General features: G+C 47.6%; 4 protein-coding genes, 1 long non-coding RNA gene and 2 other non-coding genes across 17 annotated transcripts in view; 6 read left to right on the forward strand and 1 right to left on the reverse strand.

Annotated features, from left to right (window-relative positions):
• CCR8 (C-C motif chemokine receptor 8) overlaps window positions 1-1,010 on the forward strand; it is a 6,196-nt gene extending 5,186 nt beyond the window's left edge. The window contains exon 2 of the mRNA XM_058729072.1: window positions 1-1,010. This exon is cut by the window's left edge and continues 651 nt beyond it. Within this exon, the coding sequence (XP_058585055.1) occupies window positions 1-447 (447 nt within the window). The 3' untranslated portion in view covers window positions 448-1,010.
• Window positions 1,011-16,830: 15,820 nt separating this feature from the next.
• SLC25A38 (solute carrier family 25 member 38) lies at window positions 16,831-29,352 on the forward strand. 4 transcript variants are annotated; one of them, XM_058729475.1, is made up of 8 exons: window positions 16,831-17,249; window positions 21,672-21,962; window positions 22,088-22,209; window positions 22,775-22,948; window positions 23,565-23,744; window positions 23,981-24,149; window positions 25,559-25,725; window positions 26,887-29,352. In XM_058729475.1, the coding sequence occupies exons 2-8, from the start codon at window positions 21,896-21,898 to the stop codon at window positions 27,007-27,009; spliced, it is 1,002 nt and encodes a 333-aa protein (XP_058585458.1). In that variant the 5' UTR covers window positions 16,831-17,249; window positions 21,672-21,895; the 3' UTR covers window positions 27,010-29,352. The 4 variants fall into 4 exon arrangements, with proteins under 4 accessions (XP_058585458.1, XP_058585459.1, XP_058585461.1 ...); XM_058729476.1 differs by having other exon boundaries at window positions 22,781-22,948; XM_058729478.1 differs by lacking the exon at window positions 21,672-21,962 and having other exon boundaries at window positions 16,837-17,249; window positions 22,781-22,859.
• A 2,357-nt stretch (window positions 29,353-31,709) lies between these two features.
• On the forward strand, window positions 31,710-50,670 carry LOC131511627 (caspase-14-like). Of its 6 annotated transcripts, none has more exons than XM_058729468.1 (7): window positions 31,710-32,243; window positions 33,789-33,841; window positions 35,107-35,256; window positions 38,285-38,510; window positions 38,985-39,101; window positions 47,260-47,369; window positions 47,997-48,926. In XM_058729468.1, the coding sequence occupies exons 1-7, from the start codon at window positions 31,889-31,891 to the stop codon at window positions 48,297-48,299; spliced, it is 1,314 nt and encodes a 437-aa protein (XP_058585451.1). In that variant the 5' UTR covers window positions 31,710-31,888; the 3' UTR covers window positions 48,300-48,926. The 6 variants fall into 6 exon arrangements, with proteins under 6 accessions (XP_058585451.1, XP_058585455.1, XP_058585454.1 ...); XM_058729472.1 differs by lacking the exon at window positions 47,997-48,926 and adding an exon at window positions 45,369-45,466 and having other exon boundaries at window positions 47,260-47,363; XM_058729471.1 differs by lacking the exon at window positions 47,997-48,926 and adding an exon at window positions 47,849-47,970 and having other exon boundaries at window positions 31,711-32,243.
• Window positions 38,426-53,827, reverse strand: LOC131511631 (uncharacterized). 2 transcript variants are annotated; one of them, XR_009261630.1, is made up of 4 exons: window positions 53,673-53,827; window positions 44,205-44,290; window positions 38,703-38,971; window positions 38,426-38,552 (listed from the first exon to the last, which is right to left on the reverse strand). It is a non-coding gene; the product is annotated as an uncharacterized LOC131511631 (long non-coding RNA). The 2 variants fall into 2 exon arrangements; XR_009261629.1 differs by having other exon boundaries at window positions 38,426-38,565.
• A 116-nt stretch (window positions 53,828-53,943) lies between these two features.
• Window positions 53,944-59,574, forward strand: RPSA (ribosomal protein SA). 2 transcript variants are annotated; one of them, XM_058729479.1, is made up of 7 exons: window positions 53,944-54,043; window positions 54,857-55,022; window positions 56,061-56,179; window positions 57,756-58,001; window positions 58,726-58,854; window positions 58,961-59,126; window positions 59,412-59,574. In XM_058729479.1, the coding sequence occupies exons 2-7, from the start codon at window positions 54,890-54,892 to the stop codon at window positions 59,504-59,506; spliced, it is 888 nt and encodes a 295-aa protein (XP_058585462.1). In that variant the 5' UTR covers window positions 53,944-54,043; window positions 54,857-54,889; the 3' UTR covers window positions 59,507-59,574. The 2 variants fall into 2 exon arrangements, with proteins under 2 accessions (XP_058585462.1, XP_058585463.1); XM_058729480.1 differs by lacking the exon at window positions 59,412-59,574 and adding an exon at window positions 59,219-59,273 and having other exon boundaries at window positions 58,961-59,151.
• LOC131513302 (small nucleolar RNA SNORA62/SNORA6 family) lies at window positions 55,843-55,993 on the forward strand. Its single transcript, XR_009262521.1, has one exon. It is a non-coding gene; the product is annotated as a small nucleolar RNA SNORA62/SNORA6 family (small nucleolar RNA).
• On the forward strand, window positions 58,064-58,212 carry LOC131513301 (small nucleolar RNA SNORA62/SNORA6 family). The gene has a single exon (XR_009262520.1). It is a non-coding gene; the product is annotated as a small nucleolar RNA SNORA62/SNORA6 family (small nucleolar RNA).
• Window positions 59,575-63,437: the final 3,863 nt, after the last annotated feature.

Below are 63,437 nucleotides of genomic sequence, written 5' to 3' on the forward strand. Positions count from 1 at the left end.
CTGGTCCCATTCACCATCCTTATTTTCTGCTACGTGAGCATCCTGCACCAACTGAAGAGTTGCCAAAACCACAACAAGACCAAGGCCATCAAGCTGGTGCTCATTGTCGTGGTCGCTTCTTTGCTCTTCTGGGTCCCGTTCAACGTGGTCCTCTTCCTCACGTCCCTGTTCAACATGAAGATCTTGGACGGATGTGTCCTGAGCCAGCGGCTCATTTATGCCACCCATGTCACAGAAACCATCTCCTTCACTCACTGCTGCGTGAACCCTGTGATCTACGCTTTCATGGGCGAGAAGTTCAAGAAACACCTCTCAGAAATATTCCAGAAGAGCTGCGGCCACATCCTCCTCTACGCAGGAAGACGAATCCCCAGGCAGGGCTGGGACAGGTCCTCCTCCTCTTGCCAGAACCCCTTGCGATCCTCCAGCATAGACTACATTTTGTGAGGAGGGGGCCCGGAAGCAGGCCTCTGCCTTCCTCTCTGCTCTTCCTTTAGGGGACACAAGTGATTTCAGGCTAGAGTCTGAGGCTATGTGAAGGGAGACTCTGAGAACCGGGGTTACGGGGACGCCTGGGCGGTGCAGTAGGTTGAGTGTCTGGCTTCGACTCAGGTCGTGATCTCACGGTGTGTGAGTTCGAGCCCCGAGTCGGGCTCTGTGCTGACAGCTCGGAGCCTGAAGCCTGCTTCGGATTCTGTGTCTCCCTCTCTCTCTCTGCCCCTCCCCCACTCACACTCTGTCTCTTTCTCAAAAATAAATAAACATTAAAAAAAATTTTTTTTAAGTATAATGTTAACTTTGGGATTTTTTTTTCTTAGTTTTTGTTGAGTCTGTATCATATATCCATTTAAGTTTTATCAAATGCTTTTTCTTATCTATTAAGGTGAACCTACAGTTTTCCTCTATTATTCTGCTAATTTGGTGAACTACATTGTTTGATTTGCTTATCTTAAATCAACCCGCATTTTACCTGGAAAAAATGACCTCTTGGTCATGATCCTTTTAATAAATAATTGGATTCTCAGGATTTTTGTGTCTGTGTTCATAAGAAATATTGCCCTATAATTTTCCTTATAAAATGTCCTGGTCGTGGGGCGCCTGGGTGGCTCGGTTGGTTGAGCCTCCAACTCTTGTTTTCAGCTCAGATCATTATCTCACAGTTTGTGAGATCGAGCCCTGAGTCGGGCTCTGTGCTGAGTGTGGAGCCTGCTTGGGATTCTCTCTCTCCCTCTCTGGCTACCCCTCCCCTGCTGCGTGCATGCATTCTCTTAAAATAAAATAAAATAAAATAAAATAAAATAAAATATCCTGGTCTGATCTACAACAACATGGATGGACCTAGAGGTATTATGCTAAGTGAAATAAGTCAGAGATAGAAAAACAAATACCATGTGATTTCACTCATATGTGGCATTTAAGAAACAGAACAAATGAACAAAGAAAAAAGACACAAACAAACAAACAAACAAACAAACAGACAAAATCAGATTCTTAAATACAGAGAACAAACTGCTGGCAGTCAGAGGAGAGGTCGGTGGGTGAGTGGATGGGTGAAAGAAACAGATAAAGAGGACGAAGGGGTAAAAACCTCCAGTTGTGAAATCAACAAGTTCCAGAGATAAAAAGCACAGCCTAAGAAATACAGTCGGTAGCATTGTTTGGTGACAGGTGGTGACTACACTTTTTATGATGAGCAATGAGTAATGTATAGAACTCTTGAATTATTATATGGTACGCTTGAATCTAATATGACACTGTATGTTAATTATGCTTTAATAAAAAAAAAAAATGTCCTGGTCAGATGTGGCCTCCAAAAGATGTGTGGGGAAGTGCTCCTTTTTCCACTACTCTCTGAAAGAGTTTGTGTAAAATATTGGGCGTGATGTCCCCCTTCAAGATTTGCTTGGCGAGGCCCATTCGTGAGATCATCTGCAATTTCTCTGTAGGAAGATCTCACATGATGCGTTCGGTCTCTTCGGCAGGTAAAGTTTATTCAGATTTTCTGGTTTTGCTTGGTCTCCGTTCTGGAAAGTTGTGCTTTTTAAGGCATTTTCCCAGCTTAAATTGTCAAATTAGCATGTAGTTGTTCCTAATATCTTCTTATAGTATTTTTGATACACGAGAATATGAAGTAATGTCCTTTTCTTTTCCATTCCTATTATCGGCAGTTTGTATTTTCCCTCTTTTTTTTTTTTTTTTTTTTCCTGATCAGTCTTATGAGGTTTATCAATTTTATCAATCTTTTCAAAGAGCCAGCTTTTGGCTTTGTTGATCTTCTGGTTTTGTCTTTACACTGATTTCTACTCTTAGCTTTATCTTACCTACTTTCCTTAGGTTTGATTTCTATTTTATTCCAGCTTTTTGAAATGTAATCTTAGATCACTGATTATCCACCTTTGTTCTTTTTTTTTTTTTTTTCTTTTTGAAAGAGAAAGAGAAGAGAGAGCGCAAGTGGGGGAGAGGGGCAGAGGGAGACAGACTCTTAAGCAGGCTCCACACCAAGCACGGAGCCCAACTGAGCCAAAATCAAGACTTGGACACTTAACCGACTGGGCCACCAAGGTACTCCAACCTTTGTTCAGTTTTGAAAGATGCCATTAAAGCTAGAAAATTTCCTCTCAGCACCACTTACACTGCATCCCACACATTTTCATACAACAGATTTTCACCGATTTTCAATTTAAATTATTTTCCACTTTCCACTGTGAATTCCTTTTATCATGAGTTGTTCAGAAATTAAGTTAGGGTCTCCTGGGTGGCTCAGTCAGTTGAGCCTCCAACGCTTGATTTTGGCTCGGGTCGTGATCTCATGGTTGGTGGGATAGAGCCCCACCCCCCATCAGGCTCCATGCTGTTAGCGAGGAGCCTGCTTGGGATTCTCCCTCTCCCTCTCTCTGCCCCTCTCCTACTCACGAGTGCGCGCGCGCGCTCTCTCTCTCTCTCTCAAAATAAATACACAAACTTTAAAAAATTAATTGAAAATTTCCAAACATATAGGGATTTCTTTATGCTTTAGTTTCTAGTTTGACTCCAGAATACAGAGGTGTACATTCGGGTTTTTGAAAAATTTATTATTTTTTTTATTTAAAAAAAATTTTTTTTAACGTTTATTTATTTTTGAGACAGGCAGAGACAGAGCATGAACGGGGGAGGATCAGAGAGAGAGGGAGACACAGAATCCGAAACAGGCTCCAGGCTCTGAGCTGTCAGCACAGAGCCTGACGCGGGACTCGAACTCACCGACTGCGAGATCAGGACCTGAGCCGAAGTTGGACGCCCAACCGACCAAGCCACCCTGAAAAATTTTTTAATGTTTATTTATTTTGAGAGAGAGAGCGCGCGCACAAGCGTGGGAGGGGCAGAGGGAGAGAGAGAGAGAATCCAGGCGGGCTTCCCTGTAGAGGCGGCGTGGATCCCAGGACTCTGGGGATCAGGACCTAGACGAAATCAAGAGTCTGACACTCAACCGACTGTGCTGCCAGATGCTCCTTTTCTGAAATTTATTGCGAATTGTTTTGCGACTCAGAACGTGGTTTATTACGTAAATGTGCCACGTACATGTGAAAAGAATGGGTATATTGTGTGGTTGTTGCCTGGAGCTGGTTAACCAGATTGGTCAAGTCTCCATTTGGCTGAGTTTTTCTGTTTGCTTGTTCTACGAGTCACTGTGAAAGGTGCACTAAAATCTCTAACTGTGATTGCCAGTTTATTTTTCATTTTAATCCTGTTTAGTATTGCTGCATATATCTTGAAGCTATGTTATTCGGTGCACACAAATAGAAGATCCGTATACCTTTCTTAAGTCCTTTTTTTAAATTTTTTGTTTTTTATTTTAGAGAGATCACGAGCACGGGAGAGGAGGAGGGGGGCAGAGGAAGCGAGAGCGAGAGCGAGAGAGAGAGAATCTTAAGCAGGGATTGATCCCTTGACCCTGGGATCAATATGAGCTGAAATCAAGAGTCTGACGCTCAACAGACTTGAGTCACCCAAGTGCCCAGATTTATACATCTTTCTATTGAATTGACTTTTTTAACCTTTTTAAAAGAGTTTATTTGTTTGTTTGTTTATTTACTTATAATCTCTACACCCAAGGTGGGGCTCTAACTCACGACCCCCAAGATCAAGAGTCATGTGCTCCTTCCTACGGAGCCAGCCAGGCGCCCTCTTTTGTCATCATTAAATGTGTCTTTTCCTCCAACAATACTCCTTGACTGAAAGTCTGCGATGCTCAGCATTAATACAGTCATAGCAGCTTTCTTTTAATTATCGTGTGTGTTCTCTTTTCCTTCAAACTATTTGCTTATACTTAGTTTCTCTCTTGTAAACAGAAATTATTTGGGGTTTTGTTTCTTTTCCTTTTTCTACAGACAGGGTTTTAGTACCATGAGGATGCCTAATATGTATAAAATCTAAAAATAGCCTTCAGATAGAATATTCTGCAATACATATTAAAAGTATACCAAACGTTGATTTCTGATTTCAGAGCAATTTTTTTTTCTTTTCTTTTCCAAGTTAACAACATAATTTCAATTACAGGTTGCTCATTCGGCAAAACTGACACCCATCATATTGACCATATTGCAAATATATGCCTGGAGGGCAACCTACTCATTTTAGGAAAGCGTCCGGATAGCTTTATCTTGAAATGTTTAAATCTGTGCTGAGGATAGCCACACCGCTCCTCCAAAGTGTGTAACTTCTGAAAAACATGAGAAGTGTGCTTCCTTCTCCTGCTGTAGACGCAAATTTGCTTTACTTTGAACATCCCGTGAGTTCCGTTACTATGTTAGGTCGCTAATAACAAAAGACTAGCTCCTCATTCTGAATGTCCAGACCCTGAAATTCCAGTTGAATTAGAACCGAGCAGCAATTTCCTGGTAGTCTGTGTCTTTGTAGAACTTTCATCATACTGTCATCCCAGTGCTTCGTAAGTCCTCTTTTCCTAGAGTGATTTCTTACATTGATGCCAGTAAGTGTGATTATACGTGTTTGACTGATAGTTGTTGAACGAGGGGCGCCGGGGTGGCTCAATCGGTTACACGCCCGACTCTTGGTTTCGGCTCAGGTCACGATCTCGAGGCCTCGTGGGTGTGAGCCCTGAGTCAGGTTCTGTGCTGACAGTGTGGAGCCTGCTTGGGGTTCTCTCTCTCTCTCTCTCTCTCTCTCTCTGCCCCTGCCCTGTTTGTACTATCTCTCTCTCAAAATAAATGAACTCAAAATGTATACATTTGTTCCATGAATAAAGGAGTGGGTTCCTGAAACAAGACAAGGTGAGGACCCCTGGTCCTCATACACAGATGCCCAAGTGTTTTACTCTCTTCCTGGTCACTGTTGATCATCACCCTGGTGACCCTGGCTGGCTGTGCCAGGGTGAAGGCACTGCCCCTTGCCACTTCCTCATTTGTGCTGCACCTGTCTCGTCTACAGGATTCAGTGGGTGGGTATAAGGAGACTGCAGGAGCGACTGCACACGGGAAAGAGAGAGCATGGAACCAGGAGGCAGGATTCCTGATTCTAGTGCAGGCTCTGCCCAAACCTCACTGTGTCTCCCCTCAAGGCCTCACTGTTCTCACCTGTAAAATGAACAAGTTGAACTAGGTGGCCGCCAAGGTCCTTTCCTAGCCTAACGCCACGTGAGTCTAGGATCACCATGTTCAGACTGCCTTGTACCTGACTCTCAGGCTAATGCACGCCACACCAGAGAGGTGGGAGATTTTCTGGGGCACAGAGCACCTTGAGGAAAATGCCCACACATAAGCTAAGTTTTGCCAACAGTTCTGCATTATTAGAGCCCCCCTTCCAGCCCAGGGTAAGTGATCTTGATATAGGGGTTCAAACGTACTAGGGACAGTGTTAGCAGTCCCACCGAGGTCCGCCCTTTAAGAGACTGCACAAAGCACCAGGAACCCGATAGCCTTGTCCATGACCCATCCACTGTCTTCTCCATGAGTTCGTTATAAAGCTCCATCATGGTGGGGCTCCAGCCGGCATTGGGGAGGGAATAATCCTTACACTGGACTGCAAGTGGCTGGAAACCCGAAAAGTCCAACAAAAGGGGGCAGACTGCGCCTGATGCTGTCCGGATCTGACTCGTTAATTCATGCATGTATTTCTTACTTGCGCCTGCTTTCACCACGCAGAGCAAGTACCAATGTCCAGAGATGAGAGAGACCGTGTCAGGTTCCCAGGACTGCAGAAGCAGAAATGTTTCGTGGTAGGGAAGGGCGGCAGGGGAGCCGATCGGAAAGCAAGCCCGGGGACTGAGCTGTCATGTTAAAGAATTCGGGCTTTATCCCGAAGAGTCACGGGTAGGACAGGGCCATGGTCAGACTTGCGTGTTGGAAGGACGCCTACTTGCACGTGGGAACTTGCGGCCTGGTTAAACCTCGAGGCTCCTGGTGAGACGGCTGGTACACGATTCAAAGACACACACAGTCTTCTGCCTGCCTCTTCCCTGCCCTGCTCCCCCAGGTCCTCCAGGCTTCACTCCTGAGATGGCCCACCTTGGCCGGCCACCTGCTTTATTATGCCTCCTTCCTGCCACATTACAACCAGAGGCTCAACCAGAGGCTCCCTTTTCTAGCAGACAGAGGAGAAAACCAGAGGCAAGTGCCCAGCCCTCCTGCCAGGAATTCTGGATAATTCATGATATGGCAACACCTTTTGGTATCTTCTACCTGGTTAGAGTTCCTATTCACTGGTGCCAGTCAGTCCTCCCTGTGCTTACACAGTTGCTATTTTTTTCCTGGCTGGGTTATTGACTCACAGTTACATGTATATGCCCTTTCTTACCTACACAGATGGCGAGAGAAATACATAATTTTTTTAATATTTATTTATTTTTGAGAGAGACAGAGGGAGACACGGAATCCGAAGCAGGCTCCAGGCTCCGAGCTGTCAGCACAGAGCCCGACGCGGGGCTCGAACTCACAAACCGCGAGATCGTGACCCGAGCTGAAGTCGGATGCTCAACCGACTGAGCCACCCAGGCGCGCTGACAGATAGCCTCTTAAGTCTGGGGAAAGGCCTGGTAATGATCTCCAATCCTCCCTGCCCTCCTGCGGGGTTGGGGGGCGGGGGGCTCTTTTGCCAGCAAGTAGATGGTTGTGCAGAATTTGAATTCATTGTCCACAACTCCTTCCCATTATTCCACTGCACTTCTGGCTGCGTGTCCCTTCACTGCTCTGAGCATCAGTTTTCGAGTCTGTAAAATGAGAATAACACCACCAGCCACATATCCTACTGTCCCAGAGGCTGGGAGCCAGAACCTGCTGGGGACGGCACTCATGCTCCCCCCTAGCGGTCAGTTTGAGCTGAGGTTTCCCCAGCGGGTTGAAGGAGCACAAATGGAAAAGGGCAGAAGCTTAGAAGGGACGGAGGACATCACTGGAAGACATCTGGTTGTTGTTGTTCACGTTTATTCATTTTTGAGCTAGAGAGCGTGAGCAGGGGGCGGGCGGAGAGAGAGGGAGACAGAGGATCCTAAGCAGGCTCTCCACACGGACAGCAGCGAGCCTGATGCGGGGCTCCAACTCGGGAAACGCAAGATCACGACCTGAGCTGAAGTCAGACGCTCAACGGACTGAGCCACCCAGGTGGCCCTGGCAGACTTCAGATCGTATACATCTAACCTGTCGAGAGAAATCCTGCTCTGAGATTCGCAGCGCAACTGCAGGTGTTGGATGAGTGACTGGAGGCTTCACCCGATCTGATGAAGTCATCAGATGATGAAGTCATCAGAAGTCATCGCTCGGATGAAGTCTTCGAGACCCTCCCCATTTCCCTTGGAGATGACACTGTAGAGGAAAATCCCACCTAAATCTCAGACCTTGGCAGTCAGAGGAGGGGACGGGTTTGCTTATCTTACGGGAAGGATTTTCATCGGCTAATCCCCGGAGCGGCCCCAAACCAGTGCATTGCCGATTAGTGGGTGTTACTCGGTCGATAGAAAGCGTGGCATCCCGTGGTCCGCTCCTCACGCAGCTAACCTCTTCTCCTCCCTGGAAGCTGCTCCCCTCCCTCAGAGGTGTGTGGGGCCATTCCAAGAGGTGCAGGTGGGAAGCTAGGGCAGTGGGGTATCCTGAGGACCCCCCTCTGGGTCAGGTGCCTTCTGCCCTGGAGACACGCACCACCCCGAGGGTCAGTCTCCGGCCTGAGGTCCCCTCCCTGTCCCAGCTCTCCTCTGTCGTCCAAATGGTGGAAGACTCCCACCTCTTTCCCCGGGGTCACAGAGGGGGAGACCCCGGCTTTGAGGATGGCATCTTTCACGGTGACTCAGAGAAGTGCGTCTGCCTGTGAGAGCCTGGGATCCTCCTGGAGGGCCCATCTGGGTGAGGCCGGGGGACCCTCCCAGCCGGCAGCTCGAATGGGCTTTTTCTTGGCCGAAGAGGAGGGAGGGGGCCCGAGGCTAGCTGGTGAGTCCGTGGCTGCTCCCAGCAGGTCCTCGGTGACTGCTGCCCAGAGGAACATAAACGCCATTCTACGGACTCCTCGGAGAAGAGTGACTCCACCTGCCCCCTCAGCGACCCACCCTATTTAGGGACCTCATCTCTGATCCCCGAGCCTCCTAAAGAGCAGTGGAAACTGCAGCGGATTTTAAAGTGATAAGGCTCGGGGCGCCTGGGTGACACAGTCGGTTAAGCGTCCGACTTCAGCCAGGTCACGATCTCGCGGTCCGTGAGTTCGAGCCCCGCGTCAGGCTCTGGGCTGATGGCTCGGAGCCTGGAGCCTGTTTCCGATTCTGTGTCTCCCTCTCTCTCTGCCCCTCCCCCATTCATGCTCTGTCTCTCTCTGTCCCAAAAATAAATAAAAAACGTTGAAAAAAAAATTTTAAAAATAAATAAATAAAAGCGATAAGGCCGAAAAGTCCGCATCTTCAGTCCTCGCGCGTGCCAGACCCGGTACCGGGAGTTTGGTTGCATTAATTGCTCACGAAAACTCTTAGGAGGAGATAATTGCATCTTCCCCATCTTACTGGTGAAGCCGCAGACGCCCCAGGTGGTCACGTGCCTGAGGGCACGTGGCTACAAGTGTGGGATTCGGAGTCGGGGCTCTCACCCAGGAGGGAAAGCCGGATTCAGCAGAATTTGAGTTGAGGCTGGAGGTGGAGTGAAAGCCTTCTGCCACGTCCAACAGCTCATTCCCTCCTAAGCAGGTGCAACTCGCTTCAGACGTCGCTTGTCTCTCTTGCATGTGTGTTTCTGTCACTTCTCGGCTGCGCACGAGGGAGGCAAGAATCCGATCCCGGATGGCGGGGAACCTCCAGCATTTCGCCTCACCAGCACCTGGCTGTGCGAAGTGAAACCCCGGGTGACTATTTCTTTCCTTTTCTCCCTTCATCTGGCCCCGCAGGATATCCATAGTGGATTATCTGGGCACTATGATAGATGCCACTGTTTTTTGTTTGTTTGAGAGAGAGAGAGAGACAGAGAGACAGAGAGAGAGGAGAGACAGAGAGCACAAGCAGGGAGGGGCAGAGAGAGAGAAAGGGAGAGAGAGAATCCCAAGCAGGCTTCGTGCCATCAGCGAGGAGCCCGATGCAGGGCTCGAACTCATGAACTGTGAGATCATGACCTGACCCCAGCCAAGAGTCTGACACTTAACCCACCCTGGCACCACTGTTTTTCATGATGACACACGACAGTGTCGATGTGGTCTTTACAGGAACCATGAGCATCACCTTCAAGAGGTCTGTTTCCTTACCTGGGTCTAAGTGAGGAGTGAGCGGGTGTGGAGTTATTCCATGGGTTATGATGGAAAATAAGGGCTCGTGTAGCAATCCCGATTGCAAAGAGGACCTTCTACTTTTTTTAAAAAAATGTTTATTTATTTTTAAGAAAGGGAGAGACAGACAGAGTAAGAATGGGGAAGGAGCAGAGAGAGAGGGAGACACGGAATCCGAAGCAGTCTCTAGGCTCCGAGCTGTCAGCACAGAGCCCGACGCGGGGCTCGAACCCATGGACCGTGAGATCATGACCTGAGCCGAAGTCAGGCACTTGACTGACTGAGCCACCCAGGTGCCCCAGGACTTTCTACTTTTGCTCTTCTCATGAGCCAATCTCAGATGTTCCTTTTTTATCCAAGGACAAGGTGACAAGCTTGAAGATGGGTTATGGGTTCAAACATAAACAATCTACGTGGGATGCTGATGAGCTATGTTCGGCCACCCCTGACTTAGGGAACACCAGCCAACGTGCCTGTAACGACCTAAGCCTGCAAATAATTACTGGGCCCCCACTGAAATGATAATTCCCTACGTTTAATTAGCCTCTTACTTAACACTTACATACACGTGATTTCATTTGATCTTTACTGCAGTCCTGGGAGGTAGGTACTTCTATCTCCGATTTGAGAAACGGGGAAGCTGCGGTGAATACACAGCTAGCAGGTGACACAGCCAGGATCGGATGCCGGTGGCCTGGCCTGCTCCCAAAGGCCACTTTCTCTGCATACTAGCACCCTCCCTCCGTGGGGTCTCAAGGACACACGGGGAGGAGGAGGACACAGTCTCTGTCCTGCAAGGAGGGAAAGCCAGGTGTATTGGTCAGAGTTCTCCAGAGAAACGTGTATTTACGTGGATATACACACATATAAAATACTATATTAATATATTAATCAACATAGCTATTATATATATAATATCAATGCATAGATAGATGGATAGAATAGATTTATTTCAAGGAATCGGCTTAAGCAATGGTGATGCTGGTAAGTCCCAAATCCACGGGGCAGACCATCAAGGCTGGGAACTTTGGGGAGGAACTAAAGCTATCGTCCTGGGGCAGGATTGCTTCGTCCTCAGGGCAGCCTTGGTTCTGTTCTCAAGGCTTCCAGCTGATTACATCAGGCCCACTCGGATCATTGAAGATAACCTCCTTTGCTTACAGTGCACTGATCGTAGGTGTGATGAACATTTACCTGCCCAGAAACTCCTAGATTAGGGTGGACTGAATAACTGGGAATTATAACCCTAGTCAAGTTGACCCGTAAAACTCACCATCTCACAGGGAATATTTGTTTACTGACAGGGCCATCCTGCCAAAGACGGAGATAACTCGCCACGCGTGGGTAGGGCCACTCGACAGTTCACAAAGTGTGGGTGGGTCCCACTCACCCCTCTGGGCAATTCAGGCTGGGCAGGGACCGGGAGAAAACAGGTGCTTGTGTTTGTGAACCTGTAGCCAAAATGTAGTTTCCGTTTCCTCCCTGGGAAGATGGCAGGAAAGCAAGAGGGGCTTGATGGGTGCAGAAGACGGGGAAACGGTTCGTGGCAATGTTGAGGGAGAGGTTTGTGGCTCCCACGGGATGGTTCAACACGGAATGCCACAGAGCCTGGGTTTGCTTTACAGCTTCTTTCTTCCGTTGCCCCTGATATCTCGGCCCTTGGAGTAGAATCCCAGGACTCCCACTCTGCAGGGGCACTCCATGCACACACACACACACACACACACACACACACACAGCCTACTGTTTCACTGCTTTCTCGGAGACCAGCCCATGAATAGCTGTACCGCATTGCTCTGTCTCCTAGCCCGGTCATCCTCCACTCAGTGGTGAGGCTGCAGGTGATGAGGGAAACAAAGGCCCGAACACTGTAGCTTAAATTAAGTCCCTTTACAGCTTGCAGCCCACTGAAAGATGCCAGAGACCCACAGCGTGTGACCCTCCTCAAGAAGTCTATGGCTGCCTTGATGCCTTAATGTTGCCACGTCATTAAAAACTAAAGGCAACTTTATCTTAACAATGGCTATATCAGCATCCAGAAAGTCCTTGGAAACCAACTCTATCTCTGTCCCCCTGCCCTCCACAGACTTACAAGCATGTAATCAGTCACTCCTCACAACCCCAGCACCGCTCTTTCTGCCCACGGGTCCTGTCTCCGGGCCTAAATAAAATCACCTTTTTGCACCAAAGACGTCTCAAGAATTCTTTCTTGGGGCGCCTGGGTGGCTCAGTCGGTTGAGCTACCGACTTCTGCTCAGGTCATGATCTCACGGTTTGTGAGTTCGAGCCCCACATCGGGCTCCGTGCTGACAGCTCGGAGCCTGGAGCCTGATTCGGATTCTGTGTCCCCCCTCTCTTTCCGCCCCTGCCCCGCTCATGCTCTGTCTCTCTCTGTCTCCGAAATAAATAAACATTAAAAAAGTTCTTTTTAAGAATTCTTTCATAGCCATTTGCTCACAAACCCCAGTTCATGATTTTATCACTGGCACGGGAGGAAGAAAGGTATTTCTCTCTTGGCGAAGCCCGAAACAGCAACAGGACCATTCTCTTTGCCAGACCTTCTGGGAAAGCCATTAGAATCTTTTTCTCCCCCTGCGGGTTTGTGCCCATCTTCAAGACCAGGCACAGAGGATGATTTCTGCCACTGCTGAGGGCAGCACTGGGCCCTTGGAGATTCTGAAGAATGTTCTTTCAGACCGTTTGGGATGGGAGGGGACGTGCAAATGGAGAGGAGCCTCCACGGGCTATGCCATGGAACCATCGTAACACCCATTCACCTCTCTGGGAGGCCACTGGCTGTAAAGAGGCTCAAGAAGATGGAAGGTGACGTGAAGAACAAAGGCAAAAGACACGGAGATGTCATTACATTTCCTTATAACCTGCAACCCACTGGCAAACAGCCGAGGCAGGCATGTCTCTCCAGGAACCCCTCACTCTTTGGTAATGCTTTGCGAGGGGGAAGAACAGCCTTGGCTCGAGGCTGACTGGGCCTCCAGGACCCCCTAGGTCTCCTGTAGCTTATGAAAAGCCTGTCTGGAAACTTCCCCTTGTCTGTGCCTCCCCCAACTCTCAAGTCTATAGTCAACTCTTCTTCGTGATCCCAGCGCCGCTCTTTATGCCCACCAGTCCTGTCCCCAGGCTTTAGTAAAACCATCTTTTCTCACCGAAGGCGTCCCAAGAAGTATGTGGAATTGAAGACACACAACATAGGGAAAGGGAAGGAAAGATACGATAAAAAATGGAGAGAGAGACAAATCCTAAGAGACTCTTAGATACAGAGAACAAACTGAGGGCTGCTGGAGGGGAGGAGGGGGGGGAGGGGCTGAATGGGGGATGGGCATGAAGGAGGGCACTTGTTGGGATGAGCGCTCAGTGTTGTGAGTCAGAGATAAATCACTAAATTCTACTCCTGAAACCAGTACCACACTGTATGTGAACTAACTTGAATTTAAAGAAATTTACTAAAAAAAAAAAAAAAAAGAATTCTTTCTTGACTGTGGGCTCCTAACCTCAATATTTTCCACATCAGAGGGGAGGGGACTGTGGCCTGCCACATGCATCATGTCTCCCCTCTTGACCCCCTCCCGGCTTCCAAGGGCAAAAGGGGGCTCGTTGCCTTGACAACAGTAAAGGGAATCTAGACATTTCCAGAAACAGCTCTGGCTCCAGGCAGACAGGAAAAGTCTCCCTGAGCGGGTTTTCCCAGAAGCATGGGGGACAACTCACTATGGACTCTTCACCCTTCCAGCAACCTTGTCCCCAAGGAAGTGACACAGGTGCATGGCCCTGGAAGGCCCTGGAAGGTCCTGGAAGGCCCTGGAAGGCTCGTCTCCTCCAGGCCTGGAGGGCAGGGAACCAAAGCTGCCTTGGGAGCAGATTCTGTCTCTCCCATCCAGTTTCCCATGCTTATGCCAGCCTTTTCCTTCTTGGATTAAGGAAACTCCAGATGTCAATAAAACTTGTGAATAAAACTTTAAGAGGGTGTTATGTAACCTGGATAGAGAGTGACTACAGTCATCGGGATGGGAAAACATCATGAAATCTTTTTCTTTTTTTAAATTAAAAAAAAATGTTTTTATTTATTTTTGAGACAGAGAGACACAGAGCATGAGCAGGGGAGGGGCAGAGACAGAGGGAGACACAGAATCCGAAGCAGGCTCCAGGCTCCGAGCTATCAGCACAGAGCCCGACTCGGGGCTCAAACTCACGGACCGTGAGATCATGACCCGAGCCGAAGTCGGCCGTTCAATGGACTGAGCCACCCAGGTGCCACAAACATCATGAAATCTTAACACCCAACTCAGCAAAAGGGGCCAGATGGGGTTTGGGAGACTTACTGTGTAACTGGGGGATGTTAGGTCATAGAAGCAAAAATCACCTTCCGCCGACTGCAAACAAGTCAGGAAAGCTATGCCTGATGTTAATGGCCTTGTTTTTGGAATTTTTTTATTTTTTTATTTTTTGAGAGGGAGAGCACGAGTTGGGGAGAGGGGCCGAGGGAGAAAGAGAGAGAATCTTAAGCAGACTCCACACCTAGTGCAGAGCCTGACGCGGGGCTTGATCTCAAGACCCGGGATCATGACCTGAGCCTAAATCAAGAGTCGGACGCCCAAACACCTGAGCCACCCAGGCGCCCCAATGACCTTGTCTTGAACTCAGGTCACACACCATGTTTTCACCATATATTTTTCTTCTATTTTTTAACTCACTGCTCCAAGTTCTGCCATTAAGTATTGCTCCAAAACCCTCCTCATCTGCTAATGGGTAATGCTTCTTCCGCATTATCTCATACATTTCCCAATCTCCAAGAACATGGGAGGGGGTTTGGAGGGGCTGGGGGGCGGGGCAGGACTCTGGGTTCCAGGGTTGGGAGTGTGGCGGGAACAGATACCGAGGAGGAAAAGCTGGCAGGCACGTACCACGCTTGAAAGCCAGCCCACTTCTTCTGAGCCCGGAACCAAGCCCACCTGTTGGTGGTAGGGCAGCCAGCGGGCAGGAGGCTTTCACTCTGGGCCCCCATTCCCAGAGTGGCCAACAGCAGTCTCTGAAATACACCAATCCATCTGTTTCTCAAAAGTAGAAACCCTTGCCCTCTGGGGGAAAATGTAGCTGTTCCTTTAAAAAGAAGTTTCAGGGGCACCTGGGTGACCCAGGTAGCTGAGCGTCTGACTTTTGATCTCAGCTCAAGTCTTGATCTCACGGTTGCGAGTTCAAGTCCCACGCTGGGCTCTGCACTGGGTGTGAATTCTAGTGAAAAATAAAGGTTTCAGGGCGCCTGGGTGGCTCGGTCGGTGAGGAGTCTGACTTCATGATGATCTCACAGGTCATGATCTCAGGTCATGATCTCACAGTTCCTGGGTTCAAGCCCCGTATTGGGCTCTGTGCTGACAGCTCAGAGCCTGGAACCTGCTTTAGATTCTGTGTCTCCTTCTCTCTGCCCCTCCCCTGCTCATGCTCTGGCTCTGTCTCTCTCTCAAAAATAAATAAACATTAAAAAAAATTTTTTTTAAGTTTCTACTTAAAAATAAAAGTTTTAGCTTAGATATTGACACTGCACAAAGAAAATGAGCCTTGCCCTTAGAACGAGGGATAGGAAAGTTTTTAACAATCACCAGCCAGATTTGTATATGTATTTCTACGTTTTTTAAAACATTTATTCGTTTTTTGAGAGAGAGGGTATGAGTGGCAGAGGGGCAGAGAGAGAGGGAGACACAGAATTGGAAGCAGGCTCCAGGCTCTGAGCTGTCAGCACAGAGCAATGCGGCTCGAACTCATGAGCTGTGAGATCATGACCTGAGCCGAAGTCGGACTGAGCCAGCCAGGTGCCCCTGTATATGTAATTTTTTAATGTTTATGCTTTGCTTAATCCCTTCTGGAGATAAAGAACTACTTTCTTGCTGTTCCTTGTGCCTTAATAACACAGAAATGAAGCCTTAAAATAACAGCATCTTGCTCCCTGAATTGTAAGTATCTTTCCTGACCTACATTTCCCCCCAGTGGAGAATGAATGCTAGAAAGTAGCAAAGACTGTCATGAAAAGTTATTTTGCAGGTAACCAGGTACATTGAAGTTGTGTGCCTGCTTTTTTCAACAGGAGTGTCAGGATCCCAATAGCAATACTTTCCCATGTCTCTCCCAGACAAGGAATAATGGGAAGGTGGGAGACCATAAAGGTTATTCCCACAGTCGAGAGATAAACCATGATCTGAAACATCCAGACCAGTGTGGTCCAAAAGAAATGTAGTGTGAGCTACACGTGTAATTTTAAATTCTAGTAGGCATATTAAAAAACAGAAAAAGTTGGGCGCCTGGGCGGCTCAGTCGGTTGTGTGTCCGACTTCGGCTCAGGTCATGATCTCACAGTCTGTGAGTTCCAGCCCCGTGACGGGCTCTGTACTGACAGCTCAGAGCCTGGAACTTGCCTCGGATTCTATGTCTCCCTCTCTCTCTGTCTCTCCCCTGCTCACACTCTGTCTCTATCAAAAAATCAATAAATGTTAAAAAAAAAAAAAATGGAAGAAGCAGCATGCAAAATTAATTTTAATAATATGCCTAACCTGATATATCCAAAATATCAGGTTAATATAATAATAATATAATTATTATAACGTAATCATATAACGATTATTAATAAGTTATTTTACCATATTGCTGTAAGTCTTGAAATGTGGTGCACGGATTACTTAACGACACTGGTCAATTCCTAGGCTACATTTCCAGCGTTCAAGAGGAAACGTGCGTCTGCCAAGACAATAAAGTGTTTAACGGAAAGTTATTCCACACTGCTTCCGTTTTTTAATACAAATTAACTAAAATTAAATACAATGTAAAATTCTGGTCCACAAGCACACGAACCACACTTGAAGTTCAATAGGTACGGAAGGCTACAGGCTACCTTATGGGGCAGGGCAAGTCTCTACTGCAAACGGGTTCAGCTCAAATCTCGCACCAGACCTAGCAGCTGGAGGGAGGCCTCCGCACAGACGCGCCTTCAAGCTCAGGGCAACCGCGGGCCCTGCAGTTCTGGACGTCTCCGCTAGGTGGCACTAAGGCGAACCCGTTCACCCGCTCCAGACCCGCGGCGTCCAACCCCGGAAGCGAAATCCCAGGGTTCCGTGCAGTTCCTCCGGCTTTCTCCACGCCCTCCCCGGTGCATCCTGCCTGTTCTGGGGTCCAGAAGCGTGTTACAGGGCGGGATGGGCGGGAGAGCAGAGCCACGGCCTCTGCGGAGAGAGTGAAGAGCGGCGAGAAGTTCCCGGTGCGGCGCGCCTAGCCACGCAGGGGCGGTGGGAGCGCGGGCCCGGCCCCCGACGGGCGCGGACGGCAGAGCCGCCGCCTGACTGCGTGGCGCCCCACCACTGCGGCCGCGTCACCCTCGCCCCCCGGGGTCGCCAGCGCTGGCCCGAGCTCCTACTGACGGCACACTGAGCCCGGCGCACTTGCCGGCCTCGTCTCCAATGATTCAGAAGTCACGCCCGGCGCTGCTGCAGCCTCAAGATGTCGGAGACAGGGTGGAGACGCTTATGGTAAACTGCGGGGAGTGGAGGCAGGGGTTGGCCGCTCCGGAACCGCTGGCTCGTGGCGGGGAGGGGGGGGGGGGATATTCTGGAGGTTGCCAAGGGTCAGCGGCCCTCTGGGAGCCTTTTCCGCTCTCCAGATGCGCGCAGAACAGGTTGGGGACGTGGCGCAGGAGGGATGGATTGACTAAGGGAATTGAAAAGGGTGGGGCGAGGGAGGAGAGCAGTTGCAGCCCTCCTTAGGACAGGCTGGCGAAGGTCTCGCTGATGTTTGATGTCTGGGTAGAGTGGGCAAGGAATTGCCGGGGTCTTGAGGGTGTCGGCGAGTGTGCCCGCGCGACACTGAACGACGTTGAGAACGCTACCGGACGTTGCTTTTGAGTTCGATTCCCAGAGTGACCGTGGTGGGGAGGGCGCTCGGGCAGGTATTTGGACCATCGCAAAGACCGCTGGTAGCAACAAGCCTGAGAAGAGGTGGATGCTGGAGCGACGTGGGTCCACTGCGCCCGCGGCTCGGGCGGGAGATCACGGTCTGGGTCTCCACTTCCCGGCCGGCGGGGAACTAGAGCGGCAGGCCTGGCCGCGGGGCCACGCCCCCCGCGTCTGGATTGGCTGCAGTGGTCGTGCCGCCGGGCCTCCATTGGTGGAGACGGAGGCGGGGCCGCCGGAGTTACCGCTCGCGGGGTGTGGAGGCGGGAAGCCGCGTGGTTTAGCTCTGGGAGGGGCGGGGGCGCTGTCCGCCCTCACCCTGAGGTTGTGGTTTCGTCTACCAGCTCTGGCGGGCGGGGTCAGAGGTGTTTTGTTTCGTTTCTTTTTTAATCCTTAAAAAAGGCCACCACTGGGGTTCTACATCTCCTTTCAGCTCTGACCGCGAGATCTGAATTGGATTTACGATTTAGTTTTTTAAAAGGGAGTAAATTGCTTGGGGAATCTATTTGCTATCTGTTTAAGTACTTTTTTTTTTTTTTAACGTTTATTCATTTTTGAGAGACAGAGACAGAGTATGAGCGGGGAAGGGGCAGAGAGAGAGGGAGACACAGAATCCGAAGCAGTCTCCAGGTGCTGAGCTGTCGGCACAGAGCCCGACGCGGGGCTGGAACTCAAGAACTGCGAGATCATGACCTGAGCGAAGTTGGATGCTCAACCGACTGAGCCACCCAGGCGCTCTTAATGCTTATGCTTTTTGTACTGTGTATCATTTGGTTGTTTTTGCCCCGGTTCCTCAAAAAACCAAATTGTTACTCCTTGTTTTTAACTTGAATAACTTGAAAAGAAAATCAAACATGCCTTCAAAGGATGTGCCTGCCATAGGACAATATCTTAAGCCTATTCAAATGAAAAGTGTAAATTCTGGTTGTTTTTTTTTTTTTTAGTTTTTTTTTTTTTTTTTAACGTTTGTTTATTTTTGAGAGAGGGCGAGTGTGAGTGGGGTGGAGGGAGCAGAGAAGGGGACAGAGAATCTGAAGCGGGCTCTGGGCTAATGGCAGAGCCAGAGGCAGGGTTCGAACTCACGAACTGTGATATCATGACCTGAGCTGAAGTCAGATTCTCAAAGGACAGAGCCACCCAGGTGCCCCAATTCTGTTTTTTGGTTTTTGTTTTTTAAATAATGCTGCTGTGTGTGTGTGTGTGTGTGTGTGTGTGTGTGTGTGTTTTAACTATTAGAGGTTAGTTTATACTGCTGGTATATATTTAGTATCTGCTGTGTGCTAATGGACCTGGAAGTTTACAAAGTTAAAGAAGTTATGGACTCTATTCTTTATTCAAATAGTTATTAAACCAATAACATCTCCAAGCTTTGTGCTGTGAAAATAAAGACATAAAATAGTTGCTACAGTGGGGGGAGGGGGTGTACTTGGAGCATGCATGTGAAGGACAGCAGCCTGAAAACAAATTCCATACAATACCTGTGAGAGCCTTGGGGAAGCCACACAGAGAACTTCTCAGAAGCTGTAAGCACCTTGTCATTCCTACAGCCTTACTGGAGCAGAGGGCTGAAGGGAGCCTGTCCTGGGAAGGGGCGGGCAGAACCCACTAAGCCTTATCCTATGGAATTGTGCTCAAGGGAGAGCCATATGCAGATTTCCTGTAGACGACATGACTCATTCATTTTTGGCTGTGGGGCCCCATTTTGACTGTGCACCAGGCTGGGTGGTCAGTGCTGGAGGTACCATCGTGAACAGGACAGCTAGTGGCCTCTTCTGTCCTCGACCCAAGGGAGGTGGGCTCAGGTGCAGTGGAAGTATTGGAGGAGAAGCCTGAATGCCAGTGGGGGGCGGGGATTCGGGGCTTTCCCACAGCAGGGGAGATCTGGGCAGAGGCCCCCCTCCCCGGATGAATCAGAGGCCAGAGGAGCTAGGATGGGGTTTTCCGAGGCTAGAGGAAGGCAGAGGATCCCTTCCGGCTGCACCCTATGCAAGAGGGAGGAGGAGGCTGAGAACACAAGCCAAAAAGGAAAGCAGGGGCCCCTCGATTCATGGAAGGCCTTGTAAGCCTAGCCAGTGGCTTCAAACCCTGTTACTTAGGACACATTCATAACCGCTGTGAGCTCCAGTTCCGTCTGTAAAATGGGTTTAAAGATTTAGCTTTTCAAAGGGCTGTGAGATCTTGAGGTGGTATGCACAGATGCCTCATCCAGTGCTTCTCCAGTTCAGGGGAGGGTGGCTTCGTAGGGTTGAGGCTGGAGGTTGCCGAGGAGGCCACTGAGATCCACGGGGGCAGGCTCTGGGGACACTGAGGGTCATCAGCCGGACTCAGTCCGGAAGCAGTCGGTACAGCTGATGGGATTTTGGAGCGGTGGTGGGGTCCGGAGCTGACGGCCAAGAAAGATTTCCTGAGACATCTTCAGGGTAAAAAGGCGATTTTATTAAAGCGCCGGAACCTGGAGGCCTAGCTATGGTCAAGCCAGGGTTGTTTTTCCCTCCAGCAAAGTGTTAACATCTTTAAGACCGCAGGGAGTTCCTGGAGAACTCTGCCGGCCTCAACTGTCAATGGGCTGCAGGTTATAAGGAAATTTAATTTTATCTGCCATTTCCTTCTGCATTTGCTGAGGAGTCTTACACGACTCCCGAATGTGCTGCTGGGATATCTTGTGGGGTGGAGTAGGGACAAGAGTGTGGGCCACGGTTGGCTGGGTTTCCATTTTGGAGTGTGAGCTGTAGATGCCTGGGGGCGTTTGGAGGGAGTGCTGGGCAGGGCCGTGGGCGTTGGTGGGCGTTGGTGTGCACGAGTTGGGTGTGGGTGAGGTGGCCCCCGAGGGGCTGTGGCTGGAGGAGATAAGAGGAACCACCACAACCCTGGCTGAGGGAAAAGGCAGGGGAGCCGAAAACCAAGAGGCAGCCAGCTGTTTGAAATGCGTCCCCAAGGAGGAGGAGGCCGAGTAAGAGAAGGCCCAGGGTGGGAAAGGGATCCTTGGTGAGTGTGAGAGGGACACCTTTAGCTGGATAGGAAGTCGTGGGGGCTGAGGGGTGACCAGCCAAGAGGGAGGGGAGGTGATGTGGCATCAGGCTGGAAAGACGGGGGTTCGAAGCTCACTGCCAGGCAAAGTAGAGGATGCCAGTAGCTTGTGCCCTTTACACATGGCTTCCAAGTTATCGGAAGGAGCAGGACACCCCTTCTTGCGGGACAGGGAATGGTGTGCCGGCAGACTGGTGAGGTATACATTTTGCTTGGTCGTACGTGTTGTCTTACTAATTGTCACCCCTTCGATATTTTGCAAGCCGTTTGAACAGAGTTATAACCTCCAGTATTTATCATCTGAACTACTTTCGTCTCTTAAGTGGGTTCAGTTATCATGGGAGACCTGCTCGTCTGCTAGAAACGTGGAGTGATCTCTGTCCCCGGGGGGACAAATAACCACAGGTTCCAAACATTTTCGTTCTGGGTTGGTGGCTACGTGTGTATAACCGGTGACCTCATCTTAATAGTGTCTTAGGGCCACAGCGTACCATTTATTGAAAAATAATAGTGCAAATGCCATTTAATGAGGAGAGAGAAGGAAGGTCTTTTAGGATGGAGTTTGCCCAGTGTCTCCTTCGGAAAAGAGGCCTTTTCTTCCGTGGTTGGGTTTTTTAAAGTGCCTTTCTCACACATTTGTGATCGAGTGGATTCTGAGGCAAGCTTTGAGACCTCTAGTGTGTCGGGCTCAGAGGAAGTACATCTAGCCCTTGCCCCTTCTGGTGGTGCCTCTAGATTAGCCAGCGTGTGCGACTGTCCTGGTTTAAAGGAGAGCCACCAAACCCGGGGGTGGCTGCTGGTCTACTGCACTGTCTGTGATCTGCTTAGGTGGCAGGGAGATGCGTGGATAGGAGAGAGAAAGGGAAAGCTCTAAGTTAAGAAAGTTCATAGGTTTTTCAGGAAGTAGCCCATGTCTTACATTGAAACTGAACTTGCGGTTTCATTTCTCTGTCTTGCTCCTATAAATATCTACAGGTTTGATAACCAAGAGACCCCGGTGATCTTGGTTCAGACACTCCCCTTCAGTTGATTTTGCTCTGTGAAGATAAGGAGATGGCCAATAACTTGTCTCTAGCTAGACCGAGGGAGGTGTGGTTGGGGGCCCAATTCACAGATGAACGTGGATAGACATTGCTCCGCAGGATGTTCCTGGCTCCTTCCCAGCACTAGGGCTGGAGAGATCCCAACAGCAGGATATTATGGTCTGCACAACATTCCAGCGCTGTTCATTCCTGGGAACACTTTTCCCTTCTCTGAAGTGGGAAGGTAATACAGAGCACCACCGGACGGTTTTCTAAGCCAGCCCTAGAGAGCAGTTGACTGGTCTCGGGTGGAGAAGGCTGAGGCCCCTGGCGACAAAGTTGCTGACCCAGCGTTCTCTTGCCCTGCAGCTGCATCCGGTGATCAAAGCTTTCCTGTGTGGCTCATTCAGTGGGACCTGCTCCGCCCTCCTTTTCCAGCCCCTAGACCTCCTCAAAACTCGCCTGCAGACTCTCCAGCCCCCAGCCCCTGGGTAAGGCCTGCCGCCCCCCATTTCTTTCAGGAACTGGTTTCAACAACTTCTCTCAGACAGCGGTGCCTCTCAGCGATGTTAAGTCAACGCCCATCTTGCTGGATGCTTCGAGAGAAACACAGGCCAGGCCCAACTTTTCGCCCCACCTTTTCTTCGACATTTCCTGTTAATTGAATGGGGGGGGGGACATTCGCATTTTCTCGTGCTAGCCTGTAATGTTTTAACTGTGCTGTCTGGTACTAGAAGTGTGGGTGGTTTTCTGGAAATAATACAAATGTTAAGTGTCTCTTTTATGCCCCTATTGGGCCTGGCACTGTGGGAAGTATACGACACGCATGCAAAATGGGAGGTCATCCTTCCAGTGTGAATGGACAGATCGACGTGTACGCGCCAAACCACGAACGTAGCCGAACTCGGAGTTACCCCGAGAGGTGTTGCCGAGACTCCCGAGCGTTCTTAGGAAAGAAGTCCTGCAAAGCAGTCTTTGGGTGGGGAGCTCTTTTACGAGGATGGGGGTCTAAGTCATTTTGTTTTTCTTCTGTGTCTCCGTTCTGTCTGCTTTCAGATCCAGGCGTGTTGGGATGCTGGCTCTTCTCTTGAAGGTGGTTCGCACGGAGAGCATTCTGGGCCTTTGGAAAGGGATGTCTCCCGTAAGCTGCGTTTTGGGTCTTCTCTTGCGCCCTTTGCTGTAATAGCCAGCCATTTCTCATGCACCTCACGTATCCTCTCGTTAGGATGGGTGAGCCTCCTACGTGGTCCTCGGTTGGTCTCCGGCTGCTAGCTCTGAGGGCTCAGGGAAGGAAATGGGACGTCTGTACGCCCTTGGGGCAAGCGGCAGACCAGATGCAGCTGGTGCCCTCAGCTGCCAGCATGTCCTTGTCCTTGCCCTTCAGAGCACGCTGGCCACACCTGCATTTCTTTACCTGCCGGCTTTCCTGGCCCTAGGAAGTCACTTTGCCGGAAGTGAGGAAGTCACTTTGCCGGAAGTGCCAGGGAGTTAATGCTCGCCCAGGCCCGCAGCAGCCCTTTAGTCGACGGAAGAGGACAGTGGATACTTAAAACTCTCACTCACCCTCCTCAGATGGCGGGGTAACAGGCAGGCGCCCTACACCAAGATTCCCAGAGTTCCCCAAAGGGATTGAGTTGCCCGGGGCATTAGTGGCTTAGGGAACACGCCCTTTGTGGGCCGCCTTCCCCCCTGCCTCTCACTTGCCCTTTCTCTTCTTGGTGTCCCTCCGCACCTTCAGTCGACTACTGGCACGCAAACCTTGGCCTTGTTTTGGGAAAAGCCGGCTAAGACGGTGTCTTACCGTGTCAGCCTTTGACTTCTTTCTCCCCTCTGACGTTTTCTGCAGTCCATTGTGAGGTGTGTCCCCGGCATTGGTATCTACTTCGGCACCCTCTACTCCTTGAAGCAGTACTTTCTGCGAGGCCATCCACCAACCGCCCTGGAGTCGGTCATCCTGGGAGTGGGCTCTCGCTCAGTTGCAGGGGTCTGCATGTCACCCATCACTGTGATCAAGACCCGTTACGAGGTGAGTCTGACTGCTCTAGGCCTCAAGGCTGGGTAACCAGAGGCACTGGGCCGCCGTCTGATGTCCACCCCCGATTTAGAATCGAAAATAGAGGCTGCTGTGGTCAGAGAACCCAAGCCACGTGGGAACCAGAGCCCCCGGTGCCCCGGTAATGCCACATACCCTGGAGTCGCATTGGTTCGTTGCTCCAGCCCGGGACCGCCCCGCCAGCCACTGGTCCTGTGCTTCCCTTGCAGAGCGGGAGGTATGGCTATGAGAGCATCTACGCAGCCCTGAAGAGCATCTATCGCAGTGAGGGGCACCGGGGACTCTTCAGTGGCCTGACAGCAACACTTCTGCGTGACGCACCCTTTTCTGGAATCTACCTGATGTTTTACAACCAGACCAAAAACATCATGACCCACGGTACGGACGGTTGAAGGTGTGGTGGGGAAGAGAGAGCTCCGAGACCGCAGATCCTCCCTGCTTCCTCTGCTGTGTGACACTGCTTAACGTTCTTAGCGACTCCAGATTCTTGGCAGAGTTTTAGGAACTGAGCCATGTCAGGTGCTGGGATGCAGTGGTGGTCATGATAGACTTGGTCCCTGCCCTCTCCAGTTTATAGTCTCTTACGGCAGAGTACTGGTAGTACTAAAATTCTTGAGTGGGGTAGGTGGTGAAGTAAAGCGTGTTTCGCAGAAGTCCTGCCATAATACTTTGCAGAGTTACCCCATCTTTAGATTGCTGGGTCCTGCCCAGGGCCTCCTGCATCAGAAGCTTTGGAACAAGACCTGGGAGTCTATTCCTCAAGAAGCAGTTGGTGGGATTCTCATCAGACAAGTCTGGGAAACGCCAGTAGGGTAGGAGCTGGAAGGAAAGTACCATTTCACCTCCATTGCTGTGTTCCCAGTTAAGAGTGGGTTTGAGCCTCTGTTGGGGTGGAGAGAAAGGTGCCAAACCTCAGGGTTCTGGCAGACCCACCCCATCAGCATGCTCATTTGGATACGACAAGGACACAATCAGTGGGCAGCAAACGTTCACCCAAGCGGAGCCAGGTGCTAATGGAAACACGTTCTGTGGCATGAACCTGTGTTCAATAAGGGGTCTCTGGATAATTCGAGAAAGGATATGCAACCAAGGTCACATAAGTGGGAAAGCTGGCATGCCATCATGACCGTGGTGATCAAGTACAGTTGGGGTGCTTTTTGGGAGGCTTCCTGCTCCGCCCAAGGCACCGGGGGCCGTGACACTGCAGGTCACAGCCTTCATTTTGCCATGGAAAGTTAGGGCAGTAAGGGAGCTTGGATGTACACTTTTGATTTCTCTATATGTATAATTGTTTATTCCCATCTGTTTAAGAGCAAGTTGCAGGAGTGATGCCCCTTTACCCTTAAATATCTCCATGTCAGGAAGCTCATGACATTGGTTTGACCCACTGTGGGCAATACTGACTTTTTATCACTTGGACAAGATAGTGTCTCCACTGAAAACTCACTTTTTTTTTGTCATTTGTAAGCGTCTCAGTGGGGAGATACTTGGAGTCTGTATACATCTATATAAAACATCCTGTTCCTTTCATTCATATGTTTTAGCCCGTGATTGTTGCCCGAATGAATTATGATGGCGATAGTTGTTAAAAAAAAAAAAAAAAGGCGAATTTTAACTCCCACTACTCCATCTACACATAGTGTACCTTTAAATGTCTATTTCTTAACCTTGTCTGAATCTACATCTTTCTAACTTTGGGGAAGGATTAGTGGTCAACTTAGTAGGGATACTTCTGCGTTGAGTGTGGGATTTATTTGTAACCGAATGTTGCCTTTGTCCTATTTCAGACCAGTTGGATGCAGTCCTTATTCCTGTTGTAAATTTCAGCTGTGGGATCTTTGCTGGTATTCTGGCCTCCCTGGTAACTCAACCTGCGGATGTCATCAAAACTCATATGCAGCTCACCCCAATGAAATTTCGGTGGATTGGCCAGGCGGTGACCCTCATTTTCAAAGTAAGGCTATGGAGTAAATATTGGTTCTTATTGGGGTTACGGCTCTCTCTAGAGAAGTATCTTGTGGCCCTTTACACATTAGAATCACTTGGGGAGCTTTAAAAACGTTCCCACTCCCTGGGGCGCCTGGGTGGTTCAGCCGGTTAAGTGTCCAACTCTTGATTTTGGCTCAGGTCAGGATCTCACGGTTCATGAGTTTGGGTTCCACACTGGTGGTGTGGAGCCTGCTTGGAATTCTCGCTCTCCATGACCCTCCCTGGTTTGCATTCTCTCTCTCTCTCTCTCTCTCTCTCTCTCTCTCTCTCTCTCTCTCTCAAAATAAATAAATAAACTAAAAAAGAAAAGTCCTCACTTCCAGATCATAATCTGGGCTGGTGATATCTGAATGCCTGGGAGCAGGTGAAGCCCGGATCAGTAGTTAAGTTCCCTAGTGATTCCAAGGTGTTGCCAAGGTTGAAATCACCGCTAAAAACCTATGGTTGGTTGCCGGGATTTTTTGGTGGTGGGTGGGGGAAACTGACTACATTAGGACAACCAGTTATATTCGTTAAACTTGGAATTGCTGGGCTCCACCCCTTACCTATTGAATCAGGTGAGCAGGGAGGGTCTAGTCATCCGATCAAGGACCTAGGAGGAACCAGAGTCCCCAAAAAACCCCACAAACACATTATTTTGTTTCTAGAAATTTGCTCTAGAGGGGTAACAGGCGTTTTGTCTCTAATTCTTATATTACGAAACTATGGAAAGAAGCTCCCTCCAGGCAGACAAATCATCATAAAGGCACCTTTTCCTCTAGCCTGGGGCTGAGCCCAGGGCTTGACATGCAGACCGAGGTCTGCGACTCAGCCGCCAGCTGGCCCTTGGTGCCTCTGTGAGCTGTGTAAGCTGCACAGCGGTATACGGCAACCCTTGATGAAGATTTTCAGCCGAGAAACGCATTCCCCTGGATAAAGCAAGAAAGCTTCGCAACTGTGCCAAAAAAAAACCTTTTCAAGTTCATTGCCTTCTTGGGTCCATTATTCATACTCTTGGCATTATCTATAAAAGTCTGAAAATGAAGACTCAACAATGGGGTAACGGAGACCCTCGCTCTTGTGTGCTAGGGGTGTTCATTGTATTGCCGCTTTGCTTCCAGAGTGTTGACGTTCATTTTCCTTGTAGGATTATGGGCTGCGTGGCTTCTTCCAAGGTGGCGTTCCCCGGGCCCTCCGCAGAACTCTGATGGCAGCAATGGCCTGGACGGTCTACGAGGAGATGATGGCCAAGATGGGCCTGAAGTCCTGACCGAGAGGGGCCTGGGGACAGATGGGCTCTGTTGCCTTGCCCGGCTCTTGCCAAGGGCTGCTCCGTCTCACTGTCCCGGAGTTAGAGGATGTCCTGTCTGGAAAGCCAGGCAGCTACGTCACCTTCAGTTACCCAGTTTGAGTAGAGAATAGATGGGCCCGACTCAAGCCTTCAGGATCTCCCGAAAGAGGTGTTACTGATGCATACTGCGCGCTAGGGAGTTAGGAGAGGGTTTGCCCATCCTGCAGGACTTCTTAAAAAGGGGTTTCTGGAGAGAGCTCTGTCAGGTGGCTCCGCTTCACCTACACCCACCTACACCAGGCTGCCGTTTGGATCTGTCCTTGGGCAAGGAATCGCACCGCCAGAGAATCCGCGGACTGGCGCTACGGCCGAGGCGCTCCAGTGGGGGAAGCCCATCTGCCGGGAGAGGGGTCCTTGTCACAAGGCTGAAGGCTGTGTCCGGGGTGCTGTTAGGACGAGGGGAAAAAAGATGTTGTTACTTAACTGGTGGTTACTTAATCACCTGGAGAGCCTCTAAAGAAGTGGAGACAGTGGCTTCTTAGCCTCTAAGTGTCCAAATAACGTTTTTTTGTTCTTGGCCTCCGCCCTGTTTTAATTCTGAATTGTTCTGGCTTTTTTTTTTTTTTTTTTTTTTTTTGCTGCTGCTAAAATTCACATAAATAAAGTGAAGCACTTTATCACTGACAACTGTTTGGAAAACCTCAATAGTGTCCCCTCTGTGTTCTAAAATAACCAAATTAATCCAAGGTGGCTGGCTCTTGACCCATATACGTCCTTCGACCTAAACATCTTTTAAAAAGCTTTATTTCACACATTGTACCATCCCCTCATTTCAAATAAACCAATCCGTGATTTTTGGTAACTTCACTGAGGGGCTCAACCATCACTACGGATCTGTTTTAGAACACGTTCAGCCCCCAAGATCTCAGATTTAAAGATCTCATTCTGAGCCCCAGCCGCTGGGAGCTATTGATCCGCTTTCCGTCCATCACTTGCCTTTACTGTGTGCTTCCTATGAATGCAGTCGTACAATTTGTAGTTTCGCATCTGGTTTCTTTCGCTTAGCGTAACGCTTTTGAGGTTCATCCATGTGGCACGTTCAGCACTGTCCTTTGTTGTGTGCGTGGCCACATAACATCGTACTATCCATTCCTCAGTTGAGGACTACTTGAATTGTTTCCACTTTGGGGCTCTTAGGAATAATGCCACTGTGAACGTTCACATAAAAGTGTTTGTGTGGACCTAGCTTTTCATTGCTCTTCTGGAAGCATGTGCCTAGGAAGAGAACTGTGGGATCATGTGGTGGCAGTGTTTAACCATCTGAGAAACTCCCAGACTCCAGACCAACCTCCGTTCCCACCAGCAGCGCAGAAGCGTTCTGATTCCCCACATCCTCCTCCACACATGTTATTGTTTGTTTTATTTACTGGAGCCACCCGAGTTGGGTACCCAGGCTTTTCTATCAATTTTTCAACTTCGGAAGGAGCCATACATTTATCCAGACAGCAGAAAGATTGGTCTCCTGGTTAAGGATACGGGCTGTGATCTAGGTGGCCCAGATAGAAAACCTGGTCCTCTACTTATTTAGACACACTTTGCAACTGTTCCTGTAAAGCGGGGATCGGGATATTCCCCACCTCCTAGGGCGATGGTGAGGGTTAAAAGAGCAGATGTTTCTGGTGCACTGTGGTAGGTTCCTGGGGCTGCACAACCAGTGACCAGAAATTGGGTAGCCTCTGGCAGAAATTTGTTCTGGAGCCTAAGAGTCTTCAAATCAAAGTGTCAGCAGGGACATAATTTTCTCTGAAGGCTCTAGGGGAGGACAGTTGTGGCTTCTGGTGGTTGCTGGCAATTCTTGACACTCGTCACTCCAGTCTGCCTGCGTCTCCACAAAGCCTCCCGTCTGTCCATCTGTCTCTGTGTCCAAATTTCTTTGAAGGACACGAGTAACTGGATTCGGGCACACCCTACTCTAGAAGGACCTCCACTTGATTATATCTGCAAAGACCCATCATCAAATAAGATCACATTCATAGGAACACAATTCAACCTGTGGTGCATATAAATTTAATGATGTTTATACTTTAGGTTTTAGGTTGAAATGTCCCATTCAAGGGGCACCTGGGTGGCTCAGTTGGTTAAGCTTCTGACATCAGCTCAGGTCATGATCTTGCAGTTCGTGGGATCGAACCCTGTGTCAGCTCTGTGCTGACAGCTCAGAGCCTGGAGCCTGCTTTGGATTCGGTGTCTTCCTCTCTGCCCTTCTGCTTGTGCTGTGTCTTTCTCGCTCTCAAAAATAAATGTTAAATAAATAAATAAATACCCTATTCAAAATAATGGAGGAGTATGGGAGAGGGCAGAGGAGGATCCTAATCTCAGTGACCCTGAAGCCACCAGGGCTTGGTGACCTAGGTGCGGGAGGCCCTGTGCTGGGGAAAGTAGGAGGTCACGTAGGACAGATGTGTGCTGGGACAGGAATGGAACGCAGGCCAGTCACTACAGGCCTAGGTATAGTGTCTGCCTCCTAAGAACTTGGGTCCTGAGTTAGGGTGTTTGGGTCATCTTTGACCCTCATCTTAGGCCAGGGGAGCCTAAATTGTCAGTGGGGGACCTGCCAAGAGCCCCTGGGAGGGGAGGGGCAGAGGTGAGGCCCAGAGGTGCAGGCTTCCCCCCAGTTTGGTCACCTTCTACTTGGTTGGTGAGTTTTGGCCACCAGAGCCCCCTTCCATGCTCATTTGTTCTTTGGGGGCAAATGAGGTTTGGAGGAACACTCTAATTTTCTCTAAACATGGGGGAAAACTGGAATTTGCCCTTAACCCTGATTCCAGAGGGATGTGGTCCTGGATACCTGCATATTCCAGGCCCCAAGAATTTATCTTTCTTGCAGTCTGTCACAGCTATTAAAGTTTGTGAGTCTCAGCTGGCTTTGGAAACTCTGCCCAGTGCCTTTTTAACAAGTTGACTTGTTCTTGGCTGCCTCAGACTTCAAATTATTTAGAGGCAGAGCTTTAGTGGAAGTAAACACTCGTCTGGCCACTACAGATAAGGCCCAGTAAGGCATATGGGCCAAAAGAGGACAGAAGCAAAGCTTTCAAGCTGCTGTTACATTCAGTTTCTATAAATATATAAAAAAATATTTCAAACACAGAGTAGGGCAAATGGTACATTGGCCCTTCATTCGCATCATTGAGATGAAAACTGACGATCAGGATTTTGCCACTCTTTCCACTTTCTTCTTTATGAAAGCAGATTTCAGACATCACACTATTTCACCCTTCCCATAGTTCATCTCGAAAAATCTGCAGCTCTAAAAATAGTGGACATGTTTCTTACATAACTACAATGTTTTTATCCCACCTGGAAAACGCTAACAAATTTTTTGCATATCATCCAAAACCCAGCCCATATTCACATTTCCAATGATCTCAAATAGGACTTTTCAGGGGTACCTGGCTGGCTCAGTCTGTGGAACTAGTGACCCTTGATCTCCAGGTTGTGAGTTTGAGCCCCACAGTTGGTGTAGATTACTGAAAAATAAAATCTTTTTAAGTTTATTTTGAGAGAGAGCACACCTGAGTGTTTTCCTGTGATTGGGGAGGGGCAGAGAGAGGGAGAGAGAAAATCCCAAGCAGGCCCCAAGCTGTTAGCATGGGGGCCCCATGCAAGGCTCAGTCTCACCAATCATGACATCATGACCTGAGCAGAGATCAAGAGCCTGGAGGCTTAACCAACTGAGCCACCCTGGTGCCCCCAAAATAAAATCTTTTTTAAAAAGGGAGTTTTTACAGTTGGCTTACTAGAATCGGGATGCAAACAAGGTCATGAGTTTCCTTCACCAGATCTTCCACAGGGTAAGTAATTTTGGGGCAAATCACAATTAGAGTGAGCTCCTGAGGTCCCCAGCAAGTCAGGGAACTGAGCAGCAGTGACAGTAACGGGCCGTTGCCAAGCTGAGATCTGCTCCCCAAGGCAATGTCCCTTCCACGACTCCCAGGCTGAGCAGTGTGCATTTCCAACTTCTTGCTGACTTCAAATTCTCAAGCCTCAACCTTTTTCACGTCTCCCTCTCCAATGAAAGCTGGCTCCAGGCAAATAGCCTCTAGGTGTTATTTCAGCGTCCTATTTCAGCGTCCAAGTGGGGCCAGTGGTGTCGGTAGCTGATAAACACTCCGGATCAAACTAGGCTGCACATTGGAATCACCGGAAGAGCTTTTAAATGTTTTTTTAATGTTTATTCATTTTTGAAAGAGAGAGACAGAGCACAGGTAGGGGTGGGGCGGAGAGGGGCGGGCGGGGGCGGGGGGAGGCACAGGATCAGAAGCAGGCTCCAGGCTCCGAGTTGCCAGCACATAGCCCGACGCGGGGCTGGAACTCACGGACGCGAGATCGTGACCTGAGCCGAAGTCTGACGCTCAACCGACTGAGCCACCCAGGCGCCCCTCACCTGAAGAGCTTCAAAACGGCTGATGCCTGGGTCTGCCACCCAGAAATCCGAATGTAACCAGCCGGGACTGTGGCCTGAGCTCGAGGAGTTAGTTAGCCAGGTGACCCTAACGCGCAGCCACGGCGGAGACCCACGGAGGAGCCCCCGCCACCAAGCTCTCCCTACCCGGGCCCCGAGGGTTAAGCGGGAACGGGCGGGTGGGGGCGGGGCCTCGAGGCAGGGGCGGGGCCGCAGAGGAAGCCTGGCGGGATCTCCAGGTCGCGGCCGCCAGCCCGCCCGGCCGTAGCTAAGACGAGCGGAAACGCCTCCGTTTTACAAAACAAAGGCAGAAACGGGAGGCGTGCGCGGCCCGCGGGGCTGAGACCTCGGCGGTTGGCCCCTCCGGCCCGGGCGCTGCAGCATCTTTGGGTGGCCATGGCGACGAGCCTTGGGAGCGGCTGGCGCTGGGGGTCCGACGGCCGCCAGGCGCCTCCGAAGATCACGCCGACCGTGGAGGAGCTGCAGAGCCGCGTGCAAGAGACGCTGGACCTGCTGTCCCCGCGGGAGCTGAGCCACTTCCGCGTCCTCCTCAAGACCGTGGACGAGCGGCCGCGCGTGAGCCCCGTGCGGCTGGAGCTGGAGGGCGACAGCAAGGCGGGGCTGGCCCGTCTCCTGGCCCAGCACTACTACCTGCCCGCCGTGTCGCGCGTTCTCGTCAAGGTGCTGCAGCAGCTGCGCCGCGCCGACCTGCTGCCGCGCTGGCAGAGCGCGGAAGACGACGACCGCCGGGGTGAGCGGGGGCCCTGCCGCGAGCCGGGGCTGGGGGCTGGGCCCGGATCGGCGGCCGGGATGGGGGGGCGGGGTGGTGGCGGCCGGGTTAGGGGGCGGGGCCCGGGTGCGCGGCCGGCGGTCCGGCGGAGGGGCGGAGCCTGGGTGAGAGTGGGGACAGCCGGGCAGGGGGGAGAGGTCCGGGTGATCTGGGGGCTGCCGGGGCTGGGGGCGGGTTCCCGGGCAGCCCGCGGGGCGGAGGCTAGCGGAGCCAGGGGCTGGCGGGTGCCCTAGGACCCAGGTGACGCGCGGTGGGAGGTGGGAACCTTGGGTGAAGCAGCCCGTAGGACCGCCATCCCCAGGCGCGGAATCCGAGTGATCCGTCGAAGAGCGGCCATCAGGGTTTACGAGCACATTTTGGGGGTCGGCTCAAAGAGCAGATCGACTCAGCGGCAGGCCTGAGATGCTTCGTTAACGACTACCTTCAAGAGATTATATGATGTGGGAGGTTTCCAAATGATGCAGTGAGAAGCCCAGTGTTGGAAACCCCACTGTCACACCTCCAGGGGGTGTATTTATGGAAGGGGTGGCTCTTCTTGCACACCATGAGACCATTTGCCGTCAATCTGGGAAGATGTGGCTTATGATCAAGAAATGTAGTATGGAGCAGGTTGAGGGAGGTGGGCCCCCCCCCCACCGGCCCGATTTGATAAACGGATGTGTACATAATGTGTATGTGAGAGAGAGGAGAGAGAGGAAGCAGCACTTACATGGGAGCCATTGAGATAGACAGTAAAATGTGCCGTCGGTGACCTCTGCCATCGGCATGCCTATGATCTGATTGAGCTTCTAGGTGTGTTACTGTTGCTGATTTTGTTTAGATTTGTAATGCATCACAACTGTAATGGCCCACCACACATGGCCGACAGGCAGAATACTGGCCCTTGTGGAGCCTTGACTCTCCCTGCTTTCACTGCACCTACAAAGCATTTGTGTCGTCCCTCCTCCCAGGTTCGTTGGTCATGTACCACTTCTGCTATCACCTCTTTAGACTGTTGGCAAAGTGGGCTTTTTTTTCCAGAGTCATCCAACCTACACAATATTATGGCTCTACACTGGAGGCACCCAATACATGTTGGAATTAAATGCTAAGAGATTATGCTATTTTTTTCTTTTTAATGCCTGGTTCCTTTACTTCAATTTTCCCCTTATTGATGTCTTAACCTCCTCTCCAGGAAGTACATGTGCAGTAATATGTCAGTTAGACCTTGTCCCTTTTTATCTCTGGCCTGGCTCTTCCTGCCCTTGTATCCCACTGCGGCCTCCGGGAAGCCTGTTTTAAGTTTCCAGCCTCATGAGTTTGCAGGAAGGTGTTCATAATCCAGGGAACCTGTTCTAAAGCGAGGTTGAAGCCTGCTGGACCCCCAAAACGTAAGAGGCAACAGAATTCCTTGGGAGGAGCTTCCTGTTAACAGGGATGACAGTGGATCTTGATTAAAACTTAAAAAATGGGAAAATAATAATGTGTTTTTTCTGTTTTATTCTCTTTTCATGAAAATTCATGCAGAGATTCCAAGAAAGATTCTAAAGAGAAGCTATGACTGCGTGGATGGCGAACTGGTAAATATTTTTGCTCTCACTCCAGCACCGCACACTGGTTAGGAAAGATGGTATTTATTTAGCCGCTTGAACTGCCATTTTAACATTTTTTTGTGTGCTGTTCTTGTTGGTTAAAGACTATCTGTATGGTTTTCTCAAGTGGTCATATCTCACTGCTTTTTGCTATGAGAGTGGAAGATAAACTTGAGCCAGTTAAAACCACTGTGCGTGCATTAACCAAACAAGGTAGGAACTGCTGTTATTTCTGTTTGACAAGTCAAGAAAAGTAAGGCAACTTCAATGGAAGTTCAATGCCTGGCTGTATGGCCTTGGACGACTACGTACATTGCTGGTTCTAGCGTTTGGTTTTTTTAAGTTTTACTACGGAAATTTTGAACAAATAGTAAAGTGGGATAGAAAAACGAATCTCCCCAACTCCAGCCCAACATACTTATGACCCTGCTTCAGCAAATTAGAAACATAGAGCCAATCTTGTTTTGTCTGTTCCCGCTCCCATTATTTTGAAGCAAATCCGGATAATCATGTCCCTTTCATCTCCGGACACTTTCGTGTGGATCTCTGAATCTTTAGCAGGAGAAAGGAAGGAAGGAAGGAAGGAAGGAAGGAAGGAAGGAAGGAAGGAAGGAAGGAAGGAAGGAAGGAAGGTTTTGCAAAACATAATCACAATACCATCATTCTACCTAAAAACAACTTCCTTAATGTTTGCAAAGAGGCAGTTAGCATTCAGATATCCTTGACTCGTTCCTATGTCTTTTGCAGGGGGGTGGTTTGAATCAGGATACAGATTCATACAGGGCCTACACAATTACAGTTGTTTGCTTTGTGCCTTGAGACTCTTAACTTAGGATGCTTCTTCTTTCTTTAGCCTTTTTTCTTGTTATTTATCTATTAAAGGAACCAAGTTGTCTGTAGAATGTCCCACATTCTGGATTTTGATGATTGCAGCCTTGTGTGGTCATTTACCGTTTCCTCTGTCCGCCATATTTCCTTAAACTGATACTCTAGCTATATGTAGGAATTTAAAACTGAGATTGGCCTATTAGTCCTAGTCTGAGGAAGATATTTGAAAGGATTATAAATCAAGTCATGACTCCCCCCACCCCCGTTCCATAACTAATAAGAGAGACAATCAGTGTTGCATCCCTGATCCAAACTGGGAAACCTCACCATCGATCCCTAGAGAAACTCATTATTTTGTATCTATGACACATTTGGATTTCTGAGTTTGGTTTGGTTTAATTATTGTTGGCTTTCCTGGAAAATAGGACTGTTACGACCTGAGTGGCAAGCGGAAGGCTTTCCTCATGTGTGTGGAGAAGAACAGACCCGGGGCTCACCGGGACGTCATGCTAATGACCGAATGGCTTGGCCAATGCCAGTTTGAGCATACTTCGTGCATCGATCCCAACAAAATGGTAAAAATAAAAAACAATGAGGAACCTAACTTGGATCTTCCAATTTTCCTTTCTTTTTTAAAAAATTGGGTTTTAGGGGTGCCTGGGTGGCGCAGTCGGTTAAGCGTCCGAATTCAGCCAGGTCACGATCTCGCAGTCCGTGAGTTCGAGCCCCGCGTCGGGCTCTGTGCTGACTGCTCAGAGCCTGGAGCCTGTTTCCGATTCTGTGTCTCCCTCTCTCTCTGCCCCTCCCCCGTTCATGCTCTGTCTCTCTCTGTCCCAAAAATAAATAAAAAACGTTGAAAAAAAAAAAAAAAAAAAAAAATTGGGTTTTAACACCTGGTAAGAATCAGGACCTACCTGCTGCTCAATGACATGTGTGTCCTGATAAAACTCTTGATGCTTTTGTAATTTTACGTGTGCGATACCCTACCTCCCCTTCCAGTCAGGCAGGGACCTCTTGGGCTCCAGTCTTGGCTAGGGCCCTGCAGTTGAAGAGGGAAGGGAACCCCAGAAGGCATCCTTGGCAAGATGGGCAAGGGGGCCAAGGACAAGGCGGAGTCTGGAGTAGGCAAGTTCCAGAGCATTTAGGAGCAGGAAAGACCAAGGAAACCCCTTTGAGAGGTCATCAGGAGGCAGGCCAGAGGGATTCCAGCAGCATGAGTCTTTGTGGGACTCACTTGGAACCCTGGGAGAAGCGTGGGGAGGGAGCCGATAGCACTGGGCAGAATTGCGTTGTGACTTAACTAGATTGTACTGAAAAAAATAAGGTGGAAGAGGATGGTGGGAACTCCATTTGATCTCTTTGACCTTAGCTGAGACATGACTCAGACCTGCCCTTATTTAGGGACAGTAACATAGGAAAGCCCTTCTTAGATCCCAGGAGTCACTGCTAAGGAATGTCAAGGAACAGCATAGCATGGGGTTGTGGATGCCACACAGGCTGCCTCGGCTGGAATCCTGTCCCTTGCTAGTTGCTCCCTTAAATCTGGTTCTCATCTGAGGGTGACTTGTCCCCCTCATTTGGCCATATCTGGAGCCATCTCTGGTTGTCACAACTGGAGGGTGCTACCATGCCCAGAACAGCCCCCACAGCAAAGAATTTTCTGGCCCCAAATGTCCTTTCCCCAAGGATTGGACCAGAATCTCTTCATTTTGCATGGTTTTTAATCCTGTCCTTTTCATTCAAATGGCAGAAACTGCCAATGTTCTTTTAGTTTATGCTCCTCAGGGTCTTAAGTGGTTACTGTTCCTGGATCCTGGCAACGTTTATAAATATTTAGCAATGTCACTGGCAAAAGTATTTCATTGTTCGGAGTTTCGTTTTTCCGATTCTTAGTTTGGTTAAACATCCTTTGGCCATTTTTTTTCCTTCTGTAAATTATCTGTTCTGTCTTCCTTTGCCCTTTCTCCTACTGGGTGGTCTTTTTCTTGTTCTTATAGTTATTTTCCTGGATATTATTCATTTACAAAACGTACTGCAAATATGTTTCTCTTACCCTGTGACTTGATTTTTTGTTGTCCTAAGTCATATGGAAGTCTTTTTTTTTGTGAGTAAACTTGTCAGTCTTTCTTGTCAGCTTCTTGTTGTTTGTGTCTTGATTAAACCCCATGCCTTCCCAACTTAGAAAATGCTTAAATTATTTTTCTCTAATATTTGCATAGCTTAAGGTTTTCCTTTCTACTCTGGAATCTTATTTTTGGAACAGTGTGAAGTTGGAAGCCTCACCTTATGTCCAGATGGATAGTCTGTTGTCTCAACATTTATTGAATAATGTGTCCTTCCCCCACATACTTAAAACTCTGCCTTTATTGTGAAATAAATTCCCATATATAATTCGATTGGTTTCTAGAATCTAAAATATTCCATTCATATATTTGTTTATACCTAAGCCAGTATCTCCCTGTTTCATTCACCATGATTTTTAAGGATATTTTGATGCCTGATAGGGCTATCCCTCCTCTCTCTCTCTCTCTCTCTCTCTCTCTCTCTCTCTTTTTCTTATGAATATGCTTGGCTCTTCTTGAGGATTGTCTGTCCTCTGTGACCTGGAGAATAATCTGGTTAATTTCCACCGAAACCCTTTGGGATTTTGATTGCCATGACATTGAATTGAGATTCATTTGGAGTGAATCAGCAAATCAATAGTATTAAGAGAAGCGTGGGCATGTCATGGTTCATTGTCGCCTCTTCCCTAAAGCTTTATCCTTTCTTCATTTAGGTTTATTCCTAGGTATTGTCCTAGTTTGGGTGTGACCGTGAATGGGACCCCCTTTTCTGTTATGGGGTTTAAAAGATTGTTGCCAGGTAACCGGAGTGGGGGGTGGGGGGAGAGGATCTTTGATCTTTGTGAGTTAATCTTGTATCCAGTCAGCTCACTGGCCTCTGGTTCCAGTAGTTACTTGGTTGATTATTTCGTATTTCTAGAAAGTCATGATATGTGTAAAAAATGAGTTTTGGCTCTTTGTTTACCATACCCTATTTAGACTTCATTTCACTTTTACATGCTTTATTGAAGGGACTGGAATCTTGGCTACAAGGTTTAAGGGAGCAGTGATGGCCGCCATTCCTGTCTTGCGTTTCTCTCTAGGGGGCTCGATTCTGATGAGGCCTCTCCATAGGTCCTGGCAGGTGTATATTATTGGCAGATCCCTCCATCCCCTTCCATTTCTAGCTTATTGAGGGCATTAATTTTAGAAAACAATAACTTTATATGTTAAAATAAGTTAATAATATAAAATTTACATACACTAACCCTTTGGGGAGCTATCATTTTGTTGTTGTTTTTTTTGCAGTAGAGAATCAGAAATGCCCTAATTCTGTTAAACAAGAACCAATGGCACAAACAGAGATTACGGGAATTCTGAGAGCAGCCAAAAGGGAAGGGGCAAGTTCAGGAACTGATATTTACCTCATACGAACCCTGCCTGAGATGTAGTTATTTTCATATTTGTCATATCCTCGGATTGCCTACTGAAAAGAACCATCTCCAGCATTTCTGATTTTACTTCCCTCCAGTTATTTTGAATATGTGATCCTATTTTACAGGAGTTACTTGGGAAAATATCATCATTTCGGGATGGACTCAATGAAATTAAGGATGATGTTGGCTGTTGCCTTGTTACTCTTATGTCCCACGGGGAGAAAGGCTTTATTAAGATGAAAGATGGTGAGAGAGTCAGCCTGGAGGACATTTTTGAAATGTTTAATAATAAAAATTGTCCGGCACTTCAAGAGAAACCAAAGATCTTTATAATCCAGGCCTGCAGAGGAGGTGAGTGGAGACTTCTTGGTCCAGTCCTGTGTCTAGGGCATTCTCATATGGATGACTGAGAAAAGAAAAAGAAGTTACAAATATTTATCTGTTTGTTTGTTTACGATCAGAGGCCCCTCGGCTGATGTGACTTTAGTTGTGTGGGGTACTAGAGACTTTGGGCTGGAAGGAAGGGACAGAAGGGACACTTACCTGGGATGGAACCATTAACTCTGGCTGAGGAATGGTCCCAGTCACTCACATCATGGGGTAGGCCAGGGAGCCTCAGATCTGAGAGAGATGTGTGCAGTTCCCAAGGGCCATCCCGCCGTCCATGTGATGCCAGGCGACCTGCGGGGCCGATATCCGACTTCCGTAGCTTCTGTGGCTATTCCTTCCTCTTCTGGAGGTGCAAGCTTGTTGGGACGTTGCTTAAGGGTTCCTGGTGTCAATGGCGCATTACTGTAGTGTGTATTTTTGTTCTCCAAAAAATAGAGAAAAGAGATAATGGTGTTGAGACAGACGATGAACCCATGGAGTCTGATGACGTATCTGAGAAGAGGAGGCTGCCCACATTCAGTGATTACTTCATCATCTATCCTACCCAGGCAGGTGAGACAGTGAGGGTAGATGCCAGTGACACACACTTTCTTCCAGAAGGTTTAAGTTATTCGTGATGATTCTCAGAATCTTTTTTTTTTAATTAATTTTTTTTTTTTTTTTTTTTTTTTGAGAGAGAGAGAGAGAGAGAGAGAGTGTGTGAGTTGGGGAGGGGCAGAGAGAGAAGGAGACACAGAATAGATGTGCTTATCATAATTAATGGCACAGTGAATACAAAAAAAAGAAATTAGATACTATAATTACTAATATATTCTGCTAATAATATTATCATCATTGTTACTAATACTATTACTGATAATAAGTTAAAGTCCAAGAGAATCTGTGTATGCGAGGGTGGACTTGATTCGCTTGTGAGGGGAAACAAAAATGTTGGAGAGATAGAATTAAGGGGTCCAGGACATTTCTTTAGTTTTTTTGTTTTGTTTTTTTTTTTAGGCTTATTTTTATTTAAAAACAAAATGTTTGTTGGTTTATTTAGAGAGAGCGAGAGCACATGCGAGTAGGAGAGGGGCAGAGAGAGAGGGCGATGCAGAATCTGAAGCAGGCTCCAGGCCCTGAGCTGTCAGCACAGAGCCCGATAATGGGGCTCAAACTCATGAACTGCGAGATCATGACCCAACCTGAAGTTGGACGCTTAACTGCCTGAGCCACCCAGGCACTGCTTTATCTTGACTTGAAAAGAGGATTAAAGTAGCTTGCAATATATATATATATATATATATATATATATATATATATATATTCCCTCTCTATGTGGAATTTGATATAAAATGTGAGTGAAGAAATGCAAGCAAAGGAAACTAAGGGCCACCACTTAAAATGAAACCATCCTTCGTGGTAAGATGCGAGAAACTTCCCCACTAGGGTTAGACGAAAGATCTCACTCCTTGGTTGTTTCTCCAAGAGAGATGAACGCATGTGGCCTCACAGAGACTGGCACACAAAAGTTCATAGCAGCTTGATTTGAAATAGCCAAAGACTGAAAACAACCCAAGTGACCATCAACAGGTGAGCGAATAAACAAATCCTGGTGTGCCACACGTGGACTACCAGTCAGCGATGAAAGGAAATGAGCTCCTGATATAAACTAACTGCAGAATTATTATGGAACAGTTCAGGGTCAAGGCGAGAAACCTCATGCTCCAGTTTTATGGAACGAATGAGTTTTATGACTGCTGGACTGTATATACATTTAAGGGCTAGAGACTCAGTATTGAACAGAAGAACTAAAACTCTCTGCCTCCACGGAGCTTCTGCGCTAGTGGGGGAGACAGACGAGAAACACAGAGAGAAACTATATGTTGTGCTACTTTACGATCCCATTTATATAAAGCTCTGAAACAGGCAAAACTAATCTGTGGTGCAAGAAGTCAGGATACTGCTTGCCCTCAGGGCTGCAGAGTGTGGGGGGTGGTAATGACCAGAGGGGGCAAGGAGGGGACTTCTGGAATGCTGGCATCATCTTGTTTCTAGATGGTTCTAGTTATGGGGTGTGTTCACTTTATGAAAGTTTATGGAGCTATTCTGTACCCCTAAGGCTTTGCACACTTTGCTATGGGATGGTTCCCTTTCAGCGAAATCTTTACCAAAAATAAATAAAATAAAATAAAATAAAATAAAATAAATAAATAAATAAAATACAATAAAATATGTTAAATGCTGATAAGTGCTACGGAGAAAAATAATGCAGGGATGAGGGTTATAGGGAGTGTCGAGGGAGAGGAGTGGAGATGGCCGTTTTAAAAAAAAGATGTGTAGAGATGTCCCCATGGAGCAGCTGATTGTTGTGTGGACATTTGAGGGACATGAGAGAGGGACCTATGCAGATATTTGAGAGAACTTGTGTTGTGACATAAGAATACTTAGGATATAGGGACGCCTGGGTGGCTCAGTCTGTTGAGCATCCGACTTCGGCTCAGGTCATGATCTCACAGTTTGTGAGTTCGAGCCCCGCATCGGGCTCTGTGCTGACAGCTCAGAGCCTGGAGCCTGCTTTGGATTCTGTGTCTCCCTCTCTGTCCCTTCCTGCTTGTTGTCTCTATGTCTCTGTCAAAAATAAATCAACAGTAAAAAAAAGAATACTTAGTATATAACAATAATAAAAATTCTATGTATACACAGACCACTAGAATAGAATAGAGAATGTACACGCAGAACCAGATATGCAGGACAACTAGGTATGTGACAAGCCATCACCAATTCGTGTTGAAAAAATGGGCTGTTCAATATGTACTGCTAGGAAAACTGGCTTCTCTGTGGGAGAGAAACAAAAAATTATTTCTTGGCATAGGATTCGTTGTATCTTTAATCACGTGAAATGTCCAGTAAGTCTATAGTAATGCTCCTTTTATCTCTAATATTTGTGGCTTCCTTCTTTTAATCTTGATCAGTATTGCCAGTGGTTTCATTAAGAACCTATTTTTAGGGGTGCTGGCCTTAGCATCTGGTTAAGCATCCGACTTCGGCTCAGGTCATGATCTCACAGTTTGTGAGTTCGAGCCCTGAGTCGGGCTCTGTGCTGACAGCTCGGAGCCTGAGTGGAATTCTCTCTTTCTCTCTCTCTCTTCTTCTCTCTCTGCCCCTCGTGGGATTTTCTCAATCTCACTCTCTCTCTGCCCCTTGCTCACTTATGCCCTCTCTCTCTCAAAAAAAAAAAAAAAAAAAAAAAAAGAACCTATTTCTGGTTTTGTTCATTCTCTCTAGCATAGGTTTTTGATTTCGTTAATTTTGATTTCATAAATTTTCATTAAAATTTCCATTTTTCTTCATTTGGGGGTTTCTTCTACTCTTCTTTTCCCAACTATTTTGGTTAGATACTTGGCTCATTATTTTCTCTCTTTTCAAAAAATAAGCATTAAGGGGCGCCTGGGTGGCGCAGTCGGTTAAGCGTCCGACTTCAGCCAGGTCACGATCTCGCGGTCTGTGAGTTCGAGCCCCGCGTCAGGCTCTGGGCTGATGGCTCGGAGCCTGGAGCCTGTTTCCAATTCTGTGTGTCTCCCTCTCTCTCTGCCCCTTCCCCGTTCATGCTCTGTCTCTCTCTGTCCCAAAAATAAATAAAAAACGTTGAAAAAAAAAAAAAAATTAAAAAAAAAAAATAAGCATTAAAAAAAATTTTTTTTTAACATGTATTCATTTTTGAGAGACAGAGCGCAAGTAGGGGAGGGGCAGAGAGAGAGGGAGACACAGATCTGAAGCAGGCTCCAGGCTCTGAGCAGTCAGCACAGAGGCCTATGCAGGGCTGGAACTCACAAACTGTGAGATCATGACCTGAGCCAAAGTCAGACACTTAACCTACTGAGCCACCCAGGCGTCCCCAAAATATAAGCATTTTCAAATAATCTCCTCTGAGTACTGCTTTTACTGTATCCCTCACATTATAACATGTAACTTTTAAAAAGTGTTTATTTTGACAGAGAGAGAGAAAAAAAAGAGAGAGGGAGAGAGAGACCCTCCCTGATCTCATGCACCAAACTGTGAGACCATGACCTGAGCTGAAATCAAAAGTCGGTCGCTTAACTGACCGAGCCACCCAGGTGCCCCAGCTATTAAGATATTAATATTGAGCTTGGAACTAACTACTTTAGTAAATGGATCTCTTAGGTATTTCTTTTGGCCTAGGAGTGCTGTGAAAAAATTACTGAGACACTAAGGGCACCATGAACTGAGAAAGTTTGGGATCTTCTGCCCAGAGGAATCTCCTGCACATGTATATACATGGACAAGATGACCGACTGTCCCAGTTTGCCTGAGATGGAGGGGTTTCCTGGGACTGGACTTTTCAGTGCTAATACCAGGAAAGTGATGAATGGGGCTGAGTCGAGCACTCTACTCTGGGCACTCCTTTCAAGTTGCTTAGTGGGGCAAATAAAGGGGCAGGAATCTAAAAGCCACTGGGAGTGGTATATTCATACTGTAGAATACTGTGCCGCAGTTGAAAAGAATCATCATGGTGAAGTTTCAAATGCAACAGTTAATGAAAATAAGACAGCTGTGGGGCATCTGGGTGGCTCAGGTTGTGATCTCACAGATCGTGAATTTAATTTCTTGGGCGTGGAATGAGGCGGGAGGGAGACTTTGCTGGATTCCTTTTATAATTTGAATTGTGAACCATTTGTATTTGAGTCCATTTTTTGTTGCTTTTTGGATTCCACATACAAATGAAATTACATGGCAGGTCTTCCCTGTCCTGCTTATTTTACTTAGCAGAATACCCTCTAGTCCATGTTGGCAAGATTTCTTTCTTTTTTATGGCTGAGTAATATTCTCTTGTGCATATGTGTGTGTGTGTGCATGGGTGTCCATGTAAGATAGATATACATCTATATTTTTATCTACTCATCTATTGATAGATGAATTGTGAACCATTTGAATGTATTATCTATTCAAACAATGGATTTAATCACGGCTTGACTTTTGGCTAAGATCAAGGGCAAAAAAGATGGATTTAAAACATTTTAAAGTTATCCTCTTTTAGAAAGTAGATTTCAACAAAATTCGGGCTTCCAACATCTAGTTCACCGTTGAAGTTTATACCAGCTACCTGACCCCTGTGAGTTCTAGAGCCTGTCCCTCCTGGCCTGTGACCAAGCCATCTCACCTATATATAAGAGAAGCTATAAGGTGTTCATGTGTTCATTGGCTACTTGTTTTCAGTCTTGTGAGTATTGGAGTTCTTGTTCTATGGCCAGAGTCATCATCTAATGCAATGTTGGGGGAATCCCGGTCTTGATGACTTTTTAATTTGACCCTGTTTGGTAAATCTGCGGAAATTCACTAGCTTTCAGCCCGAGTCTAAAGTTCTCCAGTTTTACTCATCAGACTCATTTTTTTGTGGCCTAGAGTCTGTCCTGAGGACTGAACCCATGGCCATGGACGACAATAGCTGATTATTTTCAAAGTGACAAGAAATGTATAATCTTTCATTTAATAAGATGCTTGGCAGCTACACTGATTTTCGCTCTGCTGACTGGCACATCCTCCACGGGGTTGCAGACCATGTTAGGTTAGAGGCTTTCAAGTGTTATTTGCCACAACCTACAGGAAGAAAGAGCTATGGTGTTGCATCAAATCTAATGCCTTGATTGTAAGACATACCATTATTTTGTGTCCTCAGGGAGCTATCAATTAATTACTCTGTGACACGGAAGAGATTATATAGCACATCCAGATTTCAGAGATGCCTAAGTGGGGGGGGGGGCAAAAACTTCAATATTAGAATTGATAAAATCTACACTTCATTATAGTCTATCACATATATTTATGTAAAAGTATAAATACACATGTAACACACTAGTTTTATAAATTATAGCTACCCTTGCTGCATTGATGTACTTTAATATTTTCTACTGTATCCCATTTTATCCCATTTTCAAAAAAGGCAGTTTCATTTTTTTAAATTAATCAATTAATTAATTTATTTTGAGAAAGAGAGAGAGAGAGAAAGTACAAGCGGGGAAGGGGCAGAGAGATGGAGAGACAGAATCCCAAGCATGGGATGAGCCATGGGGCTTGAACTCCCAACCATGAGATCATGACCTGAGCGGAGATCAAGGGTTGGATGCTTAACTGACTGAGCTGCCCAGGCGCCCCTAAAAAATACAGTTTCAATATGCTAAATTGATTTGTTGGCTGATAATTGGGCTGCAACCTGCAGTTTGAAGAACACTGGATGGATTGTCAAACATTGTGATGTGGTGTTTCTAACTCAGATTTACTCCAAGAGGGACAATACTGAAGTTGCTGTATGGTTCCTATACTAAACAGATATGTTTTGTGGATTTGTTTACAACTTTATGGAGATATAATTGAAGTATGAGCTGTACATATTCCACCATTCGAACAGATGGAAGTATATGTTCATGACACCATCACCATGATCAAGATAAGCAAATATTGCCGTCACCGCAAAAAGTTTCTTCATGTTTGAATCTGTCCCTACCTCCATCCCCATCCCTGAGTCACCACGGTTGTGTTTTCTGTTACCACTGATTAGATTATATTTTCTGGAATTTTATATGGCTAGAATTATATAGCATGTAGGTTTCCTCCCTCCCTCCCTCCCTCCCTCCCTTCTTGTCTTCTTCCACTCAGCATAATGGTTTCGGGTTGTACCCATGTCGTTTGTATATCAGTAGCTCATTCCTTTTTATTTCTGAGTGGTATTTAGTTGTGTGAATATAACACAATGTTAACACAATGCGCTCAGCCATTCACTTGTTACTGAACATTTAAGTTGTTTCTAGGTTTTCCTTATTACAGATGAAGCCGCTGTGAACACACGTGTGTACATCTTTGGGCGTATGTTTTTGTTCTCCTTGGGTAAATACAAAGAATGGAATGGTTGGTTCACATAGTAGGTGTGTTTGACTTTTAAAGAAACTGCCAAGTTGAAAATTCTTTTTCAATGTGGTTGTATTGTTTACATTTCCGCCAGCAGCGTATGAGAGTTCCAGTTGCTTCACATCCTCATTATCAGTTGGTTTGATCTGTTTTTAAATTTTAGACAGTCTGATGGGTATAGAATAGTATCATCTTGTAGTTTTAATTTGCATTTCTTGGAGGCCTAGTGATTATCTTTTCCCGTATGTGTTGTCCGCTCACATATCTTCTTTTGCTAAATGTCTGTTCATGTGTGTTGTCCAATTTTTTATTGCGTTGTTGGTTTTCTTATGAAGTTGTAAGAATTATTTTCTTTTTAATTTTTTTTAAGTTTATTGATTTTGAGAGACAGAGGAGGGGCAGAGAGAGAGGGAGAGAGAGAATCCCAGGCAGGCTCTGTGCTGTCAGCACAGAGCCCAATGTGGGGCTCAAGGTCACAAACTGTGAGATCATGACCTGAGCCGAAACCAAGAGTCGGACGCTTAACCAACTGAGCCGCCCAGGCACCCCTGAGAATTATTTATATATTCTGGATACAAGTTCTTTGCCTGGTATGTATTGCAAATATTTCTCCCAAACTGTGGCTTGCTTTTCATTTTCTTAATAACGTGTTTCAAAAAACAAAAGTTTTTAATTTCGATGAAGTCCAAATTAGCATCTTTTTCTTTTGTGGCTTATGCTTTTTGTGTTCTAAGAAACCTTTGCCTATATTGAGTTTGCAAAGGTGTATCCATGTTTTTTTTCTGTTCCAACCTAGATTTATTATCAGAGGGTACGATTTTGATATTCCCATCAAATTTCCACACTAAAAAAAGACATGTTTCATGTTTTTTACTAACTACTAATAAAAACAATTCCACTAAGTTTTTTTGAGGACCCCAAAATAAATTCTATACTGATGTATTTGGGGGATATTTAGCTTAAGATCCTATAGCAAAAGTCAGAAATAAAAAAAAAAAAAATAGACGGGGCACCTGGGTGGCTCAGTTGGCTGGTCATCTGACTCTTGATTTCAGCTCAGGTCATGATCTCATAGTTGGTGAGTTTGAACCCCACATTGGGCTCTGCACTGATAGTGCGAGCCTGCTTAAGATTCTCTCTCTGTCTCTGTCTCTCACTTCCCCCACCTTCAAAAATAAATAAACATTAAGAAATATAGAAAGAAGGGATAAATGAAGGAAATATGGCAAAATGATAACTGTTGAATCTGGGGGATGATTATATGGGAGTTTGTTAAACTTTGCTTTCTCCTTTTGTGAATATTTGAAAAGTTTTATTTAAAGATTGATAGAAGGGGCGCCTGAGTGGCTCAGTCGGTTGAGCGTCCGACTTCGGCTCAGGTCATGATCTCGCGGCTAGTGAGTTCGAGCCCCGCGTCGGGCTCTTTGCTGACGGCTCGGAGCCTGGAGCCTGCTTCAGATTCTGTGTCTCCCTCTCTCTCTGACCCAACCCCATTCATGCTCTGTCTCTCTCTCTGTCTCAAAAATAAATAAAAACGTTAAAAAAAATTAAAAAAAAAAAATTATAAAGATTGATAGAAGAGAACTGCCCTCTTGAGGGGTTACATGCTGTTGGTCACAGGAGTCCCCTGGGAGGCTCAGTGCTTCCTCTTTTTGTGTCTGTGTCTCTTATGGACCCAGGCCCACTCCTATTAATACAAGAATGCTTCCGTATTCTCAGTTCAAAACCATTTTACAGGTTTCACTATGGGTAAAAGAAAAGTTCGGTGCAACCAGAGGAGGAAAACACATGAAATATTTTCACTTTGTAGATCACGTTGCTTTACGGCACCCTCGCACGGGCTCGGTGATGATTGAAGCGATGGCTGAGGTCTTTAAACAGCATGGAAATAAGTGGCACATCGCTGACTTTTTCACCAAAGTAAGTAGATTCTAAGTGAACACGTGCTTCATTCATGTACTTGATTGGAGCATTTTCATGAGGTTGGCTTTACCCATGAAAATATGAGAGATACTGAAAAGCTGCTTGGAAGTGATGGGCTGATCATGACTTACAATGACTGTAGCATTCAGAAAACAGGGTTGAGCCACCTGCCGAGGGAAACAGAATGACACCTTCCGTTCCTTGCTAATAGAAGGGCATTGGATATTAGGTGAGCTTTAAAGACCCTGCCTGCTGTGTAGCCCACCATTGCAGCCAGCTTTGGCCCGACTCAGCACCCCTAGAGAGGGCAGAGCCTTAGGACATCTCTAAGGACAGACTCCAGTTCACATTTGTCTCCCCAGCTTGTAGCCCATAGTAAACATTCACTGAATGAACACGTGCTCGATAATGGCGGTTGATGTGCACACAAACCCTAGTTTGGAGAATGGCCCAATTATTGTAGTTTATCGTATCAGGATTGAAGAGAAATTTTCTTCTCATTCTGAGAGGTTTACGCCCACAGAGAGCTAATGAGAAGAGATCAGAGAAGCGCCCAGTAACAGCGAGGCTAACATCGATTGCGTGGCTCACTCCACGCCAGTTGCCGTTCTCTGCGCTTCCCAGATGCGAATCCAGTTAAGCTTTCCAACACCCCTCAGGGACCTCCTGGGATTCACATCCCCTGTGACAGATGGGGGCGAGTCGGTGGCCGAGCTGGCACCCCAGCCTGGGCAGAGTGCTTCTAGAGTTCATGCCCTAATCACAATTACATATGAATTACTCCACACCTGCCCAAGGTATGGTAACTATTTTTGTTTCTTTAAAATAGAAAGATTTAATTTTAATAATTTACATATGATGCTTAACAGCCCTTCAAACTCCTTCTCACCTCATTTGAGGTCAGAGTTGGGTGGGGGTGGGACGTGAAAGGGAGGGACCACAGACAATTTTGACACTCATTCCGACCATATGCCCGAGTATTTTCTATTGCTCAGTTTCTCTGAGAAAACAGTTTCTTGTCAGCTTCTCAGCAATGTTATAATAAAGACAGATTTGGCCAACTGTAATGGAAATCCATTGTAGCTAAGGCTAGCTGAAAAATTGTTTGGCTGACCGACGTTCATTAAGCCTTTACCGAACACCCTTTATTTTTAAAGTGCTTGCTGAGTAGACACTGGCAAAGAAAAAAAAAATCCATAAATGAGCATGATGGGGCCTTTGCATTGAAGGCCCTCACGGCCCAGTGACATGGAAGGGTGGCTGATGTGCTCACAACCAACCCTGGGATTATAGGGCCACGGGGTGCTTTGGACATAACATAACCCAACCCTTTCATTTTACGGCGGGTTCCCTTGCCTACTAATCCCCAGGGGCAAGTCGAGACCAAACCCAGGTCTGTGGACCCTGGAGTCCAGACAGCTGCATTCCAGACACTTGGGGGGCCATGCTCCTTCCACCGCCATTTGCATATTGCTTTCCGAAATGCATAGAATTCTGCCATTTCACGCCGTAGGGTTGACTAAAAGGCTTTCGCTCAGGGCTTTTGAACAGTCTGTACTTTAATCCTCCAGGTGAATAACAGAGTGGTGCACACTGAGTTTCATCTACACGAGGAACCCATAAAAGTGTCACTTGTCATGGAGTCGACTTTAACTAAATCTGTGTACTTTTGACATCGGGAGGATGAAAAACCAAGGGCTGCTTTATAACCGACGGTGTAAAGAACAGAGAGCATTTGTAGCACGGTTCTAATGGTTATCATTTGGGGTTATTTCTGTCACCAGTTGTACTTCTCCGGTTTGTTTTGCAAATACGTGGTATTTTTCCAAGATTGGGCCATGTATAGTTGCCGCTTGTAAATAATTTGACTTCTTTGAAAAGATCACTGTTTTTGAAAATGGGCTTTCCTGAGCTGTTACCAAAACAGGGAAGCCCAGCTCGATTTGTGGACCATTTTTATAATGTGCTTCCCTTACTGATTACACTCCACCCTCTCCTACTTTGGTGCTGGCGTTCATCCTTGTTTTCTTGGCTTAGTCTTCAAGAGCTGTCTCTGTGTAGTCCTGTCCTGGCTCGCCTGATTTCCCCCATGTTGTTGTCTGCAGCCAGACTCGTCTCCTTTTTGACTCCATAAGCTGTTCTCGAGTCTGACCCGGGGGTCTTCGTTTGTACTTTGTTGCCCTTGATGCCTCGTGTTTCCACCCGCCACCCATTCCCCAGCTTCTCCCTTGCTGCGCGGTACCTCTGAATGCTGTTTTCTCTGCCTGGGATGCTCTGTTCCACTCCAGTCCTTTCCGCCCCTCCGGGTTTGGTTCAAGCATCCTTTGCACGGGAAAGTTTTTCCGCCAAGGCCTCATGCTAGGTCAGCTCTTTCCGAGTGCTCTGCTCACAGACCCAGTGCTTTTCTTCTGCAGCATTTAGCACCACTGTACTTAAAGGACTGTGCAGTGGCCACGAATCTCTCTCCAGTTCAGTCATAAGCTCCAAGAGGCAGAGGCTGTGTGTCTCATTCATTGCTGTATCCCAGCTTCCATCGGTGCCTTATGACATAGAGAAGCGATGTGATGAATGTTTGGTGAATGACTAGTCTCTTTTAATTGTTTTGTCCATTCGTCAGACCTCGCCTCATTACCTCTGTGCATCTGGCCACCTTCCAGCCATCCCCACCTGGCTGGTTGTCCTGTGGTGTCTTTAACTCCCTAAGTTGGAAGTCAACCTACATTTCCCTTAAATCTCTTTACAAAACCCATCTCATTGTTAATAATCCTCTGACTCCCCACTGCCTGCGGAATATACTCAGATTGCCCTAGGAGAATATTCCAAGTCCTTCTCTGTCAGGCCTGTACTGCCCGTTTGTCCTGGGTCTTGACCACATGGGGATGATTTGTCCTCCCCTCAGGCATCCCCTCTCAGAATCAGGCTTGTGGGTTAATGAATGTTGAATGAATGCTCTTGGCTATGTTCATTGAACAATGAACTATGGTTCATTCTCTCCCTTCCGCCTGAAGCGTCCTTTGTTCTGTGTGCTTTCTCTACACCACACATTCTTTAGGGTGCGGCTTGGGTCCCATCCCACCAGAAGGAAAACTGTATGTAGACTAGCGTTTACTTAGAGTTCACAAACTCCGGGCTGAAGATGAGCTTTCATTGTGATTGTGTTCTCACTTTTCGTGTAACTTTGGACTATACTAAACCCTGGTTTCCACATCATAAAAGGAGATTTGGCTCGGCTGAGAACTCATCCAGTCACTGGACTTCCCTGAACTTTGGCCTCTTAATAAACTGTTCATGAATATGCTGCAGGTGTGGCTATTCCTGATCCTAGAGGTTCAAGCTGGAAGTTGTGTGAGACCATTGGGCCTGTATGAGGATACAGGTGTTCGGTGAAAATGCTCTGAAGACTGAGGGTCACGATGACTGAAGCAACCCGGAATCTCCAGGCCTGTCTCCATTTCAGGGACAATTGTGTCCTTTTTAGTTAATGTGATTTTTCAAGTCTATATACGTGTGATTTAATTTTGAAAACTTTTGAGTTTTGATATGTGACTTTGTTTTTTTTTTTAATAGACCATTAAAACGTCACCTTGCTTCATAAAATATGAACATCAGGTGAGCCTTCTCTGTTCATTTTGCATCCTGTGCAATCCTGGGACGCCAGGCCCAGGGACTCATTTCAGGGGGACGGCAGCAGCTAACACAGGCAATAGCTCGTTTCCTGAGGCAGGTTAAGTGACTAGTTCAGAGTCCCAGTTAGCAATGCGGCAGTGCATGAAATACATTCCAGTGCATGAAAATACAAGACAAAAAGTGCCAAGTGAGAGAGAAAAGTTATAAGACAGAATCCTTTCAACAAACAGGCCCATGCCAGTTAACTAAGGGAATGAATGAGCTTTGGGGCAAAGGAGGGAACAGTTATTTTGGAACATTGCTCAGGCCACGGCAGGTAAGATTCCTGGAGAGGACTGGAGCATGGCTGGATACCAGACAAACAGGTCAAGGAGGAAGTCAGGTTAGAGAGGGAGGTGGGAAGGTGCCCAAGATGAACTTGAAGCCTGGGGCCAACTTGGTGTCCTCTGTATTCTCTCAGCTGTAAACCAGAACAGGGTCTCCTCTAGCCATCCAATGACACATGAAGTGTATCCCCCCCCCCAAAACTACAGTCCCTACCACAATTTTGCATTTGGAAAAAAACGTAAACCGAGTTTTTCTCTTTTTAAATATGAATGCCCAAGATCAAAAGTTTGCCAAAGGAAATTCCGAGAGTTTTATTTAAAAAGGGCACAGAGGGAGGGGAGGGGGCGCCTGAGTGGCTCAGTTGGTTAAGCATCCAACTTCGGCTCAGGTCACGATCTCATGGCTCATGAGTTTGAGCCCCGCAAAGGGCTCTGTGCTAACAGCTCAGAGCCTGGAGCCTGCTCTGGATTCTGTGTCTCCCTCCCCCACTCTCTCTCTCTGTCTCAAAAACAAAAAACAAAAAACAAAAAAAACCCAAACATTAAAAAAAAAACAGGCACAGATAAAAAATGTTGCAGAAACTTGTACAGACGACCAGGGACCCTGGAAGGTGGGGAGGACACTTAGCTGCTCGCTACAGATTTTCTTTGACAAGTGCCTCTTGGGCCATGGGCTCCCCACCGTGGTTTACTATAGTACCTTCTTCATTTTTGGACTTTTGTTGATTCATTTCCTCACCAAGGAGTTTCCTTACGTGGATTAGTTCTGAAGAGCAAAGTTGTTTTGTGAGAAAAATACTATTTTGTGGACAAACACCCAAACATAATTACAGTACAGTGTCCTTGCAACAAAGGAAGTAGTCCTGGGACTCCAGTGTGCATATGGGAGGGAGCTGTTGAGGTGGCTGGGGAAGCCCCTCCAGAGAAGTCATGTAATACAGTGACAGAAAACTGCCCCTAAAAGCCACCTGTTCTATTTTCCACATAGCTATTTTTTCTTTGGGAGCCAAAATGTCTCCAGATATTTTCAGCAGTTTCTAAGGATGCTTAAACCCATTCCTAAGTTTTCATTCCTTCTCTATCAGCTGCAGTGGGTTTTTTTTTGTTGTTGTTGTTTTAATTTTTTAACCTGTGTTCCTCAGAAAATTTCAAAAATGCTAAAAATGAGACGAAAAAAAACTCACCCAGTTTCTCTACTAGTATATTAGTGGTTCTTAGCCTGGCTACACATTAAAATTATCTAGGGAGGTACTTATAAGAATCAGATTTTTTTAAGTCCTGGGAATGTAATATACAACATGGCGACTATAGTTAATAATACCATATTGTGTATTTCACTGTTGCTAAGAGGGTAAAAGTTCTCATCACAAGAAAAGCACACTTTTTGTAACTGGATGGTGACAGATTTTAACTAGATTCATTGTGGTGATCATTTCACAATATATACAAATATGTTTTATGGCAATACTTCACTTTAAAAAATCAGATTTTTGGAGTGCCTGGGAAGCTTAGCCAGTTAAACCTCTGACATCAGTCCAGGTCACCGCTGATGAGTTCGAACCCCAGCTCAGGCCCTCTGCCTCTGCTTCTCTGTCCCCCTCTGCTTCTCCCCCTTTCCCCTCCTTCCCCCTCACCCGAGCATGCACTCTTTAAAAAAAAAAAAAAAAAAAAAAAAAAAAAAAAAAATATATATATATATATATATATATATATGTATATATCAGATTTTTATTTTTTTTTTTTTTTTTTTTTTTTAATGTTTTTTATTTATTTTTGGGACAGAGAGAGAGACAGAGCATGAACGGGGGAGGGGCAGAGAGAGAGGGAGACACAGAATCGGAAACAGGCTCCAGGCTCTGAGCTGTCAGCCCAGAGCCTGACGCGGGGCTCGAACTCACGGACCGCGAGATCGTGACCTGGCTGAAGTCGGACGCTTAACCGACTGCGCCACCCAGGCGCCCCTATATCAGATTTTTAAAATCTGGGTTAGGCATATGTTTAAAAGCTTTCCACGTGATTCGCAAGTGCAGCAAAGATGGAAACCCAATACATAAGTTAATAACTTGGCCGTCTCTTTACCATCATCTTTTAATGTGCAGGGCTTCAATTTTTTTTATTATTGAAGTTTAGTTAATACTGGCTTCAAGTTTTAAAAATAATCTCCCCCACCCTGCAGGTCTTTAGTGGCTGCATAGTACTCTATGAACGGAATGAATTTTTAATTACTCATCTATCGATATTGATTCCTTTTCCTCTAGAAAAAGAAACCTGCCATCTGTAGTGTTTTCCTTTTAAGTTTTTCAGGAAAATTTCCTGTAAGCGAACTTTCAAAATCTGAATTACGTACTGATAAATTGCTCTCCAAGAAACAAAATAACTTCTCCGGCTTTTGTTGAACGAATACTTTGTCACGCTGTGCTCAACATGGCTCCCTACGTAAAGACACTTCAACTTACGACAGGGACCAGAAAGCCGACTCGGCCTCCAGCGGCGGGTCCCTGATGAATTACAGCGGAGGTGGCCGCGCGCCGCGGAACTCCTTCGCGGCGCCGGAAAGCACTAACGTCGCAAAAGGCCCCGCTGGATTAGGCGGCCCATTCACCCTTCCGCTTAGCTTTCGCTGTCATTGGCTGGCGGCGGAGTATATAAGGACGTCACTTCCGGCCGCCGGCCTTTTTCCGCGCTACCCAAGGAGGGGTCCATACGGCGTTGTTTTGCGTGAGTCCCCTGTGGGGTTCCCGGCGTCCCCCAAATAGTCCCAAAAGCTATTAAAATAGGCTTCTGCTGGAGTGAGGGGTGCGAGGACTGGGGATGCAAGCCAGCAGGCAAAGCGGGTCTGTCTCCGGCTCTGCGCCCAGCCGCCCGCACGTGGCCGAATTCGGGCCCGCGGGTTCCCACAGTGTCCCCGGAGCGCGCGGAGGTCGTGCTGGAGCCAGGGCACCGGGTGAGGGTGCGGGCCGGGCTGCGGCTGGGCGGCCGTGGCGCAGCAAACAGGATCAGCGTACCGCGCTGCAGTTGCTTCGGACCCCGGCATTCGGCCGGCCGTGAGCTCAGGCCCCGGTCCCGGTTTACGACAGCTATTTGGGCCGGTTGGTGTATCCCGTTCGCGTTAAGATACCTGGCAAGGTTTTGTAGAAAATCAGTTGTGACCGTAGAGAGAAATAATTGTGAAGCGCCCTGCCTTCAATCCGCTTGAAAATGAACTTGTTCGCATCTGGTTATTTTTGCTCATCGGTAACTCGACTCCCGGTTGCCCCCTGGAATGTTAAGTGGCAAATCACCGTTTTCATTTTGCTTAATTATTCGGGTGTTTTTCCCATCTCCACACACTCAAGATGTGCGGCAGTTGTGTAATGTGTGGGATAGGTCTGTTCTGTTGGGTCTTTTTCCATTACACTACTGTAAAAGGTGTGGTCCTTGGGCTGTGTTCAGATCGGTTGCTTGGCTCGCCAGGGTAGTTAGAATGCACCTGGTCCCATAACCCACTGAAATGAAATGAAAATAGCTGGATGGTTAACCGTTGTTTTCCAGGTTCCCGTCGTAACTTAAAGGGAAACTTTCACAATGTCCGGAGCCCTTGATGTCCTGCAAATGAAGGAGGAGGATGTCCTCAAATTTCTTGCCGCAGGAACCCACTTAGGTGGCACCAACCTTGACTTCCAGATGGAACAGTACATCTACAAAAGGAAAAGTGATGGTCAGTTGTTGCTTTGATATGGGAGGGAGGGCATTCCAACTAAGTAATAAATGAAACCAGATGTCTACATCGGAAGTAAGCTTTAAGACTTAAGTGAACGTAGGGCACCTGGTCAAGCATGCATCTCTTAATCTTAAAAAAAATCTTTTTTAATTTTTTTTTTTTTTTACAAAACAAAAAACAAAAGCGTACTGGTGGTTTTTGGAAGGACCGCTTTCTGGGCTCCAGTGCAAGAGTATGTCAGTTGATAGGTTCTGGGACTTAGGTTGGGCCATGAAGGAGCTGTGAGATGTATAAATGATGAGGAAGCTCATTAGTTTATCTTCCATAGTGTCTTGTATTCCACAGGTACTGAAAGCAGGTTCATTTGAATTTTATTTTTTTTAAGATCTTTGTTTTTGAGTAATCTGTACTTAATGTGGGGCTCAAACTCCTGACCGCAGGATCACATGTTCTAAGTGAGCCGGTCAGGCGTTCCCTTCGTTCAACTGAATTCTGAGAGTAAAGTAGAGCACGAGCTAAGACCTTAATGAGGAGGCTTGGAAGGTACTAGAAAAGGGAAGGTAGGTTGTGAAGACTTTGGAAGGTACGTTGGGCAAGGCAGTGCTTCAGGCTCAGATGGAGCCACTGAAGAACTTAAGCCTGGGGGTTGTGTGCTGTGAAGCAGTTTTGGGTGAAATCTGGCATTGAGACAGGTTGTAAGGAAAGTGGGGCTGGAGAGCAGGAGGTGGGTGAAAACTTACAGGAATCAGGATGGGGCCTTGATGGAGGCTTAGTGCAGGAAAGGACCAAGAAGATGTACTTTGTCTACCGAACTAAGGCTGCACACTATTAAAGCTCAGGGTGGAGGCCAGCCTTGGCCGATGAACTTTTGAGTGTCGGAAGTGTGCTAGATAAATTGCAGGATTTTCGCTAACACCAGTAGAGCCTGCCTCTGTGACTGGAGATTGATAGTACTCGCTGCCACATTCGGCCTTTTAGAACAAAGTCCACTTGAAAATTAAGTCTGGTACTACAAAGCTTTCTGCCATCACCTAGGTATCTACATCATCAATCTGAAGAGAACCTGGGAGAAGCTTCTGCTGGCAGCTCGGGCCATTGTTGCCATTGAAAACCCAGCTGATGTCAGTGTCATATCATCCCGGAATACTGGCCAGGTTTGGAAACAATATGCTTGGTTTTTAGAAATCTTGAATTGCCCGGATTCAGTGTTTTCAGTTTACACGCTACTTGGCATCTGGAAGAGTGTTGAGCTTTGTTTTTCCTGTGTGTTTTCTTGTGCCACTAGGTCCTGACATAATCCTGTAAAAATGGCTTATCATATTTTTCTGTAGTCAAACTTTTCTCTTGCAAATGATGAAACACTGGGTCCAAGCTTTGGTGCCAACTGAAGGATTTTTCAGAAAGGTTTTCTAATAGGGTGCCAGTCCTCATCCAAGTCTCCAAGCAAGAGTAGAAATCTTTGCTAACGTAAATAACTTAGTTTTTTTAATAGCCAATGGGTAAAACTTGTATTGCCCCATTTCTGTTTTGACATTTCTTTATTTTTCTGTGGAGAAAACCAGTGGATTCCTTAAAAATTGATTTATGGTTGAGCCTTGAACAGCACGGTGGATTAGGGGCACCAGCCCCCAACGTGGTCAAAAGTCTGTTTTAACTTCTGGCTCCCCCAAAACTCAGCTGTTAACAGCCTTCAATACCTTTGGAAGCCTTACCGATAACCTAAGTAGTCAATTAGCACGTTTTGTATGCTGTATGTATTACATACTGCATTTTAAAGAGTAAGCCAGAAGGGAAAATACTGTAGAGTGCTGTTAAAAAAAATATCCACATATAAGTGGCCCTGAAGAGTTTAAAACATGTGTTCAAGAGTCCACTACAGGAGGTTTAGCAAGGATTTCATTGACCCCGATTCTAATTTGAAAAAGATGTTTGACTTGGATTTTGACAGATGTTTAAATCGTGTAGTAAGACAGGTTCGTTTGTGTTGTTTAGGTTGACCATAAAATTGATTGCCACGAACCGAAGATGTGTTTTGCGCAGGGGGTTATTCTCCAGAGGCTGGCTTGTATCAGGACCCCTAGTTTGGTGCACGGTAGAAGACTTAAGTATTGCTGTAGAATGGACCCAGTGACCACTCTCATGGCTTTCCTTAGCAAAGATGTACTGAGCATCTGTATTGGCCAGGCAGTGTTGCAAGGGGCTTGGGATGTAGCAGAAAAAGCGTAACTCTGCCTTTTTTAAGGGATGCAGGAAATAAGTTTTATGGGGTAAAAAGGAAGGGTATGTTGCTGTGGTGTATAGGGTAGCTGCGATGGAATTCGACCAGAGCAGAGAAGCGCTTATTGGTGTGTCGGGCACTGTTGTGTGCTGTGTTGACTCGTCGTCACGGCCCCGTGAAGAATGTGGAAGCACGCGAGTGACCTGCCTGCGTCACTCAGCAGAGTGACCTGCCCGGTTCTTGAAACCAGCCGGTGGGAGTGGGGAGAGCATTCCAGACAGGATCAGAGGGTGGGGCGTGCTTACTGTTTCTGGGCCCCGGTTCTGCAAGTAGTTGTCGGGTAACGCGGAGGACAAAGAATTACTGGGTGTCTGAAGTGCTTTGATGTTTTCACTGTTGGAAGGGAGCCGCTTCGGCGGTTACAGACCCGGGTGTCGGCACACGGACGCTTGGGGGAGTTCCTGCGATGCCATTTCTCGAGCGCTGGTAACTCTCGATGTTCGTTCTTCAAGCGAGCTGTGCTGAAGTTTGCTGCTGCGACCGGAGCCACTCCTATTGCTGGCCGCTTCACTCCCGGAACCTTCACTAACCAGATCCAGGCAGCCTTCCGGGAGCCCAGACTTCTGGTGGTCACCGATCCCAGGGCTGACCACCAGCCTCTCACCGAGGCGTCTTACGTTAACCTGCCTACCATCGCTCTGTGTAACACAGACTCTCCTCTGCGCTATGTGGACATCGCCATCCCTTGCAACAACAAGGTAATAACGCTGTGACGTCCACCAGAGCTCACGAGAGCGCTACGGAAACAGCTGGGCATTCCTCTGCACATTGTTAGAGCTTGGAGTTGAGGCTCTGGCCGATGAACTCACAAGTGTAGGTAGTGTGCTACACGAGGGGCAAGTCTTTCGCTAACACCACAAGGGTCTCTGGCCCAGTGAGTGGAGTTTGATAGTAATTCTTGCTACAAGTATGATTCGAGTGTGTCACAACTTTAAGGAGAAATCATTTAAGTGGCGTGTGTGTTCGTCTGCTCTTCTCCATATTAACTGCTTGGGCCTCTCGGGCATTACTAGGCCTTTCTGTTTTCAGAGCAACTGGATGAACTGCTGTGAAATCCTAAAAAGGTGGGTTGCCTGTGATTCAAATCGGCCTGGGTTCCTGGGTCTCAAAACCCAGGTTCCGTGTAAGAATCCCCCAAAGAGATGTTTTAATAGCAGTATCAGTGTGCAGGCACTCACAGGTATTTCATTTCATTGGTGGAGTCTTGATAGTTGTGTTTTAATCCCCCTGGTTCCAGTGACAATCAAGATGGAGACGAATTTCTAGAGTGCTCTGTTAGAAGTACACTCTGCAAACCAAGAGACGGGTCTCCTATCTCTTGGTACCGAGGACCTGGATGATGGGACAGATGGGTGGATTGGGGAAGGACGTGCTGTTGGGGATTGACCAAGCGTCACTTGTTAACACCTGGCGCTCCCGCAGGGAGCTCACTCGGTGGGTCTGATGTGGTGGATGCTGGCCCGGGAAGTTCTGCGCATGCGTGGCACCATCTCCCGTGAACACCCCTGGGAGGTCATGCCTGACCTCTACTTCTATAGGGATCCTGAAGAGGTAAGTTTGCTCCCCAAAGGCTTGTGGACACGTAAGTAAATCAGACCTCTTGGTTTGTGCTCAAGAAGTAAAATTTACTGGTCCCTATATGCTTTGTCTTCACCAGATTGAAAAGGAAGAGCAGGCTGCTGCCGAAAAGGCTGTGACCAAGGAGGAATTTCAGGGTGAATGGACTGCTCCAGCTCCTGAGTTCACTGCTACGCAGCCTGAGGTCGCAGACTGGTCCGAAGGCGTGCAGGTGCCCTCCGTGCCTATCCAGCAGTTCCCCACTGGTACGGGTCCTGATGCTTCAGGCTGGCGGCTTGCATCTTGGGGGGTTTTTAGTCTAGTTTGAAGGATCTCCCTGGCTATGTAGCGTCAGAAGGTTTTCATCCCAGTGTGCTATAGCTGAGCTGCTAACTTGACAGATGGGAGTTGGGTGTTTTTGAAGTGGTTTGGCCTCGGGTGTTTGTCCTTTGAAATGTGTATCTGGTGGGATTCAGGGCACGGTGCTGGGTGGGTGTAGGGTGACGAGAACACTGAAGGGGCCTGACTGTTCTTTGGTGTTTCCTTAACAGAGGACTGGAGCGCTCAGCCCGCCACGGAAGACTGGTCTGCAGCCCCCACTGCTCAGGCCACCGAATGGGTGGGAACCACCACCGAGTGGTCTTGAGCTGCTCTTCTGCGGAGAAACAAAATGGAAATAAGGTTGACGGAAAATAAACCGTTTCTATAAGTTGGGTCCATGTCTGTCTGTTTGGCATTCCAAATCAAGATGCCTGGGATTACTTCAGGTCTTGATGTTCCTTTTACTTCTAAAGCCTACTCTTTTTTTCCATTTTTTTAAATAAAATTTTGTTTTTTGATCATTTATTGTCAAGTTAGCTAACATACAGTGTCTACAGTGTAGTCTTGGCTTTAGGAGTAGATTCCTGTGATTCACTACTGAACATACAGCACCCAGTACTCATCCCATGAAGTGCTCTCCTCAGTTCCCGTCTCCCCCCACCAGCCCCCCACTTCCATCAGCCCTCGGTTCTCTGTATTTAAGAGTCTCTTAGGGCTTGCCTCCCTCTCTGTAACTTAGTTTTCCTTCCGTTCCCCTGTGGTCTTCTGTTAAGTACCTGTCTTTGACTTAACTTCACTTAGCATAATACCCTCCAGTTCTGCTCACGTTCCAAATGGCAAGATGTCATGCTTTTTCATTGCCAAGTAGTCCGTTGTATGTATACACATCTTAAAGTCCACGTTAGTTAGAAGACAGTGCTGCTTTCTTAGGAGTTTCCCTGCACTTCCCTTTTGCGTAGGGAACAGCTGTTGTGAAAGTAGATTTAAATAATTGTAAATAGGTGGTAACCCTGGAAATACTTTTCCCTAGGTCCGACCCAGTATTCTTGTATTACCATCTGCATTGGTAAATTGTGTCGAGTCAGTTCTGAAGGAAATTGATTCTCAGTCACCACCCTGATGTTAATGCCAGTTACGCAGCCAAACCTTGGATAACATCTGGCATTTGAAAAACCTGCCTAGGGCCCGGGTGGGATGCCTTCTACTCTGGAGCCACTAGAGGGCACCCAGGCTGTCACCAGGTCAGCTTGCCTACAGGTTCTAGGAGGGTTGTATGGGTGTATGGAAAGGGCCTTAGATGATGATCTCCATATTTGCCATTCACTACACATTTTCAATTGTTTAAAATGTCTAGCAGCTTTCCTGATTTCACAATAACATTTGACCCATTAAAACAAGGGGAATGCCTGGGTGGCTCAGTCGGTTAAGCGTCAGGCTCTTGGTTTTGGCCCTTGTCATGATCTCAGCTTTGTGGGTTTGAGCCCCACATTGGGCTTTGCACCAGCAGTGCTGAGCGGAGCCTTCTTGGGATCATCTCCCTCTCCACCCTCCCCCACTCACGTGCCCACTGTAACTTTAAAAAAAAAAATGAGACGGGGCGCCTGGGTGGCGCAGTCGGTTAAGCGTCCGACTTCAGCCAGGTCATGATCTCGCGGTCCGTGAGTTCGAGCCCCGCGTCAGGCTCTGGGCTGATGGCTCGGAGCCTGGAGCCTGTTTCCGATTCTGTGTCTCCCTCTCTCTCTGCCCCTCCCCCGTTCATGCTGTGTCTCTCTCTGTCCAAAAATAAATAAAAAACGTTGAAAAAAAAAAAATTAAAAAAAAAAAAAATGAGAATGGAGAAATAGGGTGGGCCCAGGTTTTGAGGAGCCTGAATTTACATCGGTTCACTCCCCTCTTGGAAGAGCTGTGTGTGTTCACGTTCCCTTATTCCCAGGGCTCCTTCCGGGGTGGAGGGGCAATGCAGGGATCCCGTAGCCCAAGCATCAGTAGCTTCGTGGGGATTCTGCGCTGACTGTTCAGAGCAAGGACGCCTCTGCCGTTGGCCTGCAAAGCTCTGATGTGCTTAGGCCTTGAGCCCGTGGCACTTTCAAGTGCTGCCAAGCGGTCAGCCCCACCAGTTCCTGGATTCAGGATGGCTGGAGTGAGGGACAGGTGCGGGAGGAGGACCGGGAAGACCTTAGGTTCAGAGGAGGCGTGAATGGTGCTAAGAGCTCATTTATCAGATTCTGCGGTGGAGGAGGTGGAGGAGGCTGTTCCCGAAAGGACTAGGAAAACAGTAGGTTTCCTGGCAATTTAGTCTGTTCCAGAAAATAGTCCTGGCATCACATGCTGACTGGTAATTGCTGGCCCAGCTCCCATCCCTACCCTCAAGCTGTGTGTACTAGGGGCCCGTGCCTTCCAACATGGGCCCCTGTCTGCATTGCTTTCGCTCCTTGCTCTGGCCCTTGCCTCCTGGCTTCCCACAGCAGTTCCACAAATAGCCTTTTCCGCCTAGAATCTAAGTTCTTCAACTTGAACCCCAGACCGAAAAGACCAGAGACGGATTCCCTTGGCACAGTTGGTTGATGCCCAATGTGATGCAGCCAAATCCCAGATGGAATTTCTCACAGATCCTACTTGGGTTCAGCTTGCCTGGGGCCTCACACCCTCCTCGCTGCCTCCAGGAGAATTAGATTCTCTTCCTCATGTCAACTGAGATTCTGCCCCGACCCAGGACCTAAGGTGGTCCAGACCTAAGTCACTCCACTCCGGGCCAATATGGCTGCAGGCCAGTGCCTTTGAGCCAGCCCAATGTGGAAAAGCATCTTAAACTAATTCAAACACCCGTTTTTCGGCTCAGTGGTGCCTATCTGATGGTCAATGCCCGGGCACTGCTGAATCTAAGTGACTAATCTCCCCCTCCAAGTGTTCACCCTGCAACCTGCCACTGGGGCTTTCCCCCATGGGCGTTGGCAGCCTTGAGTCTTCAGGGACTAGGACTGGATCAAGGAGGAAGACCCCTCCCTCCCCGGTACTGCACTTGAGTTGGCCAAGTGGGCCTCCTCTAGTCACACAGGCACGGTCCTCCCAGACAGATCTCTTGTCCCGCCTGACCCTGGAAACTGCTGTGAATAATACACGGCTTTTTTCTTTATTGTGGAAACAATGCTTAACCTGCGGCGATTAAGCCTCCGGCTTCAGGATTTTCTTGTTCTTACCACAGCTTCCAGCTCTGGATGCACGTCTCGGGTTTTGTCTTCTAAACTCATAGAAACAATTCCATACAGAGGTCTGTAGAGTTTCTCCCCTCCTCCCCCCGCTTCCCTAAGTACCTTGGGGACTTCTCCTTCCGTAGGACACGTGTCTCGCATCCCAGTGCAAGGGCAAATTGGCATCCCCACTGGATTCAGCCTAATACCGAATCTGACACTTGGGAGATAGCACTAAGCACTCTCTGAACAGAGCAAGTGGTTAAGAGTAAATGGTAGGGATTTACTGAGCGTTTAAGAAAGAGCTGGAGAGGTAAACTCCATTTGGCAAGCCTGAGGCTCCCACCAAGACTTGAGGTGCCCACTCTCTCTGGCGCCTTGTCCAGTGGCACGTGGCTCAGCACAGGCAGCTGTGTCGCCTGCTTTGAACTTCACTAGGGTGTTAGTGTTTAAACTTCACGTAGGGTGTTAGCCCTACGTCAGAGCCGTGGGCTCACGTGGCGTTTCAGGAACGGGCTGCACTCCCTGAGGTTGGCTTGGGTTGTGGTCTTCTGAGGAGTGGGTGGGTGAGACTGGGTCTGGTCTGGGTCATGGCCAAGCACGAAGGACACCCTCATATATCCCAGTGACCCGTGAAGGGACCCTGGCCATTGCATTACTATTGACCTCATGTGCCGCTGGGTAGGATAGCAGAAGCGGGCTTTGGAATCAGACACGCCTGAGACGATGAAAGCCCTGCTCAGCTCCTTCCTCCTGTGTGGCTCTGGGCAAGAGACAATGTCATCAAGTGGCCCAAGTGACCCCGGCATGGGGATATTCATAGGGATGTGATTCGGGGATTGCTGTCTGTGCACAGCAATTACCCTGGGTCCGGGCACGTAGTAAACATTCTACGTGTCACATTGTCTGTTGTTAGTACAGAATTTAAAAATAATTTTTAATTGTCAAATGCACCATATATGCAGATGATGACAAAGGACATATTTGTATATCCTTGAATAAGAATCAAACGAAGGCCTCTGCAATCCTTAACGCAGGTTTTGAAACAGAAAGGTGCCAGGACCTGAG

The sequence above is a fragment of the Neofelis nebulosa genome, chromosome 5, assembly GCF_028018385.1.
Source record: "Neofelis nebulosa isolate mNeoNeb1 chromosome 5, mNeoNeb1.pri, whole genome shotgun sequence".
NCBI classification, from domain to species: Eukaryota; Metazoa; Chordata; class Mammalia; order Carnivora; family Felidae; genus Neofelis; species Neofelis nebulosa.

Excerpts from the sequence above, each read along its gene's own strand:
- SLC25A38 (XM_058729475.1), top strand. The coding sequence starts at position 21,896 with ATGGTCTGCACAACATTCCAGCGCTGTTCATTCCTGGGAACACTTTTC. Across the intron at positions 23,745-23,980 it reads TGATCAAGACCCGTTACGAG|AGCGGGAGGTATGGCTATGA; the intron begins GTGAGTCTGACT and ends CTTCCCTTGCAG. Across the intron at positions 25,726-26,886 it reads CGGTGACCCTCATTTTCAAA|GATTATGGGCTGCGTGGCTT; the intron begins GTAAGGCTATGG and ends TTTTCCTTGTAG.
- LOC131511627 (XM_058729468.1), top strand. The coding sequence starts at position 31,889 with ATGGCGACGAGCCTTGGGAGCGGCTGGCGCTGGGGGTCCGACGGCCGC. Across the intron at positions 38,511-38,984 it reads AATCCAGGCCTGCAGAGGAG|AGAAAAGAGATAATGGTGTT; the intron begins GTGAGTGGAGAC and ends TCCAAAAAATAG. Across the intron at positions 39,102-47,259 it reads CATCTATCCTACCCAGGCAG|ATCACGTTGCTTTACGGCAC; the intron begins GTGAGACAGTGA and ends TTCACTTTGTAG.
- RPSA (XM_058729479.1), top strand. The coding sequence starts at position 54,890 with ATGTCCGGAGCCCTTGATGTCCTGCAAATGAAGGAGGAGGATGTCCTC. Across the intron at positions 55,023-56,060 it reads CTACAAAAGGAAAAGTGATG|GTATCTACATCATCAATCTG; the intron begins GTCAGTTGTTGC and ends GCCATCACCTAG. Across the intron at positions 56,180-57,755 it reads CATCCCGGAATACTGGCCAG|CGAGCTGTGCTGAAGTTTGC; the intron begins GTTTGGAAACAA and ends TCGTTCTTCAAG.